Genomic DNA, 72089 nt, shown 5'->3' with positions numbered 1-72089 from the left:
GCGATCTTTTTATTTCAAAAGTCCATCACTCATTAACAAGCTATATAAATCGTTAGTTCGTCCACATTTGGAATATGCTGTTTCCGTATGGTCACCGAATCTCATTAAAGACATTGACAGACTGGAAAAAGTACAACGGCGAGCCACAAAACTGATTCCAAATATCAAAAATAAATCATACAAAAATCGACTAAAACATATGAATCTGTTTTCCCTAAAAAAGTGTAGACTCAGAGGTGACTTGATACAGGTCTTTAAAATTCTAAAGGGAATTGACAACATCAAAAGTGACCAAATTTTTACATTGAATGAGAATCAGACAAGAAACAATGGTCTCAAACTGTCCGGAAATAGATTCAATTTGGAAGTAGGTAGAAACAACTTTGCCAACCGTGTAGTTAATGAAAGGAATAAACTTCCTGCACAGGTAGTGCAATGTAGTTCAGTTCGAAGCTTTAAGAATCATTTAGATAAATACCTAAGTAAGATGCTGTAATACATACATATACCAAGGCTTTTTCCCCCTTCCAAGGGAGGTAGCCACAAAGGGAAAGGCATAAAAACACTCCCACCCATTTCATCCCTAAATACACTCCACACCCCTCCCACCCTTCCTCTCATCTGAGCACCTCCTGGATGACGGGTCATTCCTGAACCCTGCCCACCGCCCTGGGTCAGAAGCAGTGTCGCAAGACACAGTACATCCACAGCAAGGCCGCTTCATTTAATCGGCGACCCCCCCTCTCCGTCCCCCTTTGCATATAAAGGGAGGACGGGGAGAAATCCCTTCGGGCTGCGTCAAAATGTACTCACACATACTACCCCCCCCCACCCCCCGCCCATTCCTCCTCATGCAGTCACAACATCATCCATATACAACCATTTTCCACTCACCTCTGTCTTCCGTCCTCTCCCTTCCTTCCTCAACAGACATTCCCCTCTTCCCCAAAGCCCCCTTCACCCCATCCATCCACCTCATCCTAGGACGTCCCCTCATGTTCACTCCCTCCACATCTGCCTTCCATACCTCTTTTACTAGTCTTTCTTCACTCATTCTTTCCATGTGTCCAAACCATCCTAATATTCTTTCATCAACCCTCTCTCCCAAATCCTTTTTCACCCCTGTTCTCCTCCTCACCTCCTCATTTCTCACTCTATCTAGCCTAGTAACCCCCACCATACTTCTCAGACACCTCATCTCAAACACATTCAAACTCCTTCTCTCTTCTTCTCTTATGTTCCACGTTTCTGCCCCATACAGTGCTGTTGGCACAATCACTCCTTCATACAGTCTCCTCTTTGCATCCATTCCCAAATGTCTATTTCTCATTACACTCTTTAAACCACCAAGGCATTTACTCGCTTCTCTCAATCTACATTCTACCTCCACCTTCACTCCACCTTTTCCTGCTACACTTGCACCCAAGTATCTAAAACTATCCACTTCCTCCAGTCGCTCTCCCTTAATGTTCACTTCCAGTCTACTGCCACTTTCACCCCTTGTACATCTCATCACCTTACTTTTACCCACATTTATCTTTAGCTTTCTTCTATCACATACTCTCCCAAACTCTGCCACCAGCTTCCTCAATCCCTCCTCTGACCCTGCCACAAGCGCAGTGTCGTCCGCAAACAACAGCTGGCTCACCTCCCACTTTTCTCCATTTTCTTTAACCATCTCCAATCCCTGACTCACTACCCTAGCATTCACCTCTCGCACCACCCCATCCATGTATAAGTTGAACAGCCAGGGCGACATAACGCATCCTTGACGAAGTCCCACCTTTACTTCAAACCACTCACTCTCTCCATTTCCAATCCTAACACATGCTCTACTACTCACAAAAAAAACTCTTGACAGCTCCCAGAAGCTTTCCTCCTATCCCATAAATCTGCATAACCTCCCACAGTGCCTTTCTGTCTACCCTATCATAAGCCTTTTCCAGATCCATAAAAGCCCAGAAAACATCCTTCCCCTTTCCTATAGCTTTCTCACATATCTGTCTTACCACAAAGATCTGATCTACACAACCTCTACCCGTCCTAAATCCACACTGTTCCTCACCAATTACTCCTTCTGTTCCTCTCCTAATCCTCTCAATTAAGATTCTCCCATAAGCCTTCCCTACTACACTCAACAGGCTAATCCCTCTGAAATTACTACATTCACACTTGTCCCCTTTTCCCTTGTAAAGAGGAACTATACAGGCACTACTCCAGTCCTCCGGTACTCTACCCTCTCTCCAGCAAACATTAAATAATCTCACCAACCAGTCCACCATCACTGAACCTCCCTTTTTCAGACATTCTGCATGACATCCATCCAGACCAGGTGCCTTACCTGCTTTCATCATCTTTACAACTGCCTTCACCTCATCCTTCCTTATTTCTCCTCCATTCTCCTCACTCATCACTTTCATTTTTTTCGTATTTCCCACTGCAGCTATCTTTCCTTCCCTATCCTCCTTCACATTCAGCAACTCCCTAAAATATTCTGCCCATCTTCCCCTCACTGCCATCTCTTCCATTATCAACTCTCCATCTGTACCTTTTACCTTTTCTTCCCTACTTGATTCGCCTCCTCTTCCTCTCTTAATTTCTTTCCAAAACATCTTTTTATTACTTTCAAAATTTTCTGTCATACTCCTACCCCATTTCACATCTGCTCTCCTCTTTGCCTCCTTTACCTTTTGCTTTACTTCTCTTTTCTTTTCTTTGTACGTCTCATATGACTCCCCTGTCCTCTTTTGTAACCAATCTGTGAATGCTCGCTTCTTCTCTTCTACAACCTTCTTTGTTTCCTCATCCCACTGCAGCTATCTTTCCTTCCCTATCCTCCTTCACATTCAGCAACTCCCTAAAATATTCTGCCCATCTTCCCCTCACTGCCATCTCTTCCATTATCAACTCTCCATCTGTACCTTTTACCTTTTCTTCCCTACTTGATTCGCCTCCTCTTCCTCTCTTAATTTCTTTCCAAAACATCTTTTTATTACTTTCAAAATTTTCTGTCATACTCCTACCCCATTTCACATCTGCTCTCCTCTTTGCCTCCTTTACCTTTTGCTTTACTTCTCTTTTCTTTTCTTTGTACGTCTCATATGACTCCCCTGTCCTCTTTTGTAACCAATCTGTGAATGCTCGCTTCTTCTCTTCTACAACCTTCTTTGTTTCCTCATCCCACCATTCACTACCCTTTCTTCTATTTCCCCCTGTCCTTCTTGTTCCACACACCATCCTTGCACACTTTAAGACTCCCTCCTTGAACCATCCCCATTCCTCCTCCACACCCATCTCTGCTCTATCCTTTACTCCCTCCCACTCCTCCTTCAGCTTCTTTTCGTACTCCTTCTCCTTTTCCTTTTCATTCAAGGAGTTCACTCTAAGAACCTCCCTACCTTTTGTCCCTTTCCTCCTTCTCCATCTATCCTCCACTCTCAACTTACCTTCCACCAAAAAATGATCTGATATTCCCCCACCCTCTCCCCTTAGCACATGTACATCCTTAACTCTTCCTATCATAATCCTATTTACCACTACATAATCCATTAGCGCTCTATCTACCACCCTTCCCTCCACCACCCTCTCCCATGTGTACTTATGCTTGACTTTCTTCCGAAACACTGTATTTGCTATCATCAACTCTCTTTCTAGACACATTTCCACCATCAACTCTCCACTATGATTCTTTCCTGGAACTCCACACTTCCCAACCACTCCATCGATTGGACCATTTCCCACTCTAGCATTAAGGTCTCCCAGTACTATTACATTGACATTTCTTCCTAAACCCTCTATGCACTCATTTAAATCTATCCAAAAGGCCTCCCTTTCTTCCCTGCTCTTCTCACTGCCCGGCCCATATGCACTTACAAAGACCCACATCTCCTTTCCCAGTTTCACCTTCATCCACATTATCCTTGAGGAAACCTCCTTCCACTCCACTACCCCTTTACCTATCTGTAACACTGACACAACCTGTTAAAAGATTTTCCATATTTTATTACAGCAATGGTCTGAAAAGTGGCTAATGAAATTTAACACAAGTAAATGCAAGGTAATGCACATAGGTAAAAATAACAGTAAGTACGATTACAAGTTATTTGGAAATTCGTTAACAAAAGTGGATAGTGAAAAAGATCTCGGCGTAATTATAAGTAACGACCTCAAATCATCCAAGCAGTGTATTTCAGCCTCTGAGAAAGCAAATAAGATTCTGGGACTCATTGCGCGATCTTTTTATTTCAAAAGTCCATCACTCATTAACAAGCTATATAAATCGTTAGTTCGTCCACATTTGGAATATGCTGTTTCCGTATGGTCACCGAATCTCATTAAAGACATTGACAGACTGGAAAAAGTACAACGGCGAGCCACAAAACTGATTCCAAATATCAAAAATAAATCATACAAAAATCGACTAAAACATATGAATCTGTTTTCCCTAAAAAAGTGTAGACTCAGAGGTGACTTGATACAGGTCTTTAAAATTCTAAAGGGAATTGACATCAAAAGTGACCAAATTTTTACATTGAATGAGAATCAGACAAGAAACAATGGTCTCAAACTGTCCGGAAATAGATTCAATTTGGAAGTAGGTAGAAACAACTTTGCCAACCGTGTAGTTAATGAATGGAATAAACTTCCTGCACAGGTAGTGCAATGTAGTTCAGTTCGAAGCTTTAAGAATCATTTAGATAAATACCTAAGTAAGATGCTGTAATGATTATAATTTATCTTATATTATTTGTTTTTGTTTTGTTATCATTTGTCTGTCTGATTTTTATTTATTATTAGTTATATGTCAATTTATTATTATTCACTATTTACCTGTTTGTTTATTATTTAACTATACCTATGCATTTATTTATGTATTTTATTTGTTATTTAGATTATCAGTTTTTTTTATTATTAATATGATTTTTTTTCTGCATCTGACCTAGATATGGATCAAAAGGTCTCCTGTCGGCATGCTCCGCCTTTGTAATCCTTTGTAATATATATATATATATATATATATATATATATATGTATCTATCTATCTATCTATATATATATACATATATATATATATACATATATACAGTCGTACCTTGGTACTCGACCGCCTCTATACTCGACCAAATCGGTGCTCGACCAAAAAATTCGAGTAGAAAATGCATCGGACCTCGAACAGATTTTCGGTACTCGACTAGCTCGAACAGCGGGTAAGCGTCAGTTCGACTCAGACCGCCAGCGGAGTAAGACGTACGCAGTTTGTTCGAGTATTTCTTCCCAGATTTAAACTTTTTCGTGTTGCTCTAGCCCTTAATAATGGGTCCAAAGAAAGACAGTGATAAGGGGAAAATTGGTTTCGGTGTTCGAACAAATCGGTGCTCGACCACCACCTCAGAACGGATTATGGTCGAGTACCGAGGTACGACTGTATATATATGAGAGAAATTCGCTAGTAACAGCGACATCAATCCGATAATTTTTTTATGACAGTCTCATGCAGGATTCGAACCCACTGCTATTGGTCACTCGTAAGATCACCTTCACAGAGCCTACATCAACAGACTAAGTGTCTGTTGGTGTAGTGGGCTAAGGCTCTGTGAAGGTGATCTTACGGGTGGCTGATAGCAGTGGGTTCGAATCCTGCATGTGACTGTCATAAAATATATATATATATATATATATATATATATATATATATATATATATATACATACACACACACACACAAAGTTATTCTAATTTCATGCACAGCTCGCATTATATACCGGTATATGTGTTTTTTCATGTTCTCCCCTCTAATGTTCCAGGTGCACAGAGCAAAGGTGATGCCTTTGGCCCCAGCTATGCAACTCCGGACAATAAAATTGCACTTCCGTACAGTATAACTCGCAACCTCCAGAAATATTTTTTCCTGTTGATTTTAACATGTTTTAAATAATTCTAGCATTTATTTTTGCTGGAAATTACTTGTTTTTGATGTAGCTCTTATCTTTTCAAAGATAATAAAAATATACAAAAACAAGTAATTTCCAATAACCACACACATCAGAATTGTTGAAAATGTATAAAATCATCAAGAAAAAATATTTCTGGAGGCCATTTAAGCTCGTGTTTACCATCATGTCAATCATTGAATTGTTACCAAGCAAAAACTGCTATTTTTGATAAAGTGCTATCAACTATGTAGCGAGCGCTGAAACCATCAGTTGTTTTAAGAAACGGTTAGACAACTTTATGGATGGGGATGACAGGTGGTAATGGACATGGAACTGCCTAGTGTAGGCTTCATGGTCTCTTGCAGTCACCTTCATTATGTTCTTATATAACCTAACCTGCTAATTTTGATAAAGTGCTATTAACTTAACTTAACCTAACCAAACCCTCTAATGGGGGGTTTCCCCCGAGGCACCCCCTCAGTCTGGGGTAGAGACAGGCATTATATGATGTAACTGTTCTAAATGATTGTAGTGATGGTCCCCTCAAATTTTCTTAATTGAATTAAATTCATTATTTTGTTTATTATTGGCTTGCATTATATGATGTAATGATGGGCTCTATCAGCTGATATGCTTGAAAATGTGCTATTGCACATGGTATAGAAATGCAATTAAACCCTCTGGGCATAGGCTCTCCACCTTTTTATATCCCACCCTTAAAAGTAACTAATATATCAGCAAGATAATATGGGCATTATTTATTACTTAAAATCAATTCTACTGAAAGGCAATCAAACAATCTACTGACATTATATTGATATATGCTCTAAAGACTAAACCAATCTTAACATAACTTTTCATCATGCAGTATGATTTTCCTGATCTTCCTTTATCATCTGATAATTCTATTTAGCAGTGGCCCTGCACCTTGTAAAAATATATATATTTTTCCCATATGTCTATTTGAAAGACAATAAATACTTATTTTCTTCTTTTATGAAAAATAATATTACATACATATATCAACAGCTTTTTCTTCCTTACAAGGGAGGTAGCTAAAGTAAAAGGCATACAATCCACTTGCTCATTTCACCCCCACATACTCCACTCCCATTCACCACCTCTCCCTCCCTCTTTTCTTGGCTCCTCCTGGATGAGAGAACATCCCCGCATCTCACCAACTGCTCTGGGTCAGAAGCAATGTAGCAAGACACAGCACATCCACAGCAAGGCATATTCATTTAATCGGGAACTCTCCCTCTCCACCCCCTTATGCAGAAAAAGGGAAGACAAGGAGAAATCCCTCCAGGATGCATCAAAATATCATTCACACATACTCCCTCACCCCCCCACCCCATACCCACTCCCATGCATCACATCATCATCCATACACAACCATTCTCCACTCACCCCTATCTTCTGTCTTCTCCCTTCTTTCCTCAACAGACATTCCCTTCTTTCCCAATACCCCTTTTATCCCATCCATCTATCTCATCCTTGGTTACCCCCTCATGTTCACTCTTTCCACCTCTGCCTTACACACCTCTTTTACTAATCTTTCTTCACTCTTTCTTAATAATAATAAAAAAGATAAATAAATGAAAATCCTCTTCTTCTCACCTCTCTGCCATCAGGTTTGACATGTAGGTCATCTACTTCCCCCTCATGTGCTTTGATGTCATGTACTTTGGTTAAATTGGGTAATTTCCATATCCGAATATGTCCATCCACTCCACCCGTGACCAACATGTCATGCTTTGGGAAAACCTGGCAGCACTTTTGGTAAATATCTTCTTCTTTACTGTCCTTGCTGAAATATGGAGAACAACACAATACAGGGGAAGAATATAGTAAGTCAGTCAGTTTATTGGCCCAAGTCTCTCTTGCAGAAGACCTACGACTCCAAAGTAACCTGCAACAGCCACCAGGAAAGTGGAGCCAGACAGTCTAGAGAATGACAAGAACAACAACCAAGCAAGGCCATAATTCATTCTGGGAATAAATACTTTGTTGTAGTCTAGGGATTGTCAGTAAGGGGCATAATACAATGAGACACTGGGTCCTCTATGAGATGGCTGCATGTACACCAGTTTGAATCTGTGGGCAGGCCTACTACTGTTATAATTCTGTATGTGTTCTGAACACAAGCATGCCAGTGTGGTTATTACTTCTCTTTAGAGGGATTTTTCTATGGGGTTGATATCTTGGGAAGGTTTAGCAAAAATGTAAAAAAAATTTTTGACAAGTTTCACTGAATGGAAACCTGCAATTGTACAATAATCAGCAGTGGTCCTGAGACTATCCCAGATACTTATCAAGGAAGAGACTATTGTCTGTGTTGTATTAGTATGGGTCTGTTTTTATCAATGGCTGGTACTCCACTCCATACAACACCAAGTGTACATTATTTGCAAAGTAAAAAGCACAAAACTTATTCCAGTGTATCTTTCTCCTTATCTTTAATACAGAATGAACTCACTACTCTGAAAATGCAAAGGCTCAAGCTACCATACAGAGGATCTCCTCATTATAATAACCTATATTTCATAGAAATAACATTTGATCACCCTTAAATAAACTACACTTCAAAATTTCCAACTGAAAGATTTGCCCCGATTTGGGTTAGGTGATAATTTGAATGGGCTTCATCCTGGAGAAAATAATTACTCACTGGTCTGAAAATGCAAAAGTTCATGCTATCATACAAAGAGGATGCATCTCCTCATTAATATAACATGCATTTCTTACATATAATAGGGAGAGGATAGGTGTAGGGGGTGCTTGTGTGAATGATATTTTGACATAGCCTGAAGGAATTTCTCCTCGTCTTCTCTTTTTCTGAAGGGACAGTGATGGGGAATTACAGATTAAGTGAAGTGGCCTTGCTGTGGACATACTATGTCTTGCAACACTGCTTCTGGCCCAGGGCAGTGGGCAGGATATAGGGATGAACCACCATCCATGAGGAGCCAAGATGAGAGGGGGTAGAGGGTGATGGAGAGGAGAGGAATGGATGGGAGTAGGTACATGCCTTTGACTTGGCTACCTCCTTTATAAGGGGGAAAAAGTTTTAGGTATATAGACTGACTAGAATAGATAACATTTTACCACCCTTAGAATGATTGCACATCTTAAAAATTTTCAATTAAAAGGTTTTCCCATATTTGGGTAGGGTGATGGTTTGAACAAACTTTATCCCACAGGTTAGGACATTGCTACTTGCAGCAAAGGTCAAACCCTGCAGGTTGAACTAAAGGCATGGTTCATTAAATGATATACCCCTCCTCAAGAGCACACAGCCGACCCTGACAACTCATCCAGGTTCTGGCTCGGCAACTGCAGGGATAACTTTCCAAAGTCCTTCTCATACTCTTACATTCCCTTACCTCACCCGCGGGCTCTCAAGCATTCCAAGGGAATAAATTCAAGCCCTTCAGTGGTACAAAAGTGATTATAACCTGTCTGTCTCCACTCCAGGGAACAGAAAGGGGTGCACTTCAAAGTGAGGGGAATGTATAGGGGTCTGGTCAACATAGTCTTAGCACACTAGATTTTCCTTACAGCGGTTTCCCAGGCTAGATAACAACTTCCTTCCCTCCTAAGTCCGAGTCTCCTATTGTAAGGAGTACTGAAGAGTTTGTATTCTTCGGAACAAATGTAATTTTCGCAGGAAAATTAATTTTTCCCTGATACAAACCTGAGGTACTCCTTACAATAGGATACTTTCGCGTAGCGCGAATATTTCTACTGCGAAATTAAAATCCTCACTCTGTGGGTCTGGGCAACGCTTATCCTCAGTAAGGGGCCCCATTGGGGCAAGGGGGGGGGGGGGCTCTTGCCCTCCACCACAAGTCTTGCACACTATAACCATTCTCTGAGCCAGGTATGAATTAAGCACAAGGTTTGTCAGGCAAGGAGAAGGAACTAATTAGAGGGGTGGTTGAGGAGGGCCATTAAAGGTAAGGAGTACCTCAGGTTTGTATCAGGGAAAAATTAATTTTCCTGCAAAAATTACATTTGTTCTGAAGAATACAAACTCTTCAGTACTCCTTACAATAGGAGGGAAGGAAGTTGTTATCTAGCCTGGGAAACCGCTGTAAGGAAAATCTAGTGTGCTAAGACTATGTTGACCAGACCCCTATACATTCCCCTCACTTTGAAGTGCACCCCTTTCTGTTCCCTGGAGTGGAGACAGACAGGTTATAATCACTTTTGTACCACTGAAGGGCTTGAATTGATTCCCTTGGAATGCTTGAGAGCCCGCGGGTGAGGTAAGGGAATGTAAGAGTATGAGAAGGACCTTGGGAAGTTATCCCTGCAGTTGCCGAGCCAGAACCTGGATGAGTTGTCAGGGTCGGCTGTGTGCTCTTGAGGAGGGGTATATCATTTTCAGGACTTCTTGGGCGGCCACTATGGGGCCCAAAGATAAGTTCCCTAAAGATTCCCGCATAACTTCTTTGAGGTAAAAGGAAGTGAACGTATTCTGGCTCTTCCATATACCTGCTTGAAGAACCTGGTTGACTGACAGATTCTTTCTGATGACTAGGGAGGTCCCTACTGCCCTCAGGTCATGGGCAATCTGTGTGGTTCATGTCGCAGGCTCTGCGGATGACTTCCAATGTCCAGTAAGAAATGGAATTCTTAGTGATGGGCTACCTTTAGTAGAGATGAACAACCTCTTTAATTCTGGTCGAAGATGTTCGGTTCTCTTGAGGTAGGTCCGGATGGCTCGTACCGGGCATAGAACTGTTTCAGTCTATTCTCCCCCTGCAAATTCGTCTAAGGACGGAACACTAAAGGACCAGAATCTAGGGTCGGATTTGGCAGGATCTTGGTTTTTGGCAATGAATTGAGGCATGAAAGTGAAGGAGACCTCTTTCCATCCTTTGGAATGGGCGACTCTATAAGAGATGGCATGTAACTCCCCTACTCTCTTGGAAGATGCCAGGGCTAGCAGAAAAAACTGTCCTCTAGGAGAGGTCCTTCAGATGTGCCTCTCGGAGAGGTTCGTAAGGGGGACCCCTCAGAGAGTTCAGGACTAATGCCACATCCCGCGGAGGAGAACTGATTTCCCTGGGGGGGCATGATCTTTGAAGTGCCTGAAGAGCATGGAAATTTCCGGTGAAAGGGCTAGGACCATGCCCTTCAGAGAAAACACCTGATTTAGAGCCACCCTATAGCCTTGTACTGCCGAGAGGGAGATCTTCTTGGACTTCCTGAGGAAGTGGAAGGAGGCGATCTCAGGAATGGTGGCTCGATTTGGGACCAACTTCCTGGAGTGGCACCATTTTGCAAAGGCATTGCATTTCCCTTGATAAAGGTTAGCTGAGGAAGAGCGAATAGGAGCGGACATGTCCTCTGCCACTTCTCTGGGAAAACCCTTCTTTAGGAGGATCCGGACCATAGTCTGAACGCGTGAAGATTGAGTGCTGAAGGGTTCTTGTGCCAAGGCCCGTTGATGGGTGGATACAGAAGATCTGGTCTTCCCTGAAGGGCCAGAGGCTCTTCTACTGCTAGCTCGAGGGCGTCCGGAAACCATGGGGCTTCGGGCCACCAAGGAGCGATCAAAGTCATCCGAAGGTAGGATGCGTGTCTTGCTCTCAGGAGTACCTTCTGGAGCGAGGGAAATGGTGGGAAAGTGTAGGAGTCCAGGTTGTCCCAACTTTGCAGAAGAGCGTCTTCTCCTGCTGCCAGAGGATCCGGGAAAGGGCTGAAATATATTGGGAGTTGGTGATTCCATGTCATTGCAAAAAGGTCCACTAGAGGGGAGCCCCATTTGCTGAGGATGAAGTTCGCTACCTCTCGATAGAGGGACCATTCTGTGTTGATTATATGATTCTTCCTGCCGAGGTGGTCTGCCCAGACATTCCTCTTCCACGGGATGTAGCGGGCTTTGAGTGACACCTGGAGATTCTTGGCTAGGTTGAGGATGTCCATCATCAGAAGGCATAGTTCCTGGGAGACTGGGGCCCCCCTTGCTCATTCAGGTAGGCTACTACCGAGGAATTGTCCGACATTATGCCCACTACTTTTCCTGAGACTTGATCCTTGAAGTGACGGAAAGCCAGGAGTACTGCTTTCAACTCGAGCCAATTGATATGGGCTGTCCGCTCGACTGTGGACCAGGAACCGCTGATGTGATCGTCGTTGAGGTGGGCTCCCCAGCCCTCCTTGGAGGCATCGGAGAACAGGAGGACTTCGGGGGGAGATGGGCCGAGGGGCATCCCCATGAGAAGGTTGCATGGGCCTTCCACCAGAGAAGAGAATCCTTGACTTCTTCGGTGAGGGAGATGTGTTGTAGGGGTTCTCCCTCTTGCGGGGCCCACTGAGACTTGAGGAGCCACTGTAGCGGTCGCATTCTTTGTCTACTCCTGGGGATTAATTTCTCTATGGAGGCCATATGGCCCAGGAGGATTTGGCATTGTGTCGCCGTCAGGAACCTGGTCGATAGTGCCTGTGCAACTAGAGAAGCGAGATTCGGGATCCCCTTTTCTACTGGGAAGGACTCCATTAGGGAGGAGTCCAGGACCATACCCAGGTACGTGACTCTCTGTCTTGGTAAGAAATCTGACTTTTCCGGTTTGACTACTGTGCCCAATTTCAGGACAAAGGTTAGGACCATTCTCAGGTGTTCTTGGCATAGCTGGGCGGAATGTGCAAGGATCAGCCAGTTATCCAAGTAACGGAGTAGTTGAATTCCCCTGGAGTGGGACCACGCTGAAACGAGGTTGAACACACTGGAGAAGACTTGGGGTGCTGTGGAAAGTCCGAAGCAGAGGCAGGGGAAGTGGAAGGTGTTGCCCCTGTGGATGATTCTGAGGAATTTCCTGGAGGAGGGATGCACTGGTATGTGGAAATAGGCATCTTGGAGGTCCAGCGACACCATGAAGTCCCCCTTCCCTGATAGACGCCCTTACGGACTCTGGGGTGTCCATTCGGAACTTCGTCAGGGAAAGGAACTTGTTGAGTGGAGACAAATAGATGACTGGTCTCCACACCCCTGTTGTCTTTTCTACTAGGAATAGCCTTGAGTAGAACCCTGGGTCCGGAGTCGAGACTTCCTCTAAAGCTCCTGTCTGGAGCAGAACGGAGGATTCCTCCGCTAGGGCCCGCCCGCAAGCCGAGTCCGGGTGGAAGCTGCTGACTTGGATGGGATAGGGGGAGAGGTTTGGGACAGTGGGAAAGGGAAGACAATAGCCTGTCTTAATGACTTAGTAGGTCCAGTCTTCTGCCCCGGCCTCTTCCCATGCTCTCCAGTAGAGGGAGAGGCAACCCCCTATCTTGTGCGGAGGGGCTGGCGAATTCCTAGGATTCCTGTGGGGGAGTCCGGAGCCTCTATAATGTTTGCGTCTAGGATCTCTAGTTGTAAAGGGACGGGGCTTTCCTGTCTGCCTTTTCGACTTGGAGTGGAGGGGTAGGGAATCAGCATGCGGGTTAGAAGGGGGGCCCTCTTCAATGGAGCATAAATTTCTCTGAGGAGGGGATCACTGGGGTCTCCTAGGACGGTGTCTCTCCTGCGGGACTCAATGTTGGCCCAAGACGTTAAGAGGCAGGCCGCTTGATGCTTCAGAGCTCTGCTCGAGCTTTCCCATAGAGCCTGGAGGTTGCATTCCCCTTGGGGTTGCAGCCCGGGTAAAAACTCCCTTACTGAAGCCAAGACGCGTTCCAGCCAGGAGTGGACCGCGAGAGAGAGAGCCAGGCCCTGAACGAGGTCCCTGGATTCTCTGCCGGAAAGGATGACGTTTCTTCTGAGCAGTGAATCCACGTCCGCTTTGACAAGCTCTGGTAACCGAGCCGGGATCAAGGCTGCTTAAGGTTTGTCCCTGATGGGAAGTAGAAGCGTTTTTGCTGTTCCACTCGTACCGTCTGTGTACTCCACGGGAGTTGGTTTTGTTGTCTGAGAATTGCCCGTCCTGAAGATTTCAGACTCGAACGTGACTTCCACTTCTTGTGGAAGGCTCAGTTGATTAGCTCTCCTAACTTTAGAGAGGATCTCTGAGCAGGAGGGTGTAACAACCATCAGTTAAACAAAATTATTTTATTATTTATCATAAAATATTACCAACTTCAGATTTCCTTCCACTCACCTGAAAACAGTTTCCACGGTTGTAATTTTTTTCACATCAAAAGAGAAATACGAATCCCCTTGCGATGTTTTATCACTTTTTTTGTTTTCCTTATCCTTATTATCACCATGTTCCTCTTTACTCGCTCCACTTTTTTCATCTTCTTTATCTTTCTTGCCTTTCCTCTTCCTTATACTGCTGCTTTCTTCCTCTGTAAAGATAAGAGATGTATGTTATCTATCCATTTTCTATTATCTATTCATAATTTTGCATCTAGCCTTTTGACTTCAGCTACCTCCCTTTTAAGGGGGGTAAAAAAAACCTTGGTATACATGTGCATCTAGCCTAGCTACGGAATAAAAGGTCACTGGTCAGCTGGCTCTCCTACTGTAATCTCTGCAATAAAATGATTATATTTAAGCATACATGCACCAATGTTTCACACTATCAATGAATAAGGCTCGTTTATTCTATGTTCATCAAACAGTGGTTCTTGACCTGAGAGACCAGGGAGTCCTCCAAGGGAGCCATGATAAGAATTTACAGGGGCCCTGGCCCGCTGTTACAAATTATACATTTCTATCCAATGTAGTCTAGCAATCAAGTTAAGCATATCACAATACATACACATACTAAGGGTTTTCCCCCCTTACAAGGGAGGTAGCCAAAGTCAAAAGGCATAATTCCACTCACATTCACCATCCCTCCCTCTTATCTTTGCTGCTCCTGGATTGGTGTAGTAGTTTCAGAGGGATCAGTTTGTTGAGTGTAGTTGAAAAGGCGTATGGGAGGGTTTTGATTAAGAGGATTAGGAGAGGAACAGAGGGGGTAATTAGTGAGGAACAGTGTGGGTTTCGGACAGGTAGGGGTTGCATGGATCAGATTTTTGTGGTCAGGCAGATATGTGAGAAAGCTATAGGAAAAGGCTTATGACAGGGTAGATAGTAAGTCACTGTGGGAGGTGTTGCAGATATATGGGATAGGAGGAAAGCTGTTAAGAGCCATCAAGAGTTTTTAAGAGAGTAGTAAAGCCTGTGATAGAATTGGAAATAGAGAGAGTGAGTGGTTTGAGATAAAGGTGGGACTAGCCAGGGATGTGTTGTTGCCTTAGCTGTTCAATTTATACATGGATGGGGTGGTGCAAGAGGTAAATGCAAGGGTCATGGGCCAGGGACTGGAGATAAGGTAGTTGTTTGCTGATGACACTGCACTTGTAGCAGGATCATAGGAGGGATTAAGGAAGTTAGTGATGGATTTTGGGAAGGTGTACAAGGGATATGGCAGCAAATTGGAAGAGAGTATTAAGAGAGAAAGACTGGAGGAAGTGGATAGCTTTAGATACTTGGGTGCAAATGTGGCAGGAAAGGGAGGAGTGGAGGTAGAATGTAGATTGAGAGAAACAAGAAAATGCCTTGGGGGATTAGAAAAAGTAATGAGAAATAGGCATTTGGTAATGGATGCTAAGAGGATATTATAGGAAGGAGTGATTGTGCTGAGAGCACTGTATGGGGCAGAAACATGGAACATAATAGAAGAAGAGTTTAAATGTGTTTGAGATGAAATGCCTGAGAAGTATGGTAGGGGTTACTAGGCTGGATAGAGTGAGAAACAAGGAGGTGAGGAGAGCAAGGGTGGAAAGGGAGATAGGGTTGATGAAAGAGTATTGGGGTGGTTTGGACAAATGGAAAGAGTGAAGAAAGCTTAGTAAAAGAGGTGTGGAAGGAAGAGGTGGAGGGAGTGAACATGACGGGGCAACCAAGGACGAGATGGATGGATAAGGTAAAAGGGGCACTGGGAAAGAGGCGAATGTCTGTTGAGGAAAGAAGGGAGAAGACAAGATAGGGACGAGTGAAGAATGGTTGTGTATGGATGATGCTGTGATGCATGGGAAAGGATAGGGGATGGGGGAGTATGTGTGAATGATATTTGATGCAGGCCAAAGATATTTCTCCCAGTCTTCTCTTTTTCTGTACGAGGGGACGGAGAGGGGGAGGTTGCTGATTAAATGAAGTGGCCTTGCTGTGGATGTGCTTTGTTTTGCTACATTGTTTCTGACCCTGGGCAGTGGGTAAGATGCAGGGATGACCCATTATCCAGGAGGAGCCAAGATAAGAGGGAGGGAGGGGGGTGAATGGGAATGGAGTACAGTATGCAGGGATGGAATGGGTGGGGAGTGGATTGTATGCCTTTGTTTTTGGCTACCTCTCTTGTAAGAGGGAAAAAGCCATTGGTATATGTATATAGTAAGGCCCCAACCTTTTCTGGCTTGAGGCACCCTTGCCAAGCCTTTCAGAAGTCCTCAGCACCCTCATTAGAAAATCTAAATTCTAGTTCGTCAGTATTTTGTTGATTCACCATCAGTGTAACAAAATGTTGTCCCTGGATAATATGAAAATACTCGTCTTTACAATGATGCTGATTTAATGAACCAAAATGGATGACAGAGAGAGCCTGTAATATGAAAATTATTTTTGGCCTGAATTTTGGCGGCACCCTTTGGTGCTGCGGCACGCCGGCTGGGAACCACTGTGGTAAAGTATTAAGATGGATGGATATGGTGAATGGAGCTTTGAGTACAAGGGGAATGTCTATTGAGCAGGGAAAGGAGAGGGCAGGAGTTAGGTTTGAGTGGAAAATGGTTGTGAATGGAAAATAAATCGACACATCCCTAAGACATTTCTACTTGTCTTCTCTATTTTTGCATGAGGATACAAGGAGAAAAGGTCACTGTGTAAGTGATTTGGAGGGCACTGCTATGGATATGCTGTGTCCTGCTGCATTTCTTCTGACTTGAGCAGTGAGCAGGTGATAGAGATGACCCTTCATTCACTACGAGTTAAGATAAAGGGAAACAACTGACAAGCAGGAGTGACATGGGTGGGGATGGGTACTTGGCTGGCTATATCCTTTATAAGGGGGAAGAACCCTTTTGGTTTATAAAACAGAACTATGGTGCTGCTTCTTACTAGAATTTTCAGGCATCAGAGTTGAAGTTACTGTCTTCAGTTCTGGGCTGAGACGAAGCAAGGAACACCGCTGGTTGTGTCCTATGGCGACTGAAGCCGACCGGGCAGTTGTCTTGTCTGTGGCAGCAGTAATGTGCTCTGACCATGCTGCCATGCTCATTATACATTCATCATCAGCATCATGGAACAGCACACGCTCACCCTTAGTCTGTTCTCCAGTGTGGAACAGCTCGTAAACATCCTGTGGAGCAAAATACAAATTTAGGTTTAAGAAAGAAATAAGCAAGAACTGGTTTACCAAGAGAGTGGTTAATAAACTGAATCAACCTAGTAAAAATTTAGAAATCACTGAAACAATTGGTTGTTTTAAGGGAACACTAGACAATTTTATGAAAAGGGATAAAAGGTGGAACTGCCTTGTGTAAGCCTTATGGTCTCTTGCTATCTTCTCCATTCTTATATTCTTATAATGATAGAGATAGCGATTGTCTCTTCATTACCACCAGGCACTGTAAATATACAAGGGATGAAGAGTAAGTCAGTGGTTATTCATTACCTTGCAGATAAAACAAATTCCAAGGTTGGATTTGTGCAATGCAGTCATTCCATAGAAATATATAGATCTTTAAAATGAAGAAAAAATAAAATAAAAATGCATTTATGTGTTACTGGAACAAAACTAAAATAAGAGTAGGCTATTTCTGCTGCCATACCCTATCTTGATATTTTATCAGTAAATATGACCTACATCAAATTATAAAAAAAGATGGCTGTTCTCCATTATTATATAATAGTGTGTCTGGTTAATTATATATTTCTTCTATAGTTTGGTTGAATAAAGGTTTAAAATATTCATTAGCTTACATTAATGTCATTATCATAATTTACCATTTCTCTTCACAATTTTTCTTCATAATAATTGTTCTCTTATGCAAAAATTCTCAAAAAACGAGTTAAGTTTGTACACATAGGAAAGTAAAAGGTTGCTTGGTTATCTGCTTTATATAATCACCTGCCAATTTCCAATTACTATTTCAACTTAATGTCAATTATGAAAACACTTTAACTATTAGGTCACTTTGAGATTATACCACATCTTAAGTCTTTAAAAGTCATAAACTTCTCATCTGCTGAGGAACTTATTGATATCTTCGGTAAAAATTATTCAAGAACATTTTCAAGAGTTGATCAGTGCTGAAATGCTTAACGAGCAAAAAAAAAATTCTGAATGCAATTCTTTATGGCTCTATCAAAAGGACATTGGATTCGTGATAGATAACACATTTATCATGCACCTACATAATATACTAATGATTTCATCAAGCTGCCTTCGAGCAAAACATAACCATCAATACAAATCGACCTTCAAGATGGGTTCATTCGGTACCGCAACATTCGGTAATTTCTTTTACTTACAAATCCATTCCGAATTCCTGTTTTGGCCCCACCTCCTCCTCCTCCTACTAAGACGTGTCTTCCTGATATCACATTTAGTGCATAAGGTGGATATGCCAAATTGGCCACAGTTTCACACTTTTGTCCTGACGGCATCTTCTCGAGTCAGCTGATTAGGATAACAAACACGTCAAAACGTCAAACACTCTGTCATTAACTAGTAGCCATAAATTCTACAATACAGAAAATTTATACGCAATTAAATGATTAGTTTACATTATTTTGTAAATTATATTAAAGTTATCGTGTTTCATTTTTATTAATTATATATTTTAGTACATATTTTTTCTCTATGCAATCTCATAATTATTGGCCAACATTATGCAGTGTCCCGTAGGCCTACTTATTGGATACAAAATTGAAATTTGGTTTTAGTAACCCGTCTCAATATTTTCATTTTCAATTTGTTAAGGTGAGAGTGCATTACACTTGTTAATTGCACTATTTGCTGTGCTTTATCATTTCAGTGGTTTCCGTGCCCTTGGTATAACACTTTTTGAACGTGTTCTTTGAATTTTACAATTACAATAAATTACAGAACTAAACCATGCCGAAAAGAGACCTTCGTATTCATAACGGGATATGATGCAAATAATGATGTCATCAATATAAAATAAAAAGTAAATAACAAAATATAAATACCTCTTTGTGCATTTGAACGAGGCAATTAAATCCTTCGATTTCCTTATTACAAGGGAATCAGCCTAACAGTTTCCAAGATTCCGCCAAAATCGCCATTGGATGATAGGACCAATGGGTGAGTGGGCCTTTCGAGGTTGTTCTTAAACTTCCTTTCATTAAATAAAAACGCTTGACGGCAGTTGTAATAAACGATCAAAGTCGCCAAACATGACTGACGGATAGATAGATAGACTTTATTTGGCAATAAATCAATGTACATGAAGTGCAAATAATGACAAGAACACATAGTTCGAAATAATAAATGTAAATTGCCGAGGATCATAGTTTCAAGGCCAGATCAAAACAGCGTTTTTTATTAACCAGGATTGCTGAAATAACTTAGCAGTTGCTGGGAAGTGCTAAATGCATGGCGGCAAAATATCTTTCCTGTGTTCTTTTCTTTTTCTCGGGTTTTATTCTTCCTTTTGTCAACAAGGATGCCACTTTGTTTTAGTTTTGAGGAGACAAAATAAATCATCAAGCAGTACTTCACGTCACTTTTATCCTTCTAGTAATCAAATGTTAATCAGATTTAGTGGAAGTAGGTAGAAACAACTTTGCCAACCGTGTAGTTAATGAATGGAATAAACTTCCTGCACAGGTAGTGCAATGTAGTTCAGTTCGAAGCTTTAAGAATCATTTACATAAACAACTGAGCAAGACGCTGTAATGATTATAATTTATTTTACATTATTTGGTTTTGTTTTGTTATCATTTATGTTTGATTTTCAATTATTATTAGTTATGTGAATTTATTATTATTTGATATTTACCTGTTTGTTTATTATTTAATTATACCTATGCATTTATTTATGTATTTTATTTGTTATTTGCATTATTATAGTTTTTATTTATTAATTTATTGTCATTATGATTTTTTAGCATTCGACCTAGATATGGACCAAAAGGTCTCCTGTCGGCATGCTCCGCCTTTGTAAATCCTTTGACTGCCTACACCTGACTACAGGAATGATTAAATGCAACACTATTGATTTCTGAATTGTTTAATTTTACCCATGTTGCTAGAATGTATGTAGAGTACACCACAGCAATAAATAAAAAATAAACAAGTAGATAAATTAATATACAAATAAGAATTATAAATATAGAACTAATGTCTTATCTACCAATGATCTGGTTAATTAACAGTGGATTTGATGAAAACAAGAATAGTATAGAAACCTTATCGGTGAGGATTGTAATTGGTTAACGTGTAATTGGTATAAGTCTGGTGTAGTCTTATCTTTGGAACCAGTTCTCCGCAGCATTTCCATTCAAAAACGAATGCAGATCACTTTTTATATCTTTGACCTCACCTCCTCACCTCCTCGGGGCAATATTCTCTCCCAAGGACAGAAACGTTGGTTATAAATGAAAATGTATTATTTTGTTTTCGTGGTACCTTCTCCACCTCCAAGCCTCCGCATTACCCTCCAGTTTGTTTATTTACCCGCTCAGTGTGCCTACGTCACGTCGCACATGTTCCAGGCCACGCCCAAATGTCGCGTGACAATGCCATGCTATCCTCTCATCTTCCTCTTCCTACATAAATATAATTTCCTCTGCTATCCCTATATAATTTTCGTTCTTTGTTATTTAAAATTTTCCTCATTCTTTTCCCATTTTTCGAAGTTTTCGGTTGAAGCTCAACGCCTAGACATATCTATCCATAATCCTCATTCCCCCTTTCCCCGTCCCCTTCCACAACCCCTCTCTTTCCCTTCCCCTTTCCCCTCCCTTCAACCCCTTTCCCGTCCCCTTCCACATCCCTCTCCATGTCCTCTTCCACCTCTCCCCCTCCTCGTCTTCCACTTTTCCTCTCCTCCATCCCCTCTTTCTTCTCTCCCTTTGGGTGTGGCACGCAATGGAGGGAATGAGGGGTGGGGTGGTGGTGGTGGCATTGGTTAGTGATAGGGTGTGGTCAACATAGTGGCAGTGGTAGTAGTGGTGGTTACAAAATAGTGATGGTGGCAGGTGGGAGTAGTGGTGTCAGAAATGATCACGTGAGCGGGGTAGATGATTGTGGTGATTATATATATATATATATATATATATATATATATATATATGTGTGTGTGTGTGTGTGTGTGTATGTATATATGTGTGTGTATGTATATACAAATATAAGTATAGCTTCAAATTTCACTGGCTGGAAATCCGCTGCCCCTTGGTGTTTGACAACGCTTCTCAGGCTCGCCAATACATCTAAGAAAATACGATGAGATTCTTATCCATGTTGTATTAGCGTGGGGTTGTTTCTGTCATCAGCTTATAGTAATAGGAGGGGATCAGTCACCGGTTGTCAGTTCTTCGTATATGAAAAGGTGAAGGAAATTTAGTTCAAATTAATAGAAACGTCTCGGGTCCAGCACAGGGATCGAGCACAAGCCCCTCGGGGCTGCACCTTATGTCCGTCTAGCAGGAACTTGTCGTTGGTCACACAATTATCATTATTGTCATTATTATTATTATTTTCATCATTGTTATTATTTTCTTTCTTAATATTCCTGTTTACTAATCCCAATTTTCAATGTTTGGCAGTCTGACCTACATAAAATTGATGATATGCAAAAAATAGAAGAAAATTGCATTTTGATAAGTTGCAATAACCAAAAAGAAAACAGAACCTCTAGGAAAGAAAACGTGTATAAGGTGAAAATATTAAAAATAAACAAATTATAGCTACCTGGCACCAGTCGGCAGAGTTGGGCTCGGCTGACGCGGGAATAGCGAGCGTGAGGGAGTGTGCGTTCGAGTGTCGGCTGGAAGTGAACCAATTTCGCCTCTTTTCGACCTCAAGATGGGAAATAAAGTGGTCGCTCTCACCGAGGAGCAGATCGAAGAATATCAGGTAGGCAGCGAGATGGTATTAGTAACTGGTGTTGTAATTCCTTTCGTCATAAAGTTAACTCAAATGAAAATAAACTTTTGTTTTTAAATTTTGCAGTTCTTTATTCAATGTATCTTATTTTGCTCAAGCAACCAGTATGATCCGATTTAAATCTCTAACTGCTACTGCTGATGGTCACTTGCCCTAGATTTCGAAAACATGGCATCTAAGCATTGTTATTGATTACTTTAGCAAATGGCATGCAATTTTATTTGGCTACTTCATTCGTTTATTTATATATTCGTGTATTCAATAGTGCATTTATTCTCTTTGTGTATCTATTCATCTGTCTACATTCATCTATCAATTCATTTACTCGTCTATTTGGTAATACTAGTAGACTTGTATACACGTCCTATCCTTGCCAACCGTCTTCAGGAATCTGTTATTCTAGGAAACCCTCCATCTATTCGGTCAGATTTCCATCAAGTCCACCTATACATTGCAATAAATCCATATTAATATTTTTGGATGAAAATAATCATGCTGATAGTGGTATTGATCGAAAATGGTGTATTTTATTTATATATCGTGACAGCGATACTGTCGTCTCAATTTACCCACTTGCCTTCTCCTCCTCCTCCTTAAGGCCTGCACCTACCTCTCGCGGAAGGACATCCTCAGGTGAGTCCAACAACAGTTATTTTAGGACTTCCTGGGGCCTCTTGGGACTTCCTAGGACACATTTAAGACTTTCTATGGCCTCCTAGGATTTTCTATGGCCTCATAGGACTTCCTAAGTCCTCCTAGGATCATTTGGACTAGACCACCCTCTATCACGGGATTGGTGCTCGCGCGAAGGAAAGACTGGGTTGGTTATGTAATACACATAATTTTACATAAACCTAATGTAATTAATATCCCTTGTTAGGGTTTGAATTAGAAACTTACTAATTTTTCATTGTGTCCATATTCAACAGGTTGAAATGAATTTGTAAAATTGTAAAAACAGTAAAAAGAAAAAAAGAAAATGTGAGCAAGTGTTAGAATTGTAAAAATAGTAAAAAAAAATGTAAATTGTAAAAAATGTAAAAAATAGAATTGTATAAAACTGTAAACATAGTAAAAAGTAAGGTGTGAAAGAAAGAGAGAGAGATATGAGGTCCTCCTTCGTCAGGATGCAAATAACATGACCCTCCTCCTCCTCCTCCTGCTCCTCTTTGCAGGGCCCACCGCCGGTTCCGCGAGTTGGCGCCGGAGAGGATCCCGGCCGCCCTCAGCCGTGAGGACGCGGCCACTCTGACCCTGCCCTTCGCCGCCTTCGACACGCTGGCCGAACTCAAGGTAAAAGTCGCCGCAAGGTCCTCTTCCATTTCCACCAGATTCGTCTAGTTTAGATGTACAGGTATACACACACACGTATATATATATATGTATATATATATATATATATATATATATATATATATATATATATATATACATAAATATATATGTATATATATGTATATGTATATATATATATATATATATATATATATATATATATACATACACACACGCATACATACATACATATATATATATATATATATGTGTGTGTGTGTGTGTGTGTGTGTGTGTGTGTGTGTGTGTGTGTGTGTGTATCTGTGTGTGTGCGTGTGTATTTACCTAGTTGTGTTTACCTAGTTGTATCTTACGGGAAGGGGAGCTATGCTCGTGGGGTCCCGTCTTTGTATCTCGCAGTGTCTAGTTTGCTCTTAAATTCGTGTATGTTTTTTGGACACTTGTTTTGTCCAGTTTGTTCCAGAAGTCTACCACTCTGTGTGGATTTTTTCAGGTCTCTTCTATAATTATAATTATTATTATTATTATTATTATTATTATTATTATTATTATTATTATTATTACTTTTTATGTCCTCGTGTTTCTCTTGTCCCAATTTAGTAAGTCCTCTCTATCAAGGACTTTCGTGCCTTTCATGATTCTGTAGATGGTCAGTAGGTCACCTCTTTCTCTTCTTTGTTCCAAAGTCGGTAATTTCAATTTAGCCAGTCTCTCCTCATATGACAGGTTTGAAAGTGCTGGGGCCATTTTCGTGGTTGCTCTCTGGATTCTTTCAATTTTCTTTATATTCTTTTTTGGTACTGGGTGACCATAGTGTCGCAGCATACTCCAGTCTAGGCCTTATTAGTGTGACTAATATTTTTTTAACCATTTCTTCGTCTAAATAGGTAAAAGCCACCTTTATTGATCTTAGCAAGTTGTAGGATTCTCTGACAATTTTGTTTATTTGTTTATCAGGGGACAAGTCATTTGAGATAATTACTCCCAGGTCTTTTTCAGATCCCACTTTCTTCACTTCCTTTGTTCCAATTGTATATTGTCCTGATATATATATATATATATATATATATATATATATTTTTGAACTCCATTATGCTACATTTCTTAATGTTGAAGTCTACTTCCCACTTCTGACTCCATTTCCAAACCTTGTTTAGGTCTCTCTGTAGTGATTCACAATCCGTTTCAGTTTTCACTTTCCTCAACAATTTAGCATCGTCTGCAAAGAAGCTCATGTAACATTCCACATCTTCATCCATGTCATTCACATAAATAGCGAACATTATTGGAGCCAATACTGATCCCTGTGGAACTCCACTAATCACCTCCTCCCAACCTGAACACTTTTCTCTGAGCACTACTCTCATTTTTCTACCATGCAGGAAACCCTCCATCCAGTTTAGTAGGTTACCTTGTATCCCTCCTATGTTTTCATTTTCTAATATTTTTGTGGTACTTTGTCGAAGGCTTTTTGTAAGTCTAGGAAAGCACAATCAGCCCATCCATCCCTTTCTTGTATTATATCTATTAGTCTTGAGTAGAAACAGATTAAATTTGTAGCACATGATCTTCCCTGTCTGAATCCAAATTGTCTCGAGTTTATTATATTGTTTTTTCAGGTGTTTTATTCATCTATTCTCGATAAAAAAAAATCACAAAAATTGGCTACAGTGCTGGTATGGGAAACAGGTCTGTAATTAGTTGGTTCTTCTTTGTTTCCTCCTTTATATATTGGTACAATGTTGGCATTTTTCCAGTCTTTTGGTATTTTTCCTTCTCTAAGTGAGTAACTTATTAAGTATTTTGTCCATTAGATCTTCTTTACATTCTTTTAGTATCCAATTTGTAGTTCCGTCTGGGCCGTGTGATTTCCTAACGTCAAGATTCGTTAATTGATCCATTATTTCTTTTTATGTTATTGTTATTTCCCTCATGGGGGGAGATTGCACTTCACTTCCTTCGTCCCAGTGCTGTACTTTTTCTCTAGTGAAAACCGACTTGAAGTGACTGCTCATGACTTCAGCTATTTCTAGATCTTCTGTGTATTCTGTATTTCCGTGGCGTAGTTTCATTATTTCATGTTTATTTTTAAGTTTACCATTCACATATCTATAGAGTAGTTTGGGTTGGTTTTTACATTTTTCTATTATGTCTTTTATGCAGTTCATTTTTTCCTCTCTGCGTACTTTTACACATTCATTTCTATGGTTGATATATGTTTGCCATTTTCCAGGTTTTTTATCTTTTCTCCATTTTTCCAAGCTTTATCTCTTCTATCTTTTGTCTCACTGCATCTTCTGTTGAACCAGCATTTAATGTACATCTTCTCTTGTTTCTGTCTTTTCTGTCTGTCTTGGTACGTATTTATTCACTCCTTCATTATAGATTTCCAACAAGATCGTCCATTTCTCTTCCACTTTTGTCTCCTCAATGTAGAATTTTTCCTAATTTGCATTTTGAAAGAATTTCTTAAGTTTCCCAAAGTCCGTTTTGTTGTACATCAATCTTCCTTTTCTGTATTTCTCATTTCTTCCCATACAAATTTCTTCCTTTAGTTCAACCTCTATTAGTATGTGGTCACTCTTTCCAAATGGTGTCTTGTATTCGATTTTACCCACAATTTTATGTTCTGTTGTAAATATTAAATCCAGTCTTGACGGTTCTTCATTACTTCTGTATCTGGTATTTTCATTTACTCATTTTGTCATTGTATGTTCTATGGTCACATTGTGTGTGTGTGTGTGTGTGTGTGTGTGTGTGTGTGTGTGTGTGTGTATTCACCTTGGTCTTTGGATCGCGTGTTGGACTCGTGATCGACAGCTATTTCCCTCCCGGAAGAGAGCTCAGAGCTCGTATGACCGATCTATGGGTAATGCTATGACCTTACACACACACACACACACACACACACACACACACACACACACACACACACACACACACACACACACACACACACACACACACACACACACACACACACACACACACACACACACACACACACACACCCAACTCCCCGCCCACGAGAGTCGGAGTAACGACCCGAAGCGCAGCGATACCGAAATAATTTCGGCCCTGGGCAGGATTCGAACCAGGTACTGCCGCACCTCCGTACTGGCAATCCAGTACTCTATCAACCGCGCCACCGAGTCGTTCGTGTGTGTGTGTGTGTGTGTGTGTAGTATGTAAAATTATAGTTTGTAGAAATAATCGAAATCCGAGAATGTTGCGTGACGTCACAACTGGAGACCAGCCAATCAAAAGAAGAGATATGACATCACGACTGAGGACCAGCTAATCAGAAGAAGCGACATGACGTTATGACTGACGACCTGGCAATCGGAAGAAAAGGCAACGTCATGTCACAAATTGTTTACTGTGATATAGAATGATTGAATTATGTTATTTTGTTGAACAGAATGTTAAGTTATTGAACGATAAACAGCTAAATGTTGAAAAATGACGAGCAAGCTTTTTTCCCTTCTTCAGGAGAACCCTTTCCGTAGGAGGATCTGCGAAGTCTTCTCCGGTGACATGTGCACCGCCAGCCTCTCCTTCGACCAGTTCCTCGAAATGTTCTCAGTTTTCTGCAACCACTGCCCAAGGGATATCAAGGCCGCCTACGCCTTCAGGATCTACGGTAAATTTCGTCATGAGTTGGTATACATGTCTTTACGACGAGTCACTTGAGGTCTCAGGCGTTGTTTACAGTGCCTCGTGAGAGTGTGCGTTTCTCTTACCTATTTATCTAGTTTATTTAGTCTATAACTATTTAGGTACTGAGTGAATTAAATTTATTTGAATTATTTTTTATTTATAATGTTATTGACAGAAAAAAACGAAAATAATAAGAAATATTTTGGAAAGAAATTAAGAGAGGAAGAGAAGGCGAATCAAGTAGAGAAGAAAAGGTAAAAGGTGCAGATGGAGACAGGATAATGGAGGAGATGGCAGTGAGAGGAAGGTGGGCAGAGTATTTTAGGGAGTTGCTAAATGTGAAGGAGGACAGGGAGGGAAAGGTAGTTGCCGTGGGAAGTGCTAAGAAAATGACCGTGATGAGTGAGGAAAATGGAGGAGAAATAAAGAAAGATAAAGTGAAGGCAGCTGTTAAGACGATGAGAGCAGGTAAGGCACCTGGGTTGGATGGATGCCATGCGGAATGTCTGAAAAAAGGAGGATCGGTGATGGTGGACTGGCTGGTGAGGCTGTTTAATGTTTGTTTAAGAGAGAGTAGAGTGCCGGAGGACTGGAGGAGTCCCTATATAGCTCCATTTTACAAGGGGAAAGGGAACAAGTGTGAGTGAAGTAGTTTCAGAGGAATCAGCTTCTTAAGTGTAGTTGGGAAGGCTTATAGGAGGGTCTTGATTGAGAGAATTAGGAGAGGAAGAGAGGGAGTAATTGGTGAGGAATAGTGTGGGTTTAGGACAGGTAGGGGTTGCGTAGATCAGATTTTTGTGGTAAGACAGATATATGAGAAAGCTATAGGAAAAGGTAAGGATGTAATATGGGCTTTTGTGGATATGGAAAGGGCTTATGATAGGGTAGACAGAAAGGCACTGTGTGAGGTATTGCAGATATATGGGATAAGAGGAAAGCTGTTCAGAGTAGTCAAAAGTTTTTACGGGAGTAGTAGAGCTTGTGTTAAGATTAGAAATGGAGATAGTGAATGGTTTGAGGTAAAGGTGGGACTTCGTCAGGGATGTGTTATGTCGCCCTGGCTGTTCAATTTATACATGGATGGCGTACTGCGAGAGGTATATGCAAAGGTGGTGGGTCAGGGATTGGAGATGGTTAAAGAAAATGGAGGAAAAAAGGAGGTAAGGCAGATGTTTTTTGCTGATGACACTACGCTTGTAGCAGGATTGAGGAAGTTAGTGACAAAGTTTGGAAAGGTCTGCGAAAGAAGGAAGTTGAAGATAAATGTGGGTAAAAGTAAGGTGATGAGATGTACAAGGGTGGCAGCAGACTGAAAGTGAATATTAAGGGAGAGAGACTGGAGGAAGTGGATGGTTTTAGATACTTGGGTGCGAATGTGGCAGGGAAGGGAGGACTGAAGGTGGAGGTAGAATGTAGATTGAGAGAAGCGAGCAAATGTCTTGGTGGATTAAAAAGTTTAATGAGAAATAGACATTTGGGGATGGATGCTAAGAGGAGATTGTGTGAAGGAGTGATTGTGCCTACGGCACTGTATGGGGCAGGAACATAAAATATAAGGGAGGAAGAGAGAAGGAGTTTGAATGTGTTTGAGATGAGGTGCCTGAGAAGTATGGTAAAGGTTACTAGGTTGGATAGAGTGAGAAATGAAGAGGTGAGGAGAAGAACGGGGGTGGAAAGAGAGTTGGGAGATAGGGTGGATGAAAGAGTATTGAGATGGTTTGGACACATGGAAAGAATGAGTGAAGAAATATTAGTAAATGAGGTGTGGAAGGTAGAGACGGAAGGAGTGAACATAAGGGGACGACCTAGTATGAGATGGATGAATGGGGTAAAAGGGGCATTGGGAAAGAGGGGAATATCTGTTGGGTAAGGACGGGAGAGGACAGAAGATAGGGGTTAATGGTGAATGGTTGTATATGGATGATGCTGTGATCCATGAGGGGGAGTGGGTGGGGGATGGGGGGTGTGAGGGAATACGTATGAGAAATAATTTGACGCAGCCCAAAGTGATTTCTTCCCGTCTTCTCCTTTTCTGCACGAGGGGACGGAGAGGGGGAGGTCGCCGATTTAATGAAGCGGCCTTGCTGTGAATATGCTGTCTTGCGACACTGCTCAGAAGCAGTGGACAAGATGCAGGGATGACCCGTCATCTAGGAGGTGCCAAGAGGGAGGGAATAGGGTAGAGGGGAGTGGAGTATGTAGGGGATGGAATGGGTGGGAGTGGTTTTTATGCCTTTGTTTTTTGGCTACCTCCCTTGTAAAGGGGAAAAAGCCTTTTGGTATATGTATGTACCGTGTGTATACTTTTATATCATTTTGTTATTTATTTATTATATATTTATTGGTTATTTAATTACTTATTTATTTATTCATTTTATTTATTTCTTTATCCTTTTAATAGATCACAACAATCAAATGATAAACAAGTTGTTTTTGTTTACAGCTGTGTTCAAGAAATGTTAGTCTATTACAAAAGAAAAAAAACATACGAATGAGTAAATATACTAATTAAGTTATTAAGAAAAATATATAAGAATTGATGTTGTGCATTTGGCAACAGATTTCGACAACGACGGTTATGTGAGTGAAGACGACTTGGCCAGAGCTGTCAAACATCTGACGCGCGACCTGCTCACGACAGAGGAACATACTACCATTGTAGCTAAGGTAAGGCATTATTTCCAGAGCAGAATGATAAAATACTTGGCTTTATAGGTTGTGTGTGTGCTTTCTAATTTCGTTTTCACCCCCTCCAGGTCCTGGAAGAATCTGATGTGGACTGTGACGGGAGAATCTCCCTCTCCGAGTTTAGTCACGTGATCCTGAAGTCTCCCGATTTCCTCAACAATTTCCACATCCGGATTTAAAAGCAGTTTCCCAGGCGTCGCGTCGTCCGGATTTCTGGATCAGCCCTGATCTCGCTTTTGTAAACAAGCCATTTGGGGTTACACTCTGGGATATTTTCCCTCCCACATCCAACTTCCAACCTCCAATTGAATAACGAAATATATTATTTCGCTTACAGAAATCTAGACTTATTTAAGAACATTTCGGCAGTATGTCTGACATTAATCACTTAGTTCATCATCCACCTTTGCCATATATGAAGGAAAGATGACTTGGTCGATATTTGGAGATTTGAAAAATCAAATATCGTTACCAAAGTATTTTTTCCTCAAACGAATTCTCAACTGTCGGTGCTGAAAGAACGTTCAATTCACGCCAGGAGGCGATAAGCTGCGACTGAAGAGAAAGAAAATTTGTTTGGAAAAGATATATGGCAACTATATTTACGTACATTCCGTGTCTAAAAGGGTTATGTCACTGAGGTTTCATGGGCTTCGCCAGCGCCGACAATTGAGTGTTCGTTTGAGTACAAACGACTTCGGTTACAATATTTGATTTTTCAAATCTCCAAATATAAAATTATTTTTATGTCATATATGGCAAAGCGGAATGATGAACTAAGATTGTAAACCTAAAGGAATGTTATACATAATGTTGAAATGATCTTAGAGAAGTCTAGATTTCTGTATGCGAAGTAATATGCTGATTATTCAAATGGGGGTTCACGGAAAAAATACCGTCTGATAACCCCTTTACACTTAAATAAAATCTTTTCGCGTCTTTCAAATTTTGTTTGACCTCACGCTACAGTAGCACCTTTTGTTTTTTCAGACAGTTTTATCCAGTTAAAGAAAAATCCCGATTTATCAAAATGTATGTAGAATAGAATAATAAATAGAATATTAAAAAATAAAGCGACTTACTAACAAAATTATATACTTTTTTTTTTTTTACATTTTATGACGTCAGAAACCTTTCGGAACCGTAAGTTCAACCAATAAAACGCAATTAATTATCTAATATGAATAATATATATATCTTTTAATATCTGAAACATATTTAACACCAATTTCTGTTTGAAAATGTAATATGATTTAGTAACAACTACAAGTGGTATAACAATTCCCATCAATCATCTGTTATGTATTACCATCGACATGATTAGAATTCTTTCCAAATAAGTAGCTTCTTCGACTTCGTACATACCGTACTAATCAATCTAATCTGGTTTAACCTAACCTTCTTTTGCATACTGTCACAAAATAGTCATGGTGCTTGCAATGTGTAGAAAAGTTATGTATATTCTACTGTATATACCAATGGTTTTTTCACCCTTAAAAGGGGGGGGGGTAGCCAGCCAAGGCAAGCAGCCATATACATACATATATATATATATATATATATATATATATATATATATGTATGTATGTATATATATATATATATATATTATACATGTCCATCATGTCCATTATACATGCACATTCCCGTCACATCCACTACCGTTTTTCCCCTCTCATCTTAGCTCCTCGTGGATGACGGGTCACCCCTCTCTCGCGCCTACTGCCCAGGTCAGAAGCAATGCAGTAAGGCACAGCACATTCACAGTAGGGTCGTTTCATTTACACGGCTATCCTCCCTCCTCGCTCCTTCATGCGAAAATTATAGAAGACGGGGAGAAATACTTCACAGAAACTTCATCTCAAACACATTCAAAATAGAGCGGGGGAAAACGTGGCGTCGCCCGAAACGCACTGAGAGGGACCCGAAAAGGAAATGACCCAGTTGAAGAGAAATATTATTTTGTGTGAAATATTGACACAGTCGAAAAAAAATCCACATGAAGTAAAAATTAATGTGGTCAATAAGAAGAGTAAAATCGAGAATAAACTCAAACATGACTGAAAAAAAATAATAATCTTGTATTTTATATTCGTTCTCCCTCTAGATCCCTCATCCGACCTGGTTGCTATGACAACCGCGTCAGCACTTGGAATCCTTTAGGTAAGTAAGCAACTTGTTATTTAATTCCCGTCCACACATTCTGAGCCCAGACGATTTTATTTATTCTAAATATTACCGCTATTATATGTCCAGTAATTCCTTCAGAGCTATGAAATAATTTTACGTTATTTTTTCCGTTTTGGGAAAGTGGAAGAAGAAACGTCGTCAAAATACAGCTAAATAAAATAGTCGAAATAACTGGATAAATAATCTTATTCCGCTACTCCCTTAAGCACGGACGAAGTTAATGAAGGTTTAACGGGATAAGTTAATTAACTCCTTGCGATAGGGTCAAACATAACTGACTGGAATAGCATGGAGGTGTACTGTACAGGTGTATCTACGAATATGTATGCGTGTATGCACGTTTGTTTACGAATATGTACATTTGTATATGTATATGTCGTTTGGGTACTTCATTTGGCTGTGTGTCCTCACCTTGATCTACACAGAAACGAGGAAGTAACTGCATGCTAGAGGAGCCTTTGGTATATGTATGTATATATTATTATTATTGTTATTATTGTTATTATTATTATTATTATTATTATTATTATTATTATTATTATCATCATCATCATTATTATTATTATCATCATTATTATCAACAACAACTACAGGCAATTCTAAGGACGTCTCCATCAAGAGGGACCAGCCATTACCGGTAGTGGCGGCCCGTAGGGGCAACTAGAGGTGCTGCATGGGTCCCAAGAAGCCGAAAGGGGGCAAGAAGGGGGCCAAAAAGGGGGCCAAGAAGAGTGATCGAAGGAAGGAGAAAGAGGAGACAGAGGACAAGAAGGATGAGATTTCCGAGCTCGACAAGCATTTCTACCTCAATCAGATTCAGGTGACGTCATAACGTTTTTGTTTTTGAATACGTGTGTCGACGGGATCAGGGTAAACTTGTGCATACAAAAATTATAATAAAAACATATAAGGAGGAAATAATCTATGTGCCAAGGGATTCTTCCCCCTTATACGGGAGGTAGCCAAGTCAAAGGCACGTACTCACTCCCACCCATCACCCTTCCCTCCCTCTCATCTTAGCTTCTCGTGGATGAGGAGTCTTTCCTGTTCCCTACTCACTGTCCTGGATCAGAAGCAATGCAGCAAGACACAGTGCATCCACAGCAAGGCCGCTTCACTTAAACGGCGACCCCCTTCCCCCCTCGTCTCATGCTGAAAATACAGAAGACTGGGAGAAAAGCCTTCAGGCTGCGTCAGAACATCATCCATACACAGCCATTCTTCACTCACCCCTATCCCCTGCCTTCCCCTTCCTTGGTCAATAGATACTTCCCTCTTACGCAAAGGCCCTTTCACCCCATCCATCCAAAATAATAAGTCCATAAAACTCAAAATGTGGTGATTTACATGGATACAGCTTGTGTAGCATAAGTGGTAAAAAATCGTCATACCAACCAACATGCATTTCGAATATTTCACAAAAATAAAATTATGATGCAATGGATGCTTCTTAAATAAACATATATTTCCGTAAATTATTTGAAATAAAGGAAGGTGCAATAATCTTATCTATCTGCAAAACACCGACATTTTATTTGACGATGGCAGAACACTTTCTGACAATTAGTTTTTAATTTGAAATGTGGGAAACTTGGAGATGCGTTGGGTTTCAATCCACGAATTCTGACTTTATTACTCAATTTCAAATCGATTTCCAACGTATCACTGTCTTACCCTGTGAATTCCACGTTTGTTACAAAGACTATTATTAATGTGGATTACATACATTACCAACCTAAATGACAAAAATTGTAAATAAGTAAAGTATTAATTAAAAAAAAAAAAATTCTCCCTCTCCATCAATATGCGTACCTCTTACCTCTGCCTCCTGCAGGCATTGGAGACCAAGCTGGAACGTGTCTCCCAGCGATGCAAGAACCTGGAAGAGAGCGAGTCGTTGGCCACAACACAGCTGGAGATCCTCTACAAGGACAAGACAGATATTGTTACATTTCTCAAAAGCAGGTCAATCTTCATTGAGAATGCTTTCTGTATACATGCGTGTGTGCATGTATGTATGTGTATGGGCTTATGCATGTGTATGTGTGTTTATGTATGTGTATGCATGTATGAACGTATATGTGTATATATGCGTGTGTGCATGTATGTATGTGTATGGGCTTATGCATGTGTATGTGTGTTTATGTATGTGTATGCATGTGTGTATGCATGTATGAACGTATATGTGTATACATGCATGTATGTGTGTATGCATTATGTATGCATGCATGAAGTATGTATGTATGTATACGGTGAAAAAAGAAGACACGGGTCGAGTTACGAGTAATCCTGACCGGTTTCGTTCTAAGCTTCTCCAGAGAAATATTTCTCTGGGACGAAGTTGATGACAGCACGTGTTTACGAACCGACTCCACGTTCCCTCTAAGGTCCTGTTCACACTAACAGTTTGAACTGTGCGGAAACCGCGGCGGTACCGCATCGCCAAAGAAAAACTACGCAGTTGCGTGTGAACGCCTCCATTGACTTACTTTATAATTAAACTGCAACGTTTGTATGTATGAATGTACACATGTAGTTTTATATGTATGTACATATGTACAAATGTATGTATGCATGTATTATGTATGTACATGCACGCACACAAACAAGATAGCGTAACCTAGGCGATTCTGTGATATAAGATAGTCTGAGCATAAGTTACATAACCCATTTGAAATAGGAACTATATACTGGATTTCTCAATAATCTTTTCTGATTAACTCCAGGCGATTTGATTCAGTTCTGAGGGACCCCTAGCTCTCAATGGGTTTTCTAGATATTTCTAAGTGACTGCTAAGGGATAATTTGATCTCCGTAAGGAACAAGTCATAGAGCATTCTGTGGCAGAATATTCATTTTCACTAACAAGTGATCTTCAAGTAATTTAATTCACACACACACACACACACACACACACACACACACACATATATATATATATATATATATATATATATATTAATTTTCATTAACAAGTGATCTTCAAGTAATTTAATTCATATATATTATATATATATATATATATTATATATATATATATATATATATATATATATATATATATATATATATATATATATATGAATTAAATTACTTGAAGATCACTTGTTAGTGAAAATGAATATTCTGTCACAGAATGCTTTATGACTTGTTCCTTACGGAGATCAAATTATCCTTTAGTAGTCATTTAGAAATACATATATTATCTTTTATATACTGTTCTACTATATCTAACGGCCAGGAAATAATTCCGCCCCTCCCAACTATTCTCTTAAGGGTTACCATTCCTTGTGATGTGATGGTGATTATTTACAATAATCAAGGATGAATACCTTTAAACTATTTCGGCAATCCAATTCGTCAATCTTTTGTTGATGTTCAAAATAAACATTTGTCACCCTTTCCTATATCATTCGTATAGATATGAAAATTATCGTATGACAGCGTCTTTGGCCTATTATATCTGTAAAAGCTAAACTAGTATTGAATTAGTTCATTCATGTAATTAACCGACGTACTGGCAAAGGACGTGATCATAGATTGAGGACGGGAAGGTAGAATACTTGTATAACGTGGAAAAGTAGATGCACCTGGAGAGCGGGCTCCACCAAGTCCATCTATTTTTATCGCGAGTTATTTTATCTGAGGGCAGATCAAATCTAATCATGAACATCCCTCTGTCTTACATAACTAAGTTTAAATGTTGTTTTAGTTGGTCGAATTTATAACTCAAGAAACATGTCGACTACATAGTAATTTGGTTTAGAGCTAATTTAGATATATAACCCCCCCCCCCACACACACACACACACAAAAAAGAAAAAGTGAAGTTAGCTTATGGCGTCTTGGGTAACATAATGTCGACATTTTTCCCCAGGCTGTCGTCACGTGGCGATGAGGTGGAAGAGCTTCAAAATCGTCTTGCCGGTCTGCTGAAAGCCAAACAAGCTGAAAAGGATCTGTATGAAGTACGAGGGCAAATTAATCAACCATTTTGTCGTTTGAGATTCTCAAAATCCATAACCTGTAGGAATCTGTCATCACACTGTCTCTTCCATCCGCCCTTTCTCGTCACAATAACAATCGTTGATTATGTGTAGTGATTTTACTAATTTCCAAATCACCTCTTCCCCCTAACTTTCAGAGTAGACTGTACTGTCTTCAGTGATTCTTGTTCTATCTCAATTTAACTAACACACTAACTCAACTCTCTCGCCATCTCCTTCACCTCTAACCTCCATATTCACTTACATAAAATTATAATCGCAAATCTGTGTTGTTTGAACTGTAGGCTACATAAGTATAAACATCATGGTAATATTAAAAAAGGAGCTGCTCTTATGTATTCCCATCTCAAAATCTGTTTATCAAATGCTGCATGGAATATATTCATGGTTTGAAACTGTGCAAACATTTTCCACGAGGTTACATTTCTACACGGAATGCCTTCCCGTACCAAAATAAGAAAGCTTTTTAATGTGTATATACTTATTTTCATTGACTAAACCCAGTGATCATGTCGCCTCTCTCTTCTTTCTTTCAATGTTTACAAGCCCAATATTTCTAATCTCCCTTCACAAGATGTGTGTCCCCTAGGCTAAGGGTCAATCTACCTATTGTTCTTTGTAGTTTCTCGACCTTATTAACAGCGCACCATTTGCTGCACATTCTAGTCTAGGCTGGTTAAAGCTCAGATTTTTATTTCATTATTTTTCTTAATAACACAACGTAAAAATGGAGAAGACTACAAGAAATCATAATGTATAATCATAATGCATACACCTATCATCGCCATCCACTTTCTAATTTTCTTATTTCATAAAGACCTATTCCCGACAGAACAAATTGGCCAAACTGGCCAAAGACGCCGAGAACACCCGGATCGACCTCTCGGACCAGATCATCGCCTTGACCAGAAAGCTCGAGAGCCTGGAGGAATTCAAACTCCTCAAGGACGAGCTCGAGGCCAAGCTGGCCCGCCTCGAGGACCAGCTCAAGACCTCCAAGGCCAAACACCAGGAAGAGGTCAGTACGCCAAAGGGCGGTAGAAAACGCCCAGGCCCTGTACACAAGCGGTTTCAACTGCGGCGGTTCAATTACAATGTATGTCAATGGAGGAGTTCACACATAACCGGGCGTTTTGTCCGTGACTATGCAGTACCGCCGCCATTCAAACCGCTAGTGTGTTGGATACTGCTCAGCGATCCTGTTCGCCCGAGAGAGAACGGGAACTTGATGTCCGTTTTCTTCAAATGAATAAAGTTGACCAATGTTGGACACAGCAAAAGCTGTAAAGAACGTTATCATTGAGTTGGAGGAATTACATTTCAAGTAAATAAATAAAAATATATATATAAATAAATAAACAAGTACAATAGTATGCAAACAAATGAATACATAAGTAAAATAAATAGGCAAACTAACAAATAAATAAATCAATGAACATATACACAAATATAAACTAATAGATATATGGAAATTTTTTATTAGAAATAAGAAATACAGGAAAAAAGAGAAAAGGTGAAAACACATAAGAAAATAAAAAAGATAAAGTAAACGAAAATAGACTAGATTTATTTTAACTCAAAGAAAAAACAATAAAATAAAAACGAATAAAACGAAAAAAAAAGAAGAGGAATAAAAAAACAAACAACAGTATTACCACTGTGTTCCTGCTGCAGGTCAGCGTGCTGGAGCGCGCGTCGCTACTGGAGGCGGTGCAGATGCGCGATGAACTGGACGCCAAGGTAGCCCGCATCACGGAGGACCTGCGCATCGCAGCGCGCAACGAAATGCACTCGACCACCCGAAGGGCGCTGGTCGAGAACGAGACTCTGAGCAAGCAGATGCAGGTCTTCAGGGAGCGGCTGGGGCTTCTGAAGAAGGAGAACGAGGAGCTAAGGAACTCGCTGGTGGAATCGCAGATGAGGGAGAGTACCCTGCAGGACACAATCGGCAAACTGACGGCGCGCTCGGAAAGACAGGCGAGATGTTTATTAATCATAAGTGACTTATGCTTTAATAATGCTTTTATGATTAGTGTTGGCTGATGTTATTTGGTTGAGGTTAGGGGAGCACGGGAGGGAGCCCGTGGACTGATTGGGTTATATTAAAGAGGACTACCACATCCGTTGGTCCTCTGTTATACTTGAGGGACAACCTCGGAATGTACTCACTACATCCCGCCCTCCACCCAACAAAAAATTCACAAGAGGCAAAAAAAAAAAAAAAAAAAAAAAAAAAAAAATAAATATATATATATATATATATATATATATATATATATATATATATATATATATATATATAACAGAATGAAAATGTCTAATGGCACAGCATTACTAATTTTTTTTTGTATTTATTTACTTTATTTACTTATTTATTTATGCGCCTACGGTGGGCAGGTCCGGCTCCTGGAGGAGGTGACGACGCGGGCGGAGGAACACGCTCACGTGTGGCAAAACTACGACCGCCTGACGCGGGATAACGGGAAGCTCCAGCGGGACCTCAAGGTCCAACAGGCACAGCTCGACCTCGCCATGCACGAGATCAGCCACCTCAAGGAACGGGTGATGGAGAAGGACGTCGCCCTCGAACTCACCTGCAGTAACCTTCGGGAGGCGGACTTGGTCCATAACCGACTCGAGAGCACCGTCCGATCTGCTCTGACCCTCCTTCAAGAGAGCACCTTCCGCGAAGAGGACGACGAAGGGAAGGACCTGGAAACCACTGAAACCCGGAGGCCTGAGGCTCTCATGGAGCAACTGGTCGTCCTCCTGACGGCGGCCGAGAAATCTCTCGAACGGGCAGACTCGATCGAGGCTTCGGAGGGCACGACTTCGGATTCCGGGTTCCCTCGGATTGGCAGCCGAGGTCTGGAGGGGAGGAGGGCGAGGAGTGGCCTCCGAAGCAAGGGCGGGGGTGCTCCTGCAGCAGGCACTGACGGAGGGAGGAAAGGTCACTTGGTCAGCTACAAGGCAGGAGATCTTGGCTTGCTTCCTCGTGTGGGCCGGAGGAACAAGAATAATATATCCGGTGACGGGAAATAATGGATGATGTAATTCAACTTCTTCAGTATCTTTGCCCCTGTGCAAGATTTGTATATCTATGGCATCCAGAGACATATTACACTGTCAAATACGTTTTTGAAATCTATACTACATTCATAAATTTCTTAAACGTAAGTTTTATCGTGTCTATTTTCCTCGCTCCAGTAAGGAAAGTTTTATTAATTTGATGTTTACCTCTAGGCCAGGTTAAGATCTGTAGTGGCCCTAGCAGTGGAGAGATGATGGAGCTACCATGTACATATACAATTCAAAATAAAAATCACATTTAACTTCAATAATCTTAATAGTTTGCCTTGACTTGGCCACCCACTCACAAGGGAAAAAATGGCTTTATATATATATATATATATATATATATATATATATATATATATATATATATATATACATATGTATGTATATATATGTATATATATATATATATATATATATATATATATATATATATATATATAAACACACACACATGTAGTTTTCATTCATTGTAGGGCCCCATTTTAGTGGGCGCAAGTTCAGCTTTTCTTAGCTGTGGCCTAAGCAGTCACCTTCACCCTATGTGCTATGACTAACCTGTGAAAAAGCAACCACCCATGACTATTGTGGGACCAAAGATTGATGCATGTAGTCAAAACAAAAAACTAAATGTATTTTGGTATCATACCATGAAGGCAAATCTGCCTTGAAAACTCTTCTTCCCCTTCTACTTATTATGATTTTCTCATCACATCCAGTTCTTCTTGTATTGTTAGGAATTGCAAGGGCATAATCAATATGTACCTTCTTTACTATAGAGAAGGAGGATTAAAATGTATGGTGTGGGTTGAATGGCTGGATAGGTTGAGAAATGAGAAAGTGATCAGGTGGAGTAGGAGATAGGAAGAGAACTAGCAGGTAACGTTGATCAAAGGACAGGATTGGCATTAATACACACACACATATATATATATATATTGATAACTAAGGTCTATATAAGTGCATATACATAAAAATGTACATACACATACCAAAGGCTTTTTCCCCTTTACACGGGAGGTAGCCAAAAAACAAAGGCAGACACTCCACTCCCACCCATTCCATCCCCAACATACTCATCTCCCCTCCACCCTCTTATCTTGGCACCTCCTAGATGATGGGTCATCCCTGCATCTTGCCCACTGCCTTGGGTCAGAAGCAGTACTGCAAGACATAGCACATCCACAGCAAGGCCACTTCATTGAATTAGTGACCCCCCCTCTCCGTCCCCTCATGCAGAAAAGGAGAAGACGGGGAGAAAACCCTTCAGGCTGTGTCAATCTATTTCTCACACATACTCCCTTACCCCCCATACCCCCTCTCATGCATCACAGCATCATCCATACACAACCATTCTCCATTCACCCCTATCCTCTGTCCCCTCTCATCCTTCCTCAACAGACATTCCCCTCTTTCCAAATGCCCCTTCTCCTCTTTTGCTAGTCTTTCTTCACTCATTCTTTCCATGTGTCCAAACCATCCTAATACTCTTTCATCAACCCTATCTCCCAATTCCCTTTCCACCCCCATTCTCCTCCTCATTTGTCACTCTATGCAGCCTAGTAACCCCTACCATATCTCTCAGGCATTTCATCTCAAACACATTCAAACTCCTCCCCTCTTATGTTCCATGTTTCTGCCCCATACAGTGCTGTTGGCACAATCACTCCTTCATACAATCTCCTCTTACCATCCATTTCCAAATGTCTATTTCTCATTACACTTTTTAATCCCCCAAGACATTTACTCGCTTCTCTCAATCTACATTCTACCTCTGCCTCCACTCCTCCCTTTCCCACCACATTCGCATCCAAGTATCTAAAAATATCCACTTCCTCCAGTCTCTCTCCCTTAATACTCACTTTCAGTCTGCTGCCATTCTCTCCCCTTCTACATCTCATCACCTTACTTTTACCCACATTTATCTTCAACTTCTTTCTTTTGCACACCTTCCCAAACTGTCACTTCCTCAATCCCACCTCTGATCCTGCTACAAGTGCAGTGTCATCAGCGAACAACTGGTTTATCTTCCATTTTCTTTAACCAACCTCCAATCCCTGACCCACTAACCTTGCATTCACCTCTCGCACCACCCCATCCATGTATAAATTGAACAGCAAAGGCGGCATAACACATCCCTGACAAAGTCCCACATTTACCTCAAACCAATCACTTTCTCCATTTCTAATCCACGCTCTACCACTCTCGTAAAAAATCTTGACTGCTCTTAACAGCTTTCCTCTTATCCCATATATCTGCAATACCTCCCACAGTGCCTTCCTGTCTACCCTATCATAGGCCTTTTCCAGATCCATAAAAGGTGGAGGGCAGGTTGAGAGTGGGGGATGGATGAAGAGAGAGAGGAGGGGGACAGTGCTTGGAGTGAACCCTTTAAATGAAAAGGAAAATGAGGAGTACAAGAAGAAGCTGAGAGAGAAGTGGGAGGGAGTGAAGGATGGAGTGGAGCTGGGGATGGTTTGGGGGGGGGAGTCGCAGGGTGTGCGGGGATGGTGTGTGGAGCGGGAGGGACGGGAGGAAATAGAAGGAGGGGTGGTGAGTGGTGGGATGGGGAAGCGGGGAGGGTTGTGGGGGGGGGAAGAGGCGAGCTTTCACGGATTGGTTGCGGGATAGGACGGGGGAGTCATATGAGAGGTACGAAGAAAAGAAAAGAGAAGTAAAGCACAAGGTAGGGGAGGCAAAGAGGAGAGCAGATGTGAAATGGGGTAGGAGTGTGACAGGAAATTTTGAAAGTAATAAAAAGATGTTTTGGAAAGGGGTTGGGAGGGGAAGAGGAAGCGAATCCAGTGGGGAAGAGGGGGTAAGAGGTGCAGATGGAGAGATGATAATGGAAGAGAGGGCGGTGGGTGGAAGATGGGTAGAGTCTTTTGGGGAGTTGCTGGGTGTGGGGGAGGATGGTGAGGGAAGGATAGTTGCGGTGGGAAGTGCTGAGAGGGTGATCGAGGTGAGTGGGGAGGGTGGGGGAGAAATAGGGAAAGATGAGGTGAGGGCAGTTGTTGGGGTGATGAGAGCAGGTAGGGCACCTTGTTTTGATGGATGCCATGCAGAGTGTCTAAAAAAGGGAGGTGCAGTGGTGGTGGACTGGCTGGTGAGGTTGTTTGGTGTTTGCTTGAGAGAGGGTGGAGTGCCGAAGGACTGGAGGAGTGCCTGTATAGTTCCACTTTGCAGGAGAGGGGGGGGGCAAGTGTGAGTGTGGTGGTTTCAGGGGGATTGGCTCGTTGAGTGTGGTTGGGAGGGCTTGTGGGAGGATCCTGATTGGGAGGATTGGGAAAGGAGCGGAGGGGGTGGTTGGCGGAGAGCAGTGTGGATTTGGGACGGGTGGAGGTTGTGTGGATCAGATTTTTGTGGTAAGACAGATATGTGAGAAAGCTATAGGAAAGGGGAAGGATGTTTTTTGGGCTTTTGTGGATCTGGAAGGGGCTTATAACAGGGTGGACAAGGGGCACTGTGGGAGGTTTTGCAGATGTGTGGGATAGCAGGAAAGCTTCTAGGAGCTGTCAAGAGTTTTTGCGAGAGTGGTGGAGCATGTGTCAGGATTAGAGGTGGAGAGAGTGACTGGTTTGAGGTGGGGTGGGACTTCGTCAGGGATGTGTTGTGTCGCCCTGGCTGTTCAACTTGTGCATGGGTGGGGTGGTGCGAGGGTTGGAGATGTTTAGGGAAAATGGAGGAAAGTGGGAGGTGAGACAGCTGTTGTTTGCGGACGACACTGCGCTTGTGGCAGGATCGGGGGAGGGATTGGGGAAGTTGGTGACAGAGTTTGGGAGAGTGTGTGAAGGAAGAAAGTTGAGGATGGATGTGGGTAAAAGTAAGGTGATAAGATGTACAAGGGGTGAAAGTGGTGGCGGACTGGAGGTGGGCATTGGGGGAGAGCGACTGGAGGAAGTGGATAGTTTTGGATGCTTGGGTGCAGTTGTGGCGGGAAGGGGTGGAGTGGAGGTGGAGGTAGAATGTAGATTGAGAGAAGCAAGTGGGTGCCATGGTGAATTGGAAGTTGTAATGAGGAATAGACATTTGGGAATGGAGGCTAAGAGGAGACTGTATGAGGGAGTGATTGTGCCGACAGCACTGTGTGGGGCAGAAACATGGAACATAAGAGAGGAAGAGAGAGGGAGTTTGAGTGTGTTTGAGATGAGGTGTCTGAGGGGTGTGATGGGGGTTGCTGGGCTGGATGGAGTGAGAAATGAGGAGATGAGGAGGAGAACGGGGGTGGTGGGGGAGTTGGGATATTGAGTTGATGAGGGAGTGTTGGGATGGTTTGGACATGTGGGGGGAATGAGTGGAGGGAGACTGGTGGAGGAGGTATGGAAGGCAGATGTGGAGGGAATGAACATGAGGGGGCGTCCTGGGATGGGATGGATGGATGGGGTGAAGGGGGCTTTGGGGAAGGGGGGAGTGTCTGTTGGGGGGCGGGGGTGAGTGGAGAGTGGTTGTGTGTGGATGATGTTGTGGTGCGTGGGGGGTGAGATAGTACGTGTGAGCCAAATTTGACGCAGCCCGAAGGGATTTCTCCCCGTCTTCTCCTTTTTTGCATAGGGGAACAGAGAGGGGGGGGGTCGCCGACTTAATGAAGCGACTTTGCTGTGGATGTGCTGTGTCTTGCGACACTGCCTCTGACCCAGGGCAGTGGACAAGGTGCAGGGATGACCCGTCATCCAGGAGGTGCCAAGATAGGATGGAGGGTGGAGGGGAGTGGAGTGTATTTAGGGATGGAATGGGTGGGAATGGTTTCTATACCTTTTTCTTTTTGGCTACCTCCCTTGTAAGGGGGAGAAAGCCTTGGTATATGTATGTATAAAAGCCCAAAAAACATCCTTACTTTTTCCTATAGCTTTCTCACATATCTGTCTCACCACAAAAATCTGATCTACAGTACACAACCCCCTATCTCTCCTAAACCCACTGTTCCTCACCAATTACTCCCTCTGTTCCTCTCAATCAAGACCCTCCTATAAGCCTTCCCAACTACACTTAATAAGCTGATCCCTCTGAAACTACGACACTCACACTTGTCCCCTTTTCCCTTGTAAAGTGGAACTATATAGGCCCCTCCTCCAGTCTTATGGCACTCTACCCTCTCTTAAACAAACATTAAATAACCTCACCAGCCAGTCCACCATTACTGTACCTCCTTTTTTCAGACATTCTGCATGGCATCCAACCCAGGTGCCTTACATGCTCTCATCATCTTAACAACTGTTTTCACTTCATCTTTCCTTATTTCTCCTCACACATCTTGGTCATTTTCTTAGCACTTCCCACTGCAACTATCTTTCCCTCCCTATCCTTCACATTTAGCAACTCCGTAAAATACTCTACCCATCTTCCTCTTACTGCCTTCTCTTCCACTATTATCTCTCCATCTGCACCTTTTTCCTTTTCTTCTCTTACTTGATTCGCCTCCTCTTCCTCTCTTAATTTCTTTCCAAAAAAATTTATTACTCTCAAAAAATTGTCATACTCTTACCCCATTTCACATCTGCTCACCTCTTTGTCTCCTTTATCTTCTCTTTTCTTTGTACCTCTCATATGATTCCCTCATCCTATTTTGTAACCAATCTATGAAAGCTCGCTTCTCTTCTACAACCTTCTTTGCTTCCTCATCCCACCACTCACTACCCTTCCTTCTAATTCTTCCCATTCTCCTTGTTCCACACACCATCTTTGCACACCTAGTGACTCCCTCTTTGAACCATCCCCATTCCTCCTCCACTCCTAGTTCTACTCTCTCAGCTTCTTATATGCCTTCTCCTTTTCTTTCTCACTTAAGCAGTTCACTTTAAGCACCTCCCTACCTTCTGTTATTTTCCTCTTTCTGCATCTATCTCCCACTCTCAACTTACCTTCCACCAAAATATTATCTGATATTCCCCCACTCTCCGATTAGAACATGTACATCCTTAAATCTTCCTACTATACTCCTGGTTACCACTATGTAGGCCATTAATGCTCTACCACCCTCTCCCATGTGTACTTATGCTTAACTTTCTTCCTAAACCCTCTTTCTAGACACATCTCCAACTCTACTACAATTTTTTCCTGGAACTCCACACTTCCCAATCACTCTGTCTATTGGTTCATTTTCTACCCTAGAATTAAGGTCTCCCAATACCACTACATTGACATTTCTCCCTAATCCCTCTATGCACTCATTAAAGTCCATCCACAAAAACTACCTTTCCTCTATACTTTTATCACTACCAGGCCCATATGCATTTACAAAAACCCACATATCCTTTCCCAGTTTCACCGTCATCCACATTAACCTTGAGGAAACCTCCTTCCACTCCACTACACACTAGTATAACCACTCCTCTCCTTTGTCCTCTCTTCACTCCTGAGAACCTCCCAACTACACTCCCAAACTCACACTCGCCTCTCCCTTTCAACTTAGTTTCACTCAATGCCAACACATCCATCTTTCTTCTCACAAACATACTGCCTATCTCTTCCCTTTTACTCTCATCTGTACCACATCCATGCACATTAAAAGACCCAAACCTTAAGGTACTGGTTGGAAAACTCCTAGACACTTTTATGCCTTTACTCTTTTAAGAAATGTCCCCTTTGGGGCTACAGAGAGGATGCCTAGTCATATCCCTGTCCTGTTTTATGTCACCTCTTATGACTCAAGTGGGAATACTTGGTGGCAGTATTCTTTTATCCCACCATAGGGTTAGGGAAAAAAATATTCAGAGAAATGGTACAGGACAATAATAAGAGGTGTGGGGCAGTATAATAAAGTACTATCATTTATCTATGAAGAGAGATTTTCTCTATTAAACAAAATTATGTGGGGTTCTGGTCCATAGGGGTGCCCCATATAGACTCTAAAGTATCAGCTGCATGCTACTTGGCCACAATAACATGCAGCCAATACCCCTTGGGATATTTTTAAAGGTGGGTTCTTACTCTTAATTTTGGCACTAATTATCTAGTTGCATCCTTTACAGGGCTGCCTTCTGTTTATCATTTTCTAAAATATGTACTTCATTCCATTTAGTTGTCTTTTTTTTCTCTCCAAATATCAGCAGGCATATCAATTCTTGCTGTGGTCCTCCGCTGTCAATCCTGTGGCCTATGAATCTCTGATCCTCTTGCTACCAAGGACACATAGACATTGAGGAGTGATGAATACCAAGTCTGTAGTAGTGAATTAAGCCTGACCCATTCCATTTCCTGTCCAGTACAAGCTAACACAGGCTTTGTCCAACTGGACCAACCTGTATGAACATGAACTAAACAAGTGTCTGTCCTTCAGGTAATATTTCAAACCTTTTGCTTCACTATAGATTATTTTCTAATTGCTTACTTAAACCGATTTACATATAAATACAAGGAATAAAGAAAAATAAAACAAAAATAAAACCCAATATTTTTCTTATCCCATTTTGTTTTCAACCCTGTTAAAGAATACTGGGATGGTTTAAGCAATGGAAAAAAAATGTGGAAGGCAGAGGTGGATGGGATGAGCTTGAGGGAAGACTGAGAATGAGTCCATGGAAAATGTCTATAAAGTAAAGGCAAGAGATAGGTGTGCATGTGACAAATGGTTATGAATGGATACATACATATATACCAAAGGCTTTTTCCCCCCCTTATCAAGGAGGTAGCCAAAGCCAAAAGGCCATCCACTCCCATCCACCACCACTCCTTCCCTCCCTCTCATCTTGGCTCCCTGCATCTTGCCCACTGCCCTGGGTCAGAAGCAATGTAGCAAGACAGTGCATCCACATCAAGGCCACTTTATTCAATCAGAGACCTCCCTCTCCATCCCTTTATGCAGAAAAAAGACAGAAATCCCTTCGGGCTGCGTCAAAATGTAATTTTCGCAGGAAAATTAATTTTTCCCTGATACAAACCTGAGGTACTCCTTACACTAGGATACTCTCGCGTAGCGCGAATATTTCTACTGCGAAATTAAAATCCTCACTCTGGGTCTGGGCAACACTTATCCTCAGTAAGGGGCCCCATTGGGGCAAGGGGGGGGGCCCTTGCCCTCCACCACAAGTCTCGCACACTATAACCATTCTCTGAGCCAGGTATGATTTAAGCACAAGGTTGTCAGGCAAGGAGAAGGAACTGTTTAGAGGGGTGGTTGAGGAGGGCCATTAAAGGTAAGGAGTACCTCAGGTTTGTATCAGGGAAAAATTAATTTTCCTGCGAAAATTACATTTGTTCCGAAGAATACAAACTCTTCGGTACTCCTTACACTAGGAGACTCGGACTTAGGAGGGAAGGAAGTTGTTATCTAGCCTGGGAAACCGCTGTAAGGAAAATCTAGTGTGCTAAGACTATGTTGACCAGACCCCTATACATTCCCCTCACTTTGAAGTGCACCCCTTTCTGTTCCCTGGAGTGGAGACAGAAAGGTTATAATCACTTTTGTACCACTGAAGGGCTTGAATTGATTCCCTTGGAATGCTTGAGAGCCCGCGGGTGAGGTAAGGGAATGTAAGAGTATGAGAAGGATTTTAGAAAGTTATCCCTGCAGTTGCCGAGCCAGAACCTGGATGAGTTGTCAGGGTCGGCTGTGTGCTCTTGAGGAGGGGTATATCATTTTCAGGACTTCTTGGGCGGCCACTATGGGGCCCAAAGATAAGTTCCCTAAAGATTCCCGCATAACTTCTTTGAGGTAAAAGGAAGTGAACGTATTCTGGCTCTTCCATATACCTGCTTGAAGAACCTGGTTGACTGACCGATTCTTACTGATGACTAGGGAGGTCCCTACTGCCCTCAGGTCATGGGCAATCTGTGTGGTTCATGTCGCAGGCTCTGCGGATGACTTCCATTGTCCAGTAAGAAATGGAATTCTTAGTGATGGGCTACCTTTAGTAGAGATGAACAACCACTTTAATTCTGGTCGAAGATGTTCGGTTCTCTTGAGGTAGGTCCGGATGGCTTGTACCGCCGAGAGGGAGATCTTCCTGGACTTCCTGAGGACGTGGAAGGAGGCGATCTCAGGAATGGTGGCTCGAACTGGGACTAACTTCCTGGAGTGGCACCATTTTGCAAAGGCGCATTTCCCTTGATAAAGGTTAGCTGAGGAAGAGCAAATAGGAGCGGACATGTCCTCAACCACTTCTCTGGGAAAACCCTTCTTTAGGAGGATCTGGACTATAGTCTGAACGCGTGAAGATTGAGTGCTGAAGGGTTCTTGTGCCAAGGCCCGTTGATGGGTGGATACAGAAGATCTGGTCTTCCCTGAAGGGCCAGAGGCTCTTCTACTGCTAGCTAGAGGGCGTCCGGAACCATGGGGCTTCGGGCCACCAAGGAGCGATCAAAGTCATCCGAAGGTAGGATGCGTGTCTTGCTCTGAGGAGTACCTTCTGGAGCAAGGGAATGGTGGGAAAGCGTAGGAGTCCAGGTTGTCCCAACTTTGCAGAAGAGCGTTTTCTCCTGCTGTCAGAGGATCCAGGAAAGGGCTGAAATATATTGGGAGTTGGTGATTCCATCTCATTGCAAAAAGGTCCACTAGAGGGGAGCCCCATTTGCTGAGGATGAAGTTCGCTACCTCTCGATAGAGGGACCATCTGTGTTGATTATCTGATTCTTCCTGCCGAGGTGGTCCGCCCAGACACTCCTCTTCCCCGGGATGTAACGGGCTTTGAGTGACACCTGGAGATTCTTGGCTAGGTTGAGGATGTCCATCATCAGAAGGCATAGTTCCTGGGAGACTGTGCCCCCCTTGCTCGTTTAGGTAGGCTACTACCAAGGAATTGTCCGACATTATGCCCACTACTTTTCCTGAGACTTGATCCTTGAAGTGACGGAGAGCCAGGAGTACTGCTTTCAACTCAAGCCAATTGATATGGGCTGTCCGCTCGACTGTGGACCAGGAACCGCTGATGTGATCGTCGTTGAGGTGGGCTCCCCAGCCCTCCTTGGAGGCATCGGAGAACAGGAGGACTTCGGGGGGAGATGGGCCGAGGGGCATCCCCATGAGAAGGTTGCATGGGCCTTCCACCAGAGAAGAGAATCCTTGACTTCTTTGGTGAGGGAGATGTGTTGTAGGGGTTCTCCCTCTTGCGGGGCCCACTGAGACTTGAGGAGCCACTGTAGCGGTCGCATTCTTTGTCTACTCCTGGGAATTAATTTCTCTATGGAGGCCATATTGCCCAGGAGGATTTGGCATTGAGTAGCCGTCAGGAACCTGGTCGATAGTGCCTGTGCAACTAGAGATGCGAGATTCGGGATCCCCTTTCCTACTGGGAAGGATTCCATTAGGGAGGAGTCCAGGACCATACCCAGGTACGTGACTCTCTGTTCTGGTAAGAAATCTGACTTTTCCGGGTTGACTACTGTGCCCAATTTCAGGACAAAGGTTAGGACCATTCTCAGGTGTTCTTGGCATAGCTGGGCGGAATGCATCTTGGAGGTCCAGCGACACCATGAAGTTCCCTTCCCTGATAGACGCCCTTACGGACTCTGGGGTGGCCATTCGGAACTTCGTCAGGGAAAAGGAACTTGTTGAGTGGAGACAAATAGATGACTGGTCTCCACACCCCTGTTGTCTTTTCTACTAGGAATAGCCGTGAGAAGAACCCTGGGTCCGGAGTCGAGACTTCCACTAAAGTTCCTGTCTGGAGCAGAACGGAGGATTCCTCCGCTAGGGCCCGCCCGCGAGCCGAGTCCGGGTGGAAGCTGCTGACTTGGATGGGATAGAGGGAGAGGTTTGGGACAGTGGAAAAGGGAAGACAATAGCCCGTCTTAATGACTTAGTAGGTCCAGTCTTCCGCCCCGGCCTCTTCCCATGCTCTCCAGTAGAGGGAGAGGCAACCCCCTATCTTGTGCGGAGGGGCTGGCGAATTCCTAGGAGTCCTGTGGGGGAGTCCGGAGCCTCTATAATGTTTGCGTCGAGGATCTCGGAGTCCACCATATCCGGGGGAATCAGCACGTGGGTGACCATAAATCTCCCTGAGGAGGGGGTCACTGGGGTTCCCCGAGGATGGTGTCTCTCCTGTGGGACTCGAAGTTGGCTCAGGACGTTGAGAGACAGGAAACCTGATGCTTCAGGGCTCTGCTCGCGCTTGCCAAAAAGCCTGGAGGTCGCATTCTTCCTGGGGTTGTAGTGCGGGTAAGAACTCCCACGCCGAGGCAAGGAGGCGTTCTAGCCAGGAGTTCACCGCCAGGGACAGAGCCAGTGATTGAAGGTGGGAGCTGACTTCCCTGCCAGAGAGGAGGACGTTTCGCCTGCGCAGCGACTCGGCGTCCGCCTAACCAGCTCTGGTAACCTCGCCGGGATCGAGGCTGCTCCGAGGGTTGACCCCGATGGGGTGTAGAAGCGCTTCTGGTGTTCCAATGGGACCGGAAGCCAACGCGTCTACTCGGTCGTCCTTGTTGCGAGAGCGTCGGAGGCCTGGGCCATGGCTCTCGCCGTCTGCGTACTCCATGGAAGGTGGAGGGGAGGAGGCTGGGCTTTCTGAGAGTTGGCCGTCATGAAGATGTCAGACTCGAATGTGGCTTCCTCTGCTTTCGGGTGGCCCAGTCGATTCGCCCTCCGAACCCTCGCGAGGACGTCCGAGAAGGAAGGAGGGACCACCATCGAGGATTCCGACTGGGAAACGGGAGGGGAAAGGGAGCGTGCCCCCCCCTACGGAGCTGTGGACATCGTCGTCGGCGTAGGAGGGGTCGGCACGGGCAGAGAGGAACCTCACGCTACCATCCCGGTCACTGATGGGTACAGAGGGGGGCCGAGCAAGTGGAAGATGGTCGAGGGGGGCCCTTGGGGGCGGTGACTCCTCACGAGCTTCCGTGCGGTGCACGAACCGCGCTTGAGAAGCGCGGAAAAATTCCCGTTGGGCCTCCATCTGTTCCTTCAACGTAGTGACGAGTGAACAGAGAGTGGGGAGGAGGTCCGGGGAATGTCCGGGGAATGTCCACTTGGTGAGTCCCGCCTGGGTGCGGATGGTCCGGGAGACGCCAAGGGGAGACTGCCTCCAATGGACGAAGCTGAGTCACCCACGACGAACGCGCGCGTGGGCACATCTCGGGCTTCCTGCCCACCGGGCATAGAAAGGGTTCCGGCGATGACCCGGCTCGTCTGACGACGGGTGGAAGGTGGATGTGGGGGACCACCTGAGGAGAAGAGGCCGACGCGCTCCGAATCTCCGAACTCGGCTCCTTTGTCCGTGGGGGGGCGGAGCCGCCGGACGCATCCGGGAAAAATCTCGTACCCGGGGGGGGGGGGTTCGCGGGGGCGGCTATGTACAACCATTCCGTTTACTACGCTTAGGAGGGGGGAGACAACTGTCCGCGTCCTCCGCCGACGTAGCATCCGGTCAGCGAGAAATACCGCGTCTGCAACCTCGTCCCTGATCTCTGTCCCTGTGAGCAAAGGGCATGGAAGGTCACCGTTGATCACCCGGCTCTTTGTGCGTACTGCGGGATTCCTGAGTAGAAGAGACTAAGGGGCTCTTTGCCCCCCCCTTTGTCCGTGCCGGCGTCGAGTTTCGGGGGCAGCCGCAAGCGACCACATCCGGGAAAAATGTCATACAGGAACGGTAGCTAGCGGTGGTGTTGACGCGCATGTCCGGCTACGCTAACCGTCCTGGTTTGAAGGAAGAGGACAACTTGGCCTGAGAATGACTCGAAGTGGCGTTGTACCACCTTCCTGGCGACTGTTGAGTTTCTGGGATGGGCGAGGGCAAGCCGCAAGCGACCACATCCGGGAAAAGCTCGTACAGGAACGGTAGCTAGAGGTGGCCTTAGGCGCATGTCCATCTACGCTAACCGTCCAAGTTTAAAGGAATAAAGGACAACTTGGCTTCCTGTCTACTACGCCGTGGAGGAGGGAGAGAATGCTCGTCTCCTCCGAAGCCGTAGGCCGCCTTCCCATGTTTTTGGGGGGGTGAAGAGGGAAGCCATTTTCTATGCGTGCGCACCTTTCCCTTTATCTCCCTGCGGCGAAACCACAACAATACTGGAACCAGATTCCATACAGGAACGGTAGCTAGCGGTGGCGTTGACGCGCATGTCCGGCTACGCTAACCGTCCTGGTTTGAAGGAAGAGGACAACTTGGCCTGAGAATGACTCGAAGTGGCGTTGTACCACCTTCCTGGCGACTGTTGAGTTTCTGGGATGGGCGAGGGCAAGCCGCAAGCGACCACATCCGGGAAAAGCTCGTACAGGAACGGTAGCTAGAGGTGGCCTTAGGCGCATGTCCATCTACGCTAACCGTCCAAGTTTAAAGGAATAAAGGACAACTTGGCTTCCTGTCTACTACGCCGTGGAGGAGGGAGAGAATGCTCGTCTCCTCCGAAGCCGTAGGCCGCCTTCCCATGTTTTTGGGGGGGTGAAGAGGGAAGCCATTTTCTATGCGTGCGCACCTTTCCCTTTATCTCCCTGCGGCGAAAAAACAACAATACTGGAACCAGATTCCATACTTACAGTGAAGGGTAGGATACCCGGTGGCGGTTAAGGGAATAATACAGGGAATGGAGAAGCACTTAATAATGCCAGGACACAGGATGGCGTAGGGAAAACCCCGATGAAATTGAAGGACGACGAACTCCTTAGCGTCCTTAGAGTGAGCTGGCGACAATCGAAGCGGATTGCTTGATTTTCGGCACCGACGTAAACAGTGACTTGGATGCCACGCCAATAAAGGAATTTGACTGAGAATCGGCCCATTAAGGGGGAAACCGAAAAAAAAACTAAACATGCAGTAGAGAGATGTTAACGCGGTCACTACTGCGAAGAGAATGGTTATAGTGTGCGAGACTTGTGGTGGAGGGCAAGGGCCCCCCCCCTTGCCCCAATGGGGCCCCTTACTGAGGATAAGTGTTGCCCAGACCCAGAGTGAGGATTTTAATTTCGCAGTAGAAATATTCGCGCTACGCGAGAGTATCCTAGTGTAAGGAGTACCGAAGAGTTTGTATTCTTCGGAACAAACATCATTCACACATAACCATTCCCCAACCCCCACCCACTACCTTCCTTGCATCACAGTATCATCTATACATAGTAATTCTTCACTCACCCTATCTCCTGCCTTGCTCAACAGACATACCCCGCCTGCACAACACCCCTTTCACCCCATCCATCCATCTCATCTCAGTTGCCCTTTCATGTTCACTCCATCCATCTCTGCCTCCCACTTGTTTTACTAGTCTTTCTTCACTCATTCTTTCCACATGTCCAAACCATTCCAATATTTTTTCAACCTTATCTCCCAACTCCTTCTCCACCCCTAGACTCCTCCTCCCCTTGTTTCTCACTTAACCCATCCCTACCATATTTCAGATATTTCATCTCGCATTTAAACTCTTCCTCTCTTATATTCCATGTCTCTGCCTCATACTGCTGTCAATACAATCATCCCTTCATACAAGTTCTTCCTAGCATCTATTCCCAAATGTATTTCTAATTACACCTTTAATCCCCTAAGGCACCTACTTATTTTTTTCAATCTACAATCTACCCCCACTCCCTTTTCTCCCATATGCAACTCCAAATATCTAAAGCTATCCACCTCCTCCAGCCTCTCTCCTTCCAGACTTGCCTCCAAATTGCTGCCACCCTCTCCCCTTGTACATCTCATCACCTTTTACCCACATTTACCTTCAACTTTCTCCTCTCATACACCTTCCCAAACTCCATCAATCTCTTAATCTCTTCAATACGAGTCAAATTCTTGCATGGATAATCGGATGCCTAACGTACGAGGCATCACACTACTTGCATTATGAAATATAAAGTCACTGCTGTATTACTTGTTCTCTTTCACTCTGAGTAATAATAAAACACAGAAAATGTGATTAAACCAGTTCACTGAATTCAGGGGTCACTCAGCTACAACTACAAAATATATATAAAAAAGCTGACACTGGCATTCTTGTATACCCACTCACGCCTCATCACATCTATGTGTCATTGTCTGGAAGAGGTTAATCACCCTTCTGGTCCTGCCACAAGCAGTGTTGTCAAATGCAGTCACCAAACCACCAAGGTTTGGTGAATGGATAATAAAGTGGAACAGTTCAAAGGAATTTCTTCTCCTCTGTGCATGAGTATTCTCGAATGGAGTACAGGGTAGGGTTGCCATGTAATGAAGTGGTAGGGGATCAACTTGCTTTGGCTGTCAGCTACTGCTGTGGATTGCTGTGCCTTGCTGCACTGCCTTTGATTGAAGCAGTGGGCAGGGAACAAGGATGGCCCTTCATTCACACAGAGCCAAGATAAAACAAAATAAATAGGCATAGATGGGTATCCGCTTTGGCTGGCCACCTCCTTTACAAGGGGGATGCCTTTTGATATATGCACATATGTATATTTATTTCATGCTCCCAAGTGCTTCTCTATCAGCCCTATCATATGTTTTTTCCAAGTCCACAAAAGCAACAAAAATCCATCCTTATCTTTCACTAAATACTTCTGAAACACCTATCTTAGAATCTAATATTGACATCATGGACCTCAAAAGCTTAATCATGAGGGTTACATGGACACAAACAAAACTTTGTTATCTTTAGTCATTAACACATTACATATGAAATAGATATATCCACATGAAAACATGGAAAATCTGTAGTGTCTTTGCTGAAGGGTCACATCTTCTTGCATTGTTTACTACTCAATTGTGCAATATAAAGTAATGCAACTTCCAAAACCAAAACAGTTCTCTTGCAATTTTGCATAAAAGGGGACTGAGGAGGAAATGTCAAAATAAACCAAAAATCTAAATCTCAAGAAACTCGGATAAACTCAAATTAAAAATTTCTTACCAATTTTAAGTTTTAAAGTTTCGTATTTTTCAAAGAAACTTAAAAGAAAAACTAATATACATATGCACTGCCCTAGACCATCACAGCAGATCCCTAAAACAATAAGCCATTGCATTACCAGTACATTACAGTATTAAACAACTGCAAGTGGTATTCATACAACAAAATATACATAAATAACTGCCCATTATTTTGGCCTTCACATTACCTTCACTGTACTTCATAATTTTCACCACTATGTCTCTTCACAATACTGAAATCTAAAAGGTAAATGGAAACGAGATGATGACTGAGTATTTCTCCACTTAACCAGAAACTTATTCAAACATTTGTAGTTACATAAGCACATAAAAAATCAAATAAATAAATCATAATAACAATAATAGTATATAATTTTTTTTTTTACAAAACCTACTCTCTGCAAATAGCAAAAAGATGGTTGTAGCAGCGGCATAATTTAGGGAGGGCACAGAATCACCCACTCAATATTTTCTATATATTAACTTTTGTGTTTTTTTTTCCATTTTTTTTTTATTACCCCCATACTGAATCATGCAGGCATCTTGCACAAAATTGCTATATAGTTTAGCCCATCAAAGAATCTGTCAAAAATACAGCCCTGGGTTACGGTAACTAAACATTACCACAAACCTCCTTAGAAAGATCTTTTTTTAACACTTGCTTTAATATACAGATGTCTATTGACATCTAATGTTCCTGCTGCTCCTAGGTGAAAACAAGTTCACGAGATCTGATGACATGTTGTAACATGGTTTTCTTTCTGTACAAAACCACAAGCATCATAAATACTGTGTACCTTCTCTGCATTTCATTTCAGCCAAATATGCCACACTGGAGTCCATTTGTGAATGGTATGTTTTTAATCTACATTCCTTTTTTTTACTCTAACATCACATATTCTTAAAGCATCGAACTGCTCCAAAACTGATATACCACTCCATTTGGATAACTTAAAATTAGTCAACATGGAAAGAAAACTCATTCCAATTTCCAACACAAACATATTTTACTTTTGAATTTAAATTAATATTGGAAAATAATACAAAATCTAATGCCATAATTTATCAGTACCCTCTTAATCCATTATATACTTTTTCTATCGAGGCTTGGTTCAAAATTCTCTTCAGTTCTGAAAATGAAAGAAAACAAGTCATAATTTCAACATCATTAGGCCAGGCTTTCTTAACTCTACCAGAGGGTTTAATCAATTTTACTCTACTATCCCCTCTAACCTAAGGTCCATACTTTTGCTGAATAAAATCATGTGGTATTTGCAAAAACAAAGTCAAAGGAATCATCAGGCACTTACCTTCTTTGTCCTCCGCATTGAATTCTACTTTTGGGAACTCAACATCAAAAGTAATGTACAAAGTGCCAAAGAGATTATTGTTGTCATAGTTAGGCATACCCTCTCCTTTCTTGCGGATTCGAGCACCTGGGAAGGTAGGCTTTTCCCGGACAATGTGAACCTGTAGCAAAGTGTTTATAACAATCAGTAATATCATTCTAATATACAGTGACTTGCAATAACAATAACTATAGCCTCGAGTTTCAATGACTAGGCACCTGCCAAAAATCCTTAGGTCCCCCTACAGATCTTCCTGGGAGGAATCTTTGGTCTGTTTTGTGTTGTATTAGTGTGGAACTCTTTCTACATCATTAATTGAAAGTAGTAAGAAGTGGGGGACCAACTGCCAATGCTTAACTCTCCTTATATGAAAAGGTGGAAGAAATGAAGTTGAAGTTTGTGTTAGCCCCATAGGGTTATATCTCCAGAGGAGGGCATTGAAGGGTTTAAGAAGGTGGCTCTCTGACATTTGTCTTACAGGATCCCCACTTGCATGTACCCAGCATTAATCTCTGTATGACCCGTTAGCTAAATAAAATTGGTAATAGTCCATTAAAATTTTACTAAATATGCCATGACATATTCTATTATGGATCACTCACTACCCTTCCTTTTATTTACTCCAGTTCTTCTTGTTCCACACACCATCTTTGCATATCTTATGATTCCCTCCTTGAACCATCCCCATTCCTCCTCCACTACTAGTTCCACTCTATCCTTCATGTCCTCCCACTTCTCTCTCAGCTTCTTATACTCCTTTTCTTTCTCATTTAAGCAGTTCACTCTAAGTACCTACTTACCTTCTGCCCTTTTCCTCTTTCTCCACCTATTCTCCATTTTCAACTTACCTCACACCAAAAAATTATCTGATATTCCCCTACTCTCTCCCTTTAGAACACGCACATCCTTAACTCTTCCTACTATACTCCTGGTTACTACTATATAGTCCATTAACGCTCCACCTGTCCATCTAACACCCTCTCCCATGTGTAATTATCCTTGACTTTCTTCCTAAACACTGTATTTGCTATCATCAACTCTCAAGACATCTTCAACTCTCCACTATGATTTTTTTTCCTGGAACTCCATACTTCCCAATCACTGTCTATTGGTTTATTTCCTACCCTAGAATTAAGGTCTCCCAATACAACTACATTGACATTTCTCCCTAATCCCTATATGCACTCATTTTAATCCATCCAAAATGCCTCCCATTCCTCTATGCTCTTCTCCCTACCTGGCCCATATACACTTACAAAAACCCACTTTTCCCTTCCCAGCTTCACCTTCATCCACATTAACCTCGAAGAAACCTCCTTCTACTCTGCTACACACTTACCTATCTCTTCACTTACTAGTATAGCCACCCCTTCTCTCCCTCATCCTCTCTTCACTCCTGAGAACCTCCCAACTACACTTCCAAACTCACACTCACCCCTCCCTTTCAACTTAGTTTCATTCAATGCCAACACATCCATCTTTCTTCTCACAAACATACTGCCTATCTCTTCCCTTTTACTCTCATCTGTACCACATTCACACACATTAAAAGACCCAAACCTACCTTAGGGCACAGGTCAGAAAACTCCTTGACCCTCTTATGCCTTTACTTTTTTTTTTTTTTTTTAGTTATGTCCCCTGTGGGGCTACAGGTAGCAGGATTCCTAGCCCTAACCCCCATCCCGTTTTTTGTTGCCTCACACAACTCAAGTGGGAAAACTTGGTGGCAGCATTCTTTTTCCCCACCATAGGGTTTAGGGAAAAAAGGAAATGAATATTCAGAGAAATTGTACAGGAGAGTAACAAGGGGTTGGGGGACAGCATAACGGAGGGGCAGTCACAGTATAATAAAAGTGTCATCATTTCTCTATGAACAGAGTATTTCTCTATCACAGACAAAATGATGTGTGGCTCTGGTCCATAGGGACGCCCCATATAGACCCTAAAGTATCAATTGCATGCTATCTATATATATATATATATATATATATATATATCACACACACACATATATATATATATCACACACACACATATATATATATATAAACAAAATATGTCTCCCAGGTGATAGGGTAAAAGGTAAGTAACAAGCACAACATGAACAACACCTAAATCTACCTTGTGTCCATCTAAATGAGTGATGTCCATCTCAAAACCAATGAGAGCTTCTTGTAATGACAAAGTCACATTGGTATACAGGTCATCTCCTCTTCTTTCAAATCTGTGGAGAAATGAAATTCAATAATCAACCATAAATATAAATTTCAACTTTGCAACCAATAATTCTTCCTTCAACCTATGACAAAAATAATAATTCATGCATTCCATGTTAGCAAACACTGTTTAAGAACAAAGCCAGCATTTGAATACATGGGATAGGGTGGTTGATAGGGCATTAATGGACTATGTAGTGCTATCCAAAGGAAGGATGGGAAGAGTTCTGGATGTTCATGTTCTCAGGCAAGAGAGTGGGGGAATGTCAGATAATTTTTTGGTGAACGAGAAGTTGAGAATGGAAGATAGGTAGAGAGGTGCTTAGAGTAAACAATTTGAACAAGACAGAAAAGGAGAGGGAATATCAGGAAAAGCTGAGATAAGTGTGGAAGATGGTGAAAGATAAAGTTGAGGTGGGAGTAAAAGAGGAATGGGTTTGTTTCAAGAAAGTGACAAGGTGTGCAAATGTCTTGAGAGACTGAAAAGTGTCATGAGAATTTGATAGTATGTCAAATAAGGAGGATGGGAGGGAATAGAAGGAAGGGTAGTGAGTGGTAGGATGATGAGGTGAAGATGTTAGAAGAAAAGAAGCTAACATATGTGGAGGTACAAGATAAAGAGAGAAGCAAAATGTAAGATAAAGGAGGCAAAAAGGAGAGATGCTATATGATGTAGGAGTACCATATAAAAAAATTTTTAGAAGAAAGTTTAGAGAGTGAGGGAGTCAGGTAGGGAGAAAATAAAGGGTGCAGAGGAACTGATAATGGAAATAAAGGCTGTAAGGGGAAGATGGATACAGTATTTCAGAGAGATGTTGAATGTGGAGGATGATAGGAAGGTATTATTTGTGGCAGTGGGAGATGCTAAGAAAATGAGTGATGGTAAGGCACCTGGGTTAGATGGGTGTCATGCATTATCTGAAAAAGGGAGGTACAGTTATAGTAGATTGGCTAGTGAGGTTGTTTAATGTGTATCTAAGGGAGTGGAGAATGCCTGGCTAGTTATGCTTTACAAAGGAAAAGGGGGACACATGTGAATGTAGTAGTCTTAAAGAGATCAGTTTCTTGAGCATAGTCGGAAAGGCTTATGGGAGTTTTGATGGAGAGGATTAGGAGAGGAAAAGAGGCAGTAATTAATGAGCAGCAGTGTAGGTTTAGGAAGGGTGGAACTTGTGTGGATAAATCTTCGTGGTAAGGCAGATTTGCGAGTTGTTGGCAAAAGGTGAAAATGTTTTTTGGGCCTTTATGGACTTGGAAAAGGTTCAAGACAGGATAGACAGGAGGGCACTGTGGGAAGTATTGCAGACAAATTATGTGGGACTGGGGGAAGGCTGTTCAGGGCAGTCAAGAATTCTTTTTAAGAGTAGTAGAGCTTGTGTTAGAATTGGAAATGGAGAGAGCAAGTGGTCTGAGGTAAAGGTGGGGCTATCAGGGCTGTCATGTTGCCATGACTGTTCAATGTGTACATAGATGGGGTGGTACAAGAGGAATGTGAAGGTGATGGGCATGGCATTGGAGATGATTAGAGATAGTGGAGGGAAATGGGAGGTGAGCCAGTTGTTATTTGTGGACAACACTGCACTTGTGGCAGGGTCAGAGGACGGACTAAGGCAGTTAGTGAGAGAGTTTGGGAAGGATAAGAAAAAGTGGAATGTAAATGTGGGTAAAAGTAAGGCAATGAGGTGTATAAAGGGAGAGGATGGCAGCAAGTTGGAATTACATCTTGGGTGAGATGTTGGAAGTGGATAGTTATAAGTATTTGAGTTCACATGTGGCAGGAAATGGAGTGGAAGTGGAGTTAAACTACAGAGTGAGGGAAGTATGCAAATGTCTTGAGAGACTGAAAAGTGTCATGAGAAATAGGTATCTGGAAATTGTGGGTAAAGATTATATGAAAAGATGACTGTGCTGATGGCACTGTATGAAGCAGAGACTTGGAATTTAAGAGGAGCAGAAAGAAGTTTAAATGCATTTGATACGAAATGTCTGAGAAGCATGATGGGGGTTACAAGGTTGGCTAAAGTGAGAAATGAGGTGGTGAGGAGGAGAGTGGGAGTGGAAAAGGAGTCGGCAGTTATGGCTGATGAAAGAGTAATGGGATGGTTTGGGCACATGGAATGAATGTGCAAAGAAAGATTAGCAAAACAGGAGTGGAAGACAGAGGTGGATGGAGTGAACATAAGGGGATGACCAAGGATGAGATGGACAGATGGGGTGAAAGGGGCTTTGAGCAAGATGGAAATGTCTGTTGGGCAAGGAAGGGAGAAGGCAGGGGATAGGTGCAAAAGGAGTGGTTGTGTATGGATGATATTTCTGACACAGCCCAAAGGAATTTCTCCTCATCTTCTCTATTTTCCTGCACGAGGGACAAGGAAAGAGAGTTGCTGTGTAAATAAAACAGCCCTGATGTGGATATACAGGGTCTTGTTATATTGCTTTTGACATGGACAGTGGGCACAAAACAGGGATGACCCTTCATCCATGAGGAACCGAGATGAGAGGGAAACAATAGATAGTAGCCGGGAATAAAATGGATGGGAGTGGGTGTATGCCTTGACTGCTTACATCCCTTATAAGGGGGAAGAAGCCATTGGTATATAGACAGAATAACTGGCTTTATATGGTGCTGTTGTTTTGAATGTTATAAACACCAGCTCAGTGATTCCAAAATTGTTTTATGGCACAGTCTCTCCTCTTCAGTCACCCTTGTCGGCTTGGCACCCCACCTCCTGTCCTGAAAACTAGTTTTCACCAACTTCATATGTAGATTTAGAAAATAAGAACTACATACTTTTACACCAAAAAGCTTCTTCCCCCTCACAAGGGAGGTCACCTGCCAAGGCATGTATAAAAAGTAATCAATGGAAAATCAAATATAAAAAATCTATGTGGCTAAAAAATTGTGTAATTCCCAAAGGGTACCTTGCTTATACAAGGGAAGAACCCTTTAGTGGTATATAGACAGAATCGCCTAAGTAAACTATGAATCTTATTTGACAAAGACCTCACACCTCCCAGATATCCCTCTTACACCCCCTTGTTTTGGAACCAACATTCTAAGTTATACTAAATCACACAAGTAACTTACTTATCATGCGGCATTGTTTTAATCTTGATTTTTAAATCTCCAGGTTCTCCATCAATATGCGGTTCTCCTTCTCCAACAAATCTGTGCTCCTGACCATCAACCATTCCAGGTTCTATTTCAAATTCTAGTGTTCTTTCTTCATTCACTAGCCTATAAAGATTAAATAAGGAAGTTATAAAAAAAAATTGAAGCAGCAATGTCAACATTTTATGCAAAGAATGATCAATTTACAAGCACACAAAATGTGTAATTTTATATCTGAATATGATAATTGGAAAATAAGGATATAGACCAAGTTGGAACCATATATGTATTTGAAGCTAAAAAAACATTGTATAGTATCACTGAAAAACTACTTACTTGACATTGGGGCAATCATCACACACTTGTTGCTGAGTCATCTGAAATCTGCCCGGCCCAAGCTGTCTTGTTACCATTTCCTGTCGACAGTTGCATTTGCGCGTACCAGCTGCAGCTCTTGCAACTGGTTTATTTCTTATCATCTTTGCAAAAAAATAATAATAATAAATAAATAAATAAATATATAAACACTGACACATTTGGTTAAAATTGTAAAGTACAACAAACTTTTATTATAGGGGACAAAAGCCATACAAACTTACTAATATTTCAACTAGGATTTATGCTGAATGACAGTGACAATTTAAACCACCATTTGATACAGTAATCTTTATGCATAGCTGTTCCTCAAGCTTCAACATGTTTCAGCCTATTTTTCTCTCTCTCCTCCCTCCCCCTTGACATTAGCACTCATACCTCCTCCACCATTACACTTCCCAAATATGGCCACAACTAACATTTTCATGGATGTTTTCATATTATGACAAGTTTATACAAACATTTCAATTAAATTTTTTTAGGATTGATTATGTATCAAGATATTTTCATGCAACAATCACTGTAGACAGTGAAGCACCCTTGCTATGGATGTACTGTGTCTTGCTGCATTGCCTCTGACCCAGGGTAGTGGGTGGACTACAGGGATGACCCATCATCCAGGAGGAGCTAAGATGAAAGGGAGGAAAGGGTGGTAGACAAGAGTGAAATGGGTGGGAGTGGGTAAATGCTTTTTGATTTGGCTAACTCCCTTATAAGGAAGAAAAAGCATTTGGTATATAGACAATAGTGGTGAGAGTATGTATGGAAAAATGTATATAAAAATAAAGCAGTCACACAAGGTAAGCCAAAGAGTAGTATGGGGAGACTAGAAAAAGGAATGTGGAGTTGAAGTGGAGTGAGCATGAAAGGAAGACAGTGAACAAAATGGATGATAACAATACTCTTCAAATATGCATACCTCAACAAAATTCCCTACGTAGAGTTCTTCCAATGTCACGTACATATCCATGACAATATCTCCGCCCCGAGGCATTTCACGTTCCCTTGAATGACCTTGTGATCCAAAACCAAATCCGAAGTCCCCAAAGAAGCTGGCAAAAGGATCCATACCTCCAAACCCACCATCTTCTTTGGATATACACTCTTCTCCACACCTGTAAGAATAAAATATATGTATATACAACTTTTAGTCATATTTATAAATGCGTTTTAAAGGACAGAGGTTTCTTCTGTTCAAAGACAGTCCCAATCAGTCCATCCATTTCTTTCCTCCAGAAGACCTGAGGCTGACAGAAAACTGGCCATAGCTGCCAGTTTAGCCCAAAAATCATGTTTAACCTCTTCCATATGATGATGCCTCCAGAGGTGTCATGAGGCACAAGTGGGTATATGAGGATGTGGGTTTCAGTGTCTTGATTATATCTATTTTTAGTTGTAGCTGAGTGACCCCCAAATTCTGTGAACTGGCTTGATCACATTTTCTGCATTTATTATTACTCAGTAAAAGAGAATGAGTAATACAGCAGTGACTTTATATTTTATTGTGATGCATCAATCATTGTACCTCAGGCACCTGATACTGCATGCAAGAATTTTACTTGTATAAATGAGGTTAAGATATCTTGTGTTCCCCTCTAAAGAAAGATGGAACATTTACCCCCCATTTAATGGGAATCTTAATAGAAGACAATGAACACAATTACATATGCCCATTTTCAAATCCCACTCCTCATTCTACTACCCTCTCCTCCTCAATTCTCCCTTACATTTGTTCTTCCAGCACCAGCAGATTTGCCTACAATGTTTTTTTCCTTATCCATACACTCCCTTATCCACACTGGCATCACTGCATTCCAGCCACCATCCAGTTATAAAACTGTTCTAAATGGAATCACAAGGCAGTGAGCAGGAGACAGGGATGACTCTTCATTCACGAGAAGCTAAGACAAGAGGGAAATGAGGTTGGTGGATGGGAGTGGGTGCATGACAGACTTTGCTACACACATACATACATATACCAAAGGCTCTTTCCCCCTACACGGGGGGTAGCCTTTGCTACCTCCCTTATAAAGGGGAAGAAGCCCTTGATATATAGATAGATGCAATCACTACATAAAAGACACTAAACACATCCTACACTGCCCACTCTAGCCTTATCCAGACAACACATAATTTCTTTCTTAAGTGACTCATAGGCCAATACAGTTGCTGGTACCAGTACTTGGAAACTGTGGGTCTCCTGCAAATTATCTAAAGCACAGGACTGATATACCTTGGCCATCTTTATCACATTTTCAGCAAAATATTGCTCCCACAGATAAAAGTGTTAGTTATCAGGTATGAATTATGATAATCCTCCTACTATCCTTATGTCACACAATCTTTTCATTACCCTATCTTCATCCATTCTCCTCATACATGTACCTATCTTAAAATTTTTAGTATGGCTTTTTCTATGCAAACAGTCCTGATACAATTCTTTTTCTCCCACAACACATCCTAAGCTGAATAAAATGATTCCTATTTAGCCAGAATAAAACAAGACAATGTCAAATAGCAAAGTTGATTACAAAAACAGCCTTAGCACCTATGATAAGGTGACTAGCACATGGGTTGCCTGTGATAGAAAACATGGGCAAGGGACTGATCAATCGACTGAAAAAAGTCATCTGGCAACAGCCAAAATCCCTAAAGCACACCATCCCAAAGAGTGTGTTAAGAATTATCTTCAAAGTCTGTGAAATGAAGATAATTTCACAGTCAAACTTGAAATAAGAAAAGTAATAAAAAGAAATATATATATATATATATAATAATAATAATAATAATAAAATAAAACACTTGTGTACATATCGGTCAAACTGTTCCCGTTTAAAAAGAAATATATATATACATATATATATATATATATAATAATAATAATAATAATAATAATAAAAAAATAAAACACTTGTGTACATACCGGTCAAACTGTTCCCGTTTGTTTTCATCGCTCAACACTTCATAGGCAGCTCCGAGGTCTCTGAACTTTTCTTCTGCATTTGGATCTCCTTTGTTCTTGTCTGGGTGGTACTCTTTTGCAAGTTTCCGATAAGCCTTCTTGATCTGGTTGAGGTTAGCACTTCTTGGAACGCCTAGAATTTTGTAAAAGTCCCTCCTGAAATGCAAATGTACAAAATCAAGAACACCTTTACATATGGTAGAGGGAAAGGGAAGGAAGGAGGGACAGAGAAAGAGTAAGAAAGGGGGAGAGTGTGTGAATGTGGATGGGAGGGGGGCAGGTTGACTGACTTGAGGAGATACAAAGGCCCATCATTCAATGAATCTTGAAACTGCACATTCCAATCATACAAAGAAAGGCTGGACACCCTCAGGGAGGAAATTCATAGACAATAACAGATACGCTGTGTCCATTTAAGATCAGTTACAATGAAATGCCAGGTTTTTTTTAGTTTCCTAAATAGGTAACAATGTCAGATGAGATGATAAATGTTCAATATACCCACAGCTTTACTTTATAGGAGAATGACACAAAAATAAAATATATATGTTGTTACTATGGATTATATTTTATGATGTTATAGGCTTTAGTTTACCATTGCTTATAGGCTTTGTAGGCTATTTTGTGCTGCTACCATGTATTCACCACAAACAGTGAACATAAGAGTACTAATGACATCTAACTATGCCTCACCGCCTCATAAACGGCATTGAGTATGGTTGAGCACAAGTGCAGCAATCTCAAAGTAACACTTGTGGTTAATCACTTCCTCATCAGATTGTGCAATTTAAACGTAATTAACATCCTGACCACCATACTCATGTACATACATACATATACCAAGGCTTTTTCCCCCTTCCAAGGGAGGTAGCCAAAAAGGGAAAGGCATAAAAACACTCCCACCCATTTCATCCCTAAATACACTCCACACCCCTCCCACCCTTCCTCTCATCTGAGCACCTCCTGGATGACGGGTCATCCCTGCACCCTGCCCACCGCCCTGGGTCAGAAGCAGTGTCGCAAGACACAGTACATCCACAGCAAGGCCGCTTCATTTAATCGGCGACCCCCCCTCTCCGTCCCCCTTTGCATATAAGGCGAGGACGGGGAGAAATCCCTTCGGGCTGCGTCAAAATTTACTCACACATACTACCCCCCCCCCACCCCCCCCCGCCCATACTCATGTACTCTAACCTAAAATTTTCACATTACCTAGTATACATTTATGACAAGATACATTAAGTTTGCAAAGGTCCAATTTCCAATTCTACCTATTATGGATTAGGACCAGAGAGGGCTGAGTAAACAGGACAATACCTTTGCTGATATGGCTCAACCTTAATTTTCTCCTGCCCTCTAGAATATTCCCTCCTTCCAGTAGTGTTTCACCCTTTACTTCCATTTTGAAATTACTATTACAATTATTATTTAAATTTCATCATTCTCCCATCTACACTTAGTGTTTTATTGTACTGGGAATCCAAGAGCATCAGATAAAACCTTGTAACCACCTGAACTACTTTACATGTAAAATAGGAAACTAATGACAGGTACATCTAGGTCTCTTAATCCAACACTCGTCAACTGCCACTTGTGCATAAGTTTGGGCCCAGAACATAAAACCCCGCCAATTCCAAAAGTGGGCTTATGTCCTGGACCCAAATGTCTGCACAAGTGGCAGGTAGCGAGTGTTGGCGTAGGAGACCTGGGTGTACTGTGCTTGTTTGTGTTGGTCCTCCAAAATGGACAGGAGTGGATCAGGCACCAGCTGTCCATTTTCAAAACTTATAAACCCTTTCACCCCAATTCAAAACTGCAGCCCCAACACTTGGTCTAATAATTGGTCTTCAGACTGAGCCCAATATTTCCAATAATTCTAGCTGTGATTCCTCCCGCTTTAAATATAAGGAGAAGTGACAACTGGCAACTTCTCCCTTCCTACTATGATAAGCTGGTGAGATAAAAAGTCCCAAGCAATCTTATATAGACATTAACCCATTCAACTCCGATGACAAGATTCTTGTCATTTGGTAAAATAAAAAAAAATCATAAAACACCAAAATGTTTGATCAAACACCAGAAAAATATGACGCCAGTCCTCGCTTCGCACAAAGCGAGGACTGACGTCATATTTTTCTGGTGTTTTATGATTTTTTGTTTTATTTGACCAAATGACAAGAATCTTGTCATCGGAGTTTAATGGGTTCATCCAAAGTTTCACCCCAAAAAGATCAATGGAAAGACCTGTTGCTGGAATTGCTAAAAAATTCTGTGCCCTCTGATTTGCTGTTTGTGTGCCTGGTTGAGACCAGGAACAGCAGATTGAAGTGGTGAAAATTGTGCTTTCCTTGTATTTACCATATTGTAGTATACAGAAATAGCTATGCTCATGGGGTCCTATCTTTTATTCTTCAACTATCATCTATTTACATACCACAGGTTTTTTCTCCCTTTATAGGGAGCTATTGAGCCAAGGCAACACTCACCCTCATCTATCCCATTCCTATCCATCATCCACCTGTTTCCCTTTCATTTTAGCTCCTCATGGATAAAGGGTCATCCTGGTCTCCTCCCCCCACTGCCTGAGTCAGAGGCAATGCAGCAAGACAACGGTCATATCTACTTTTAAACTCGTGTACAAATCCAATTTGGGCTGCATAATTTTCTAAGCTACTCCAAGAGTTTACACATCTATATGAAAAATTGCATTCACTGCATCCTACAGACTTGTGGTCTTTTAGAGCAGGGCCAGATTTACCAATAGGCACAAATGTGAAGTAGGTAAATCCAACCTTGATTTATAGTTTCTTCCTAAAACTTCACAAAACTCTCCCATCCCAAACTACGAGTCCTCTTGCAATTCTTTCCACCCTCTCCAGTGATTCAAAAACCTTATGTTTCAGTCAGCTGAAACAAAATACAAATAAAGGGAAATATTTACTAGAATATTATATATTTTTATATAGCTCATATAAACTTGTCTGGACAAAATATGGATGGGGAGGGGGATCTTCTTTATAATATTTTCATCACAAAGACATATTCACTTCTGTGAATAGATACATTTCCTCATAAGCCACTAAAAATGTCCAAAGTCCCAAGTATTCACCTCGGATCTGCTGCAGTCTCTGTCGAGACAGCCAGACACCACCCTACGGCAGTGAGCTCAGAGCTCATTATTTGCCAAACTCTGGGTAGGTCTGAGACCACTCACACACCATACACCGGGGCAGCAAGGTCACAACTCCTTGACTAATGCCCCGTACCTACTCACTGCTAGGTGAACAGGGGTTACACGTGAAAGGAGACAAACCCAACTTATCTCCGCCCGGCCGGGGAATCGAACCCCGGTTCTCTGGCTTGTGAGGCCAGTGCTTTACCAATCCGCCACCGAGCCGTGGTCCTCTCACTGTGAAAGCAGCAAGATAAGTCACATGTACATATGTACATTTCACATATGGAACAAATTCACAATTCAATATTACCTGCATTTTTCCAAATGTCGCATTTCTATATTTTTTTTATTATGATTATTCTTTTTTGTGCAAATAGTTGTAAAAACTATCTCCTGCTGCCTAGTTTTACGAGGTTTGGCTGCATATATTAGATGTTCTCTTGTAATGGTTGTACTCTATGGTAAAAGCCTCGGATCAAAAGTAAAATGTTGCAGTGGATTGAATTACATTTGACTAAAGTACATGTTGCATTGGGTTGGATTACAGCTAACAAGTGAATTCCCAGTGTAAATAATTTACACTAGGAATTCACATAATTTAAGAAATATATTTTAATCACCAAATTTTCTTGAACAACTCAAACATATTACCTAAATGAAAATTAATTACAAATGAATGAGTCACAGCCATTCTAAAAACAGGTTGGTGATGCATCTAACTTACTATGAGCACACCAACCTATGCAACATTGGTTAAAACTTGTGTATACAACCAGAATACCATCATATAAACTCAAATGACGTCACGCAGCGAAAAAGAACAAAGGTAGGTAACATTAATGTCGCTGCCCGCTTCGTTTCCCATGCAACTTTAAATCTCCCGCTGTATCCCCCTCTTGGATGTGGAGCGGTTTGATTGGTTGATCACACTTCCTATGCAAGATGCTATTTTATTCCAATATTCCTTCCGCATTATCATTCCCATATTTTGCTACGAATTGCACACAGGGTCCTTTAACACGGTTCTTACTCAATATATATTGAAGCGTTTACCTGAATATTAATAATAATACACAATAACGCCACATGATATAACTTCTACCTGGAACAGTTTCTTGTATGGTCACTGTCAAGTTATATTATAATATTTTTTGCTTTATCAAGGCACAATACATTAATTCTTACATAGAACTCATAAATTACGCACCCGGCCTCACCGCCGATTGTCAAGGTAAGGAACACAATCACACAGTACCACCTCGGTTTCATGTTTGACATCGAACTAAGTTAGTCTGCTACAACCTCAGGCAATATATTTACGTAAACTTTAAATAAAATATCAACATTATTGTATATAATATAAAACACAATACCAGTAAATGAGTATTAAATATATCTACATAACTGCTAAATAGTTTGTTATAGCGCTGAAAGATATATTGCTTCAAAATATATATATTGAAAAGAACTACCACCTTTCGTATGTCGTGGCGCGAACCTAGAGCCTCTGAATAATACTTCTCTTAACGCCACGTATCATAAGACTATAAACAAATGGAGGGAGTAATAGGGGTATTTCTGTTTCATTGTTTACGCCCTAGCCATAATTTATTTCATTTCCCAACTTAATTACATCTCTTACATTTACTCCTGTTACTATTTTTCTTGTTATGATTTTTAAACCTAACAATAATATGTTTTAATAGTGCTATCACAAAATCCTGTAACAGAGCGGAAGGAACTCCTACTCACACAAAATATAGTACAGTGTATTTACAGTTACATTTCCATAGCATATTTTCACACCATGTGACAATATTATCTTTATATGAATGTGAAAATGCCTTGACATAGGGGGGGGGGGTAAACCTTCGGATGTGAAGTATCGAGTGTTGGAATGACTGTATCCATTTCACACACACACACACACACACACGGCATTACCCATAGATCAGTCATACGAGCTCTGAACTCTCTTCCGGGAGGGAAATAGCTGTCGGTCACGAGTCCAACACGTGTTCCAAAGACCAAGGTGAATCACATACACACACACACAATGTGGCGCAGTCGTAGATTTCTCGGCTGCTATTACGGCGGTCCGGGTTCGAATCCCGCCCAGGGCTGAAATAATTTCAGTATCGCTGCGCTGCGAGTAGTTACTCCAACTCTCATGGACAGGGAGTTGGAGTTGTGTGTGTGAGTGTAAGGTCACAGCATTACCCATATATCGATCATATACGAGCTCTGAGCTCTCTTCAGGGAGGAAAATAGCTGTCTATCACGAGTCCAACATGTGATCCAAGACCATGGTGGTGAATCATACACAGTTTTCTAGGCGTCTCTTGGAGAAGACCCACGGCCAACACGTAACCGACAACGGGCAAGAAACAGACCCATCAATCATTCAGGGAAGGAATGTCGTTGTCTAGGGACAGTTGGTATAAGATGAGGTGGTCCTCAGTGTGGTGGTTGCACCTAAGGCAATTGCAATGTTGTAATGCTGGATGGAGACTTATACGCAATTGTTCCAGAGCGGTTTTTACTTCTCTTGAGAGTGGATTTTTCTGCAAGGCTGATGTCGGGTGTATCCCTCCATTCTCTAGCTATTGATGAAAAAAAAATCCTGTGCACTAATTAAAATAATAATGATAATAATATGATATGATGGTGATGATGATAATAATCATAATACTAGTAATAATAAATAATGATAATATACAAAATAACAATTATAATAACCAATCAATATAATAGTAATGACGGTTACCGAAATATATGAAGAAATGCAGGACCTAGGCCGAATGTCAATAATCTAATCAGGTTACAAACGGCATTCGATTCGGAAAAAAAACTCAGTCACGGATGCAATAACAGCACGTTGTTCACCGCGCCAGACAGCACTAATGGTGTATCATGTAGTCTATTCTATTTTGTTCTATTAATTTCATTTATATTGTTTATTTGATTTGTTTTATTCATATAATTTATTGTATTAAACATATTTGTTTCATTAGTTTTATTTATTCTATTTACTTTATTCATTATATTTACTTTTTTACTTTATTCGTTTTATTCACTACTATTCATATAGTAGCCATATATATATATATATATATATATATATATATATATATATATATATATATATGTATATATATATATATATATATATATATATTATATATATATATAAACAAACAAATAAATTCACAAATAAGTAAATAAACAAAAAAGTAATTAAGCAAATACATATCACGTATTATGCGCGCAGAAGCAATGCTAAGGCATTTTAGTGATTACAAACATGTTCTGAAAGTGGCGACAGGATTGAAGTAGATTTCAACTACTCGTAATGCAATCACGTGATGTCAGTCACAACAGAATCTATACAATCCGTCACGGAAACAAGGTGATTCATCGTAATGACATTGTGTATAGTAGATGTAGTCACGGTCATCACATGTGGGGTAGGCATATGCCAGGGTCGGCGATTCTAGTCTGGACTCGCAGCTCACAAGGCTGACAAAATAATGATGATAAAAAAAGAAGTCAAAGAAGCCCTGAATATTTCACCGTAATCGACGATTTTGCGTTAGAATCAATACAACGTTAATCTAACCTTATTCTTTCTGCATTAGGGACATTGAGAACAAATTTAAAAATATTTTTAACCGTTTTACAAGCCATAGGACGTGGGAAGGTGTGACAGGGGTTGGGGGGAGGTAATGAGAATTTAGCACCGGGGTGACCATTAGGCATGTAAAGGCTCTGTTCGCGTGTCGTCAGTACAGATATAAATGATAAGATAAACTTTATGGGTCATTTAACAAAATAAGGAAGAGTTTGCAAACAGGAAGCAAATCACAGATGTGGCCAAAACCATATTGTTATTACTTTATCGTTATTATTGTTACTATTATATTACTATTATTATTATAATTATTATTATTATTATTACTATTATTATTATTATTATTATTATTATTATTATTATTATTATTATTATTATTATTATTATTATTATTATTATTATTATTATTATTATTATTATTACTATTATTTTTATTATTATTATTATCATTATTATTATTATCAATCCCTGTCTGAGGTATTGGCTGCATGTTATTGTGGCAAAGTAGCATGCAGTTGATACTTTAGGGTCTATATGGGGCGCCCCAACGGACCAGAGGCACACATCATTATGTCCGTGATAGAGGAGGACTCTGTTCACAGAGAAATGA

At 41.7% G+C, this 72089-nt stretch overlaps 4 protein-coding genes across 5 annotated transcripts in view; 2 read left to right on the top strand and 2 right to left on the bottom strand.

The window, feature by feature from the left end:
- The window catches only part of LOC143022946 (guanine nucleotide-exchange factor SEC12), a 30992-nt gene extending 12445 nt beyond the window's left edge, over positions 1 to 18547 (bottom strand). The window contains exons 1-4 of the mRNA XM_076181366.1: positions 18382 to 18547; positions 16966 to 17206; positions 14021 to 14210; positions 7554 to 7743 (exon numbers count right to left, since the gene is read on the bottom strand). Coding sequence (XP_076037481.1) covers positions 7554 to 7743; positions 14021 to 14210; positions 16966 to 17206; positions 18382 to 18516 — 756 coding nt within the window. The 5' untranslated portion in view covers positions 18517 to 18547. The remainder of the gene's footprint in view (positions 1 to 7553; positions 7744 to 14020; positions 14211 to 16965; positions 17207 to 18381) is intronic.
- Positions 18548 to 21808: 3261 nt separating this feature from the next.
- LOC143022945 (calcium and integrin-binding family member 2-like) lies at positions 21809 to 30606 on the top strand. Its single transcript, XM_076181365.1, has 6 exons — positions 21809 to 21952; positions 22581 to 22615; positions 23158 to 23275; positions 26771 to 26921; positions 29499 to 29605; positions 29695 to 30606. Exons 1-6 carry the CDS (start codon positions 21902 to 21904, stop codon positions 29803 to 29805), a joined length of 573 nt encoding a protein of 190 aa, XP_076037480.1. The 5' UTR covers positions 21809 to 21901; the 3' UTR covers positions 29806 to 30606.
- A 1883-nt stretch (positions 30607 to 32489) lies between these two features.
- LOC143022949 (cilia- and flagella-associated protein 157-like) lies at positions 32490 to 38865 on the top strand. The gene is made up of 6 exons (XM_076181370.1): positions 32490 to 32636; positions 33651 to 33781; positions 35694 to 35784; positions 36656 to 36841; positions 37498 to 37800; positions 38221 to 38865. The coding sequence occupies exons 1-6, from the start codon at positions 32490 to 32492 to the stop codon at positions 38863 to 38865; spliced, it is 1503 nt and encodes a 500-aa protein (XP_076037485.1).
- Positions 38866 to 54369: 15504 nt separating this feature from the next.
- Positions 54370 to 69187, bottom strand: shv (DnaJ heat shock protein family member shriveled). Of its 2 annotated transcripts, none has more exons than XM_076181367.1 (8): positions 69056 to 69187; positions 64635 to 64829; positions 62631 to 62826; positions 61673 to 61815; positions 61313 to 61462; positions 58130 to 58232; positions 55970 to 56129; positions 54370 to 55789 (listed from the first exon to the last, which is right to left on the bottom strand). In XM_076181367.1, the coding sequence occupies exons 1-8, from the start codon at positions 69124 to 69126 to the stop codon at positions 55725 to 55727; spliced, it is 1083 nt and encodes a 360-aa protein (XP_076037482.1). In that variant the 5' UTR covers positions 69127 to 69187; the 3' UTR covers positions 54370 to 55724. The 2 variants fall into 2 exon arrangements, with proteins under 2 accessions (XP_076037482.1, XP_076037483.1); XM_076181368.1 differs by having other exon boundaries at positions 69034 to 69059.
- Between the last annotated feature and the right edge of the window lie 2902 nt (positions 69188 to 72089).

The sequence above is a fragment of the Oratosquilla oratoria genome, unplaced genomic scaffold (assembly GCF_046742065.1).
Source record: "Oratosquilla oratoria isolate Oo_2021 unplaced genomic scaffold, ASM4674206v1 SCAFFOLD239, whole genome shotgun sequence".
Taxonomy (NCBI): Eukaryota; Metazoa; Arthropoda; class Malacostraca; order Stomatopoda; family Squillidae; genus Oratosquilla; species Oratosquilla oratoria.
Note: the sequence above shows the minus strand (reverse complement) of the source record. Positions and strands in the feature narration are given on the sequence as shown.

Coding starts and splice junctions, on each gene's coding strand:
- LOC143022945 (XM_076181365.1), top strand. CDS start 21,902: ATGGGAAATAAAGTGGTCGCTCTCACCGAGGAGCAGATCGAAGAATAT. Junction 22,616..23,157: donor TCGCGGAAGGACATCCTCAG/GTGAGTCCAACA, acceptor TCCTCTTTGCAG/GGCCCACCGCCGGTTCCGCG. Junction 29,606..29,694: donor ATACTACCATTGTAGCTAAG/GTAAGGCATTAT, acceptor CACCCCCTCCAG/GTCCTGGAAGAATCTGATGT.
- LOC143022949 (XM_076181370.1), top strand. CDS start 32,490: ATGGGTCCCAAGAAGCCGAAAGGGGGCAAGAAGGGGGCCAAAAAGGGG. Junction 35,785..36,655: donor CTGAAAAGGATCTGTATGAA/GTACGAGGGCAA, acceptor TATTCCCGACAG/AACAAATTGGCCAAACTGGC. Junction 37,801..38,220: donor CGGCGCGCTCGGAAAGACAG/GCGAGATGTTTA, acceptor TACGGTGGGCAG/GTCCGGCTCCTGGAGGAGGT.
- shv (XM_076181367.1), bottom strand. CDS start 69,126: ATGTCAAACATGAAACCGAGGTGGTACTGTGTGATTGTGTTCCTTACC. Junction 64,830..69,055: donor ACAATCGGCGGTGAGGCCGG/GTGCGTAATTTA, acceptor TTTGCATTTCAG/GAGGGACTTTTACAAAATTC. Junction 58,233..61,312: donor AAAACAATGCCGCATGATAA/GTAAGTTACTTG, acceptor ATTTCTCCACAG/ATTTGAAAGAAGAGGAGATG.